The 71633-nt window shown below is 38.6% G+C and overlaps 4 protein-coding genes and 1 long non-coding RNA gene across 10 annotated transcripts in view; 3 read left to right on the top strand and 2 right to left on the bottom strand.

The window, feature by feature from the left end:
- The first annotated feature begins 29963 nt into the window (after positions 1-29963).
- LOC110691969 (myb family transcription factor PHL7-like) lies at positions 29964-38402 on the top strand. 5 transcript variants are annotated; one of them, XM_021868953.1, is made up of 8 exons: positions 29964-30058; positions 30453-30608; positions 33789-33865; positions 33996-34038; positions 34258-34303; positions 34550-34619; positions 37307-37802; positions 37954-38402. In XM_021868953.1, the coding sequence occupies exons 2-7, from the start codon at positions 30482-30484 to the stop codon at positions 37799-37801; spliced, it is 858 nt and encodes a 285-aa protein (XP_021724645.1). In that variant the 5' UTR covers positions 29964-30058; positions 30453-30481; the 3' UTR covers position 37802; positions 37954-38402. The 5 variants fall into 5 exon arrangements, with proteins under 5 accessions (XP_021724645.1, XP_021724644.1, XP_021724643.1 ...); XM_021868952.1 differs by having other exon boundaries at positions 34255-34303; XM_021868951.1 differs by having other exon boundaries at positions 34246-34303; positions 37959-38402.
- A 2983-nt stretch (positions 38403-41385) lies between these two features.
- Positions 41386-48839, bottom strand: LOC110691968 (C2 and GRAM domain-containing protein At1g03370-like). Of its 2 annotated transcripts, XR_002505366.1 has the most exons (10): positions 47860-48839; positions 46389-47534; positions 45842-46024; positions 45460-45743; positions 45244-45360; positions 44734-44996; positions 43788-43956; positions 43287-43556; positions 42784-43158; positions 41386-42033 (listed from the first exon to the last, which is right to left on the bottom strand). XR_002505366.1 is itself a non-coding variant. In XM_021868949.1 (9 exons), the coding sequence occupies exons 1-9, from the start codon at positions 48206-48208 to the stop codon at positions 42973-42975; spliced, it is 2967 nt and encodes a 988-aa protein (XP_021724641.1). In that variant the 5' UTR covers positions 48209-48839; the 3' UTR covers positions 42331-42972. The 2 variants fall into 2 exon arrangements, 1 of the variants encoding a protein (XP_021724641.1); XM_021868949.1 differs by lacking the exon at positions 41386-42033 and having other exon boundaries at positions 42331-43158.
- Positions 48840-51373: 2534 nt separating this feature from the next.
- LOC110691966 (farnesyl pyrophosphate synthase 1-like) lies at positions 51374-60778 on the bottom strand. Its single transcript, XM_021868948.1, has 12 exons — positions 60545-60778; positions 60434-60458; positions 60212-60327; positions 55854-55940; positions 55656-55772; positions 55448-55536; positions 54921-54972; positions 53700-53795; positions 53006-53050; positions 52838-52927; positions 52656-52727; positions 51374-52561 (listed from the first exon to the last, which is right to left on the bottom strand). The coding sequence occupies exons 1-12, from the start codon at positions 60662-60664 to the stop codon at positions 52433-52435; spliced, it is 1038 nt and encodes a 345-aa protein (XP_021724640.1). The 5' UTR covers positions 60665-60778; the 3' UTR covers positions 51374-52432.
- Positions 56547-59128, top strand: LOC110691967. The gene is made up of 2 exons (XR_002505365.1): positions 56547-56739; positions 57592-59128. It is a non-coding gene; the product is annotated as an uncharacterized LOC110691967 (long non-coding RNA).
- An 8482-nt stretch (positions 60779-69260) lies between the features above and the next one.
- LOC110692041 (phosphoglycolate phosphatase 2-like) overlaps positions 69261-71633 on the top strand; it is an 11635-nt gene continuing 9262 nt past the window's right edge. Inside the window, exons 1-2 of the mRNA XM_021869034.1 lie at positions 69261-69562; positions 69669-69784. Of these exons, the coding sequence (XP_021724726.1) occupies positions 69475-69562; positions 69669-69784 (204 nt within the window). The 5' untranslated portion in view covers positions 69261-69474. The remainder of the gene's footprint in view (positions 69563-69668; positions 69785-71633) is intronic.

Here is a 71633-nt window from a genome sequence, read left to right as displayed (position 1 = left end):
ATACACTTGTGGTTTGCTCTATTTGACAATTGTTAGGGAGGATGAGTAGTTGGATTGATTTGATTGGTTGATTTTGATGCATATTTGTTAGATTTGCCTTGAATTGGTTATGCTTGGTTTTAATTGACTTTGGGGTGAGGTATGTTTTATTTGTTCATTGATGAGCTCTTTGCTTTGGGACAAGCAAAGGTTTGGCTTGGGGGAGTTTGATATGTTTATTTTATATAGTGATTTACCCCCGTCCCTTGGTCATATTTAGGAGTATTATTGGCTCTTTGGAGCCACTTTTATTACAAATATGCCTTTTCTAGTGTTTTTATAGTTTTTGGTACTGTTTTATAGGAAATTGCAGATTTAGAGCATTTTCCCAGACTTATGATAAGCCACTACGAGCATTGGAGAATTATGACCATATTTCATAGCCCAAGACCGATTGGAGTCGTCAAATCGGTGATTAAAGGTTTTGCAAAGAAGAGACATCGGCAATGGACCAAGTATTCAAGACCCAAGGTGGAAAACCCGGAATTGGGCCAAGAAAATAGCCTAATTGAAGAGGTTCAACTTGCCCGAGAGCTCGCCCGACCGGGTAAGCCCTCGCCCTGAGGCGTGCTCGGCCAGGCGAGGCATATAGAAGAAAAGAAGTTTCGCCCTGTTTCGCGCCCAGAAGATTCAAGGTTCAAAAGGCGGGCCCGGCCGAGCGAAGCTCCGCCCGACCGGGAGCGTGTTTCTGAGGGTGTTTTGGCGATTTATTTTGTTGTTTTTATTGAGGATTTTTAAGTTGAAGTATAAATACGTGTTTAGAAAGTAACGAGGACGTTTCTGCTCATTAGTTAATTTCTAGATTTTAGTTTTAAGCTTTGGTGAATATTCTTGTTTTCTCTCTACACTTTTGATTTATACAATTCATCATTTCCGTTTATTTTGGTAACAATTTCTTCCCCTTTTATTTTCAGTAATTTAATTGCTTTGATTAATTATGTCTTGCTTAATTGCTTTGATTAGTTTAGATTTAATTATGTGTAAGTAGTTTAATTCTAGGGTTTGTGGGGATCCATAAATAATATGAAGGGGTAGTTTATTATTATTGTTGATTGTCAATGCTTGATTGATTTCCTATTGATTGATTAATGTTATGCAATTAGATTAGGCCTGGTTTAATTATATGAGTTATGCAATATTGATTCGAGATTCGAGAGATGAGAATTGATGTTTAGGCTTAGTTTCAATAGGCAGGTTAATTTATAAATGGTTAAGTCAAGATTCGAGAGATGCGATTTAATACCGGTAGATTAAATTTGTGATTATAATACGTAGCTAAAGCCCTTTATGATCTGATTAATTTATGCATTGATAATTGATTGTTATGTTTTACCCTGAAATATTATTTATTGGTGAACCTATACCCTAGGCCTTTTATTATTGTTTTCCTCCCATATTCAACTTGCTTTAGTTTTATTATTAGTTTAATTCTCATTATAAACAATATGGTTACTTGATAATTTAGACTATTTTAATTAATCAGGAATAGAAAAACTTGTTTCCCTGTGGATTCGACCCTACTTCCCTATCTACCTTAGCTAGAGGACTTAGGTAATTCTTTTGATTAGGTGATACGACTTTAGCCTGTCAGGCTGCTATGGTTAGCTTCACAAGTAAGAAGCGATGAGCTGAGATCCATGGTCTCTCTTGCTTGGGCTGCTTGGTGGTGCCGCAATATGATACTTTTTGAAAATGCAAGTGTCTGTTCGGTTAGTGTTGCGTCTAACCTATTAAAATATGTGGCTGAGTATGGTGAGTATGCGAAAAATGTGTTTTTTGGGGCAGGGTGTGTCGAGACAGCGAGCAATCTGCTAGCTCTTGGTCTCGGCCTTGTAGTGGAATGGTGAAAATAAATTGTGATGGTCATGTTGGGAGAGCGGCAGGTTTAGGGGTGGTAATTAGAGATGAAGCTGGCAAAATCTTAGTGGTTGCTGTGCGTAAAGAGAGGGTTGGCTGGGCCCCTAACGCTGCTGAAGCTGCAGCTTGTCGTTATGGCCTCCAAGTGTTTGCGAGGTTAGTCTATACTTCAGTCATTCTTGAGAGTGATGCTGTCAATGTCGTGGATGGGATGAAGAAAAATGCTGCCAATTTCACTCCTTTTTCTCTGCTTGTTGACGATATTCGTGTCCTTTCTCAAAGTTTTATAGCTTTCTCAATTTCTCATGTAAAATGTGCGGGTAATACTCTAGCTCACAATGTGGCTAGGTGGGATTCTAGTGGTTCTAATGAACTTGTTTGTTTAGGTCATTTCCCTCAAAGCCTCTTAACTTTGGCGGAAATTGACCTTTATTAATATTATTATCCGCAGGTATTTTCAAAAAAAATTTAGTCAAAACTAGACGAAGCCCGTGCGATGCACGGTTTATTTGTATTTTTTAAAACAAATATTTTTTTGTATTTGTGTGATAAAAATTGTTATTTTATTTGTTAAATGTAGTATATCATTTAATATTTTACTTTAAAATAAATTGTGAAATTCCGGTTAAACATTTAGATAAAATTCCTAATTTCAAAATATAATATATTACATTTCATTAATTTAAACTTTAAAAATCTCATTCGCCAATTTTGCTTATGTGGCATTTAAATTATTTAATTCTAAAAGAATTTACAAATCTTTTATTTGATTGGCTATCATTAAAATTTATTATTCTACATGGCGCATTAAGAAAATTTTATCCTATGTGGCTCTCTTAAAACTCGGGAAAAAACTCCCCTTTATATATAATAGTTTTGTGCCCAGGCGATGCCCAGATTGATGATAAAATTTTACGATAAACTTTTTGCTTGAATGTTAAATATGGTCATCTAATCCCTTTTGATAATGCAGGATATTTAGACTTACAATACCATATAATAATGTAATTTTAGTAGCTTTGTTTGTAAGTAGATATCTATGTTTATGCCTGGATTATTGATAAAAATTTTAGGATAAACTTTTTGGCTTAAATGTTCAGTAATACGATCATGTAATTCAAGGATTAATGTCTTCGTCAAGTGCAATTACTAGATATATCAAGGATCATTATTATGGAGATAATTAGTTCATTCTTTTGGGTTGTCATTGTCCGTTGCTAGATATGATAAATGATCTTTGGGCTAGTCAAATAGTTCAAAGCCCAATAAAATGGATCCTATGAGGTCACACACAAGGGTTATGGATTGAACAGAGTATAAAGCCCATTCATGGGCCTCATGAGGTAATGACAAGCCACATAAGTAGTAAGGCTAAAGTAGTTTGGATTGGGTTAAGAGTTTGGGCTTCACATGGACTCTAATTATATATGTGATATATAAATAGAGGCCTTGCCTAGGTTAAGGATACAAGTCACAAACAACCTAAGCAGTAGATTGTGAAGCAAGCAGGCAACTCCCTTCCCCTCTCTCTCACACGCCTCTCTCTCTCCCCCCCCCCCCCCCGCCCCTCGTCCGTATTGTACGGCCACTGGCCCAAGGTGGACGCACGGTGGTGGTGGTGGTTTGTGGCTCGTTTGTCTCCTCTCCTCTCCGTAGAAGGTTGATTGAAGGGTTCAATCACAACTAACTAGCATTAGTGGAGGTTCAATCCTTGCCCGTGGAACAAGTAAAGGAATCACGTTTGGGGTTCTTATTCTCCTTATTGTTCTTGTTCGATCACTCGTGGAATCATGCTTCAAAGGTATAATTATGTGTTCTTTGTGTGTTTGACGAGGGTTAAGGTTAAATCGGTCGCTACAATCTAACTCTCAATCAAACAATACTTATACGAAACACCCTATAACCAAGTACAATGGCAAATAAAGGTTCGGTCCACGAGGAACGAGAGTAATTGCAAATCAATCTTAAACCTAAGCTAGTTCGAAATCAATGAAAATGGTGTTCTAAAATACTACTAATAAGATGGAATAAACCAATAAACTAAGACACTAGGGAGAACGGGAATCCGCCTAACCATTGGTAACTAAGCAACAAGGAATCACAGAGACAAACGGGATATGCAAAGACTATAAGTCTGATCAATATCATGTGATAGGAAGACAACGGGCAATACTAAGCTTGGATTTCTCATGCACTTAACATTACTCGATACATAATCAAACCACATTCAATAATGAAATACTCAATTCACAATCTCTTGTTCAAATCAAGAATATCATGCAATCAAATTCAAGATTCTAGGTTAGCTACTCCTATTATAATGAATTAACATGCAATCGCATATAATCAATTTAATCACAATCCGTTTATCAAAATCAATCCTCAATTACATAGATTACCTAGGCCGGGTTTCATCCCGAAACCCTAGCTAGGAGACTACTCACACATATTCATAATCAAAGCAATAATGAATTCCAAAAGCATAATAGATATAAACATGAATTCTGATTAAGGAATAATAAAGCTTGATTAATAAATAAGAATGAATAATACCAATTGTATTGATGCGAATCAATGGAAAAGTTCAGAACTTTGATATCCGTCGTCAATGAATAACACAAAGAATCTTCACAAATCTTGCTTCAAATCAATCCAAGAAAACTAAAATCGCTAGAATAATCTCTAAGAAAACTAATGAATCTCTAATACTAAGAACGTTCTCCAATAACTCTCTACAAAGGCTCTCAAAAACTATCTCTAAAAACTGTCTCTCAAAACCTCTTAAAGTCGGGCCTTATATACGTCTTCTAATTCGGAGAAGTCAAGCGCGCAGTTAACCCTGGATCAGCACGGCCGTGCTGTATTTGGCACGGCCGTGCTAGCTTGTCAGTAGGTAAACCGGATTTCTTCTTCAATTTGGCACGACCGTGCTATATATGGCACGGCCGTGCAGCTTCCTGGCACGCCGTGCTAAAAATGACACGGCCGTGCTGAATATGCTCTAGCACGGGGCTCATACTGAAGCTGACACGGGCACGGGCAACATCTGGCACGGCCGTGCTAATGGCCTGCACGGCCGTGCTGGTGCGTGGCTACTGACACGGCCGTGCTATGGCTTGCACGGCCGTGCTGCCTTGCCTGGGGTTGCTTGCTTATAGGACAGCACGGGTGCCTATGGTAACACGGTCGTGCTGCCTGTGCTATGTAATCAATGCACGGCACTTGAACTTCCTTAACTCCTCGGACTTCGGTCAAGGCTAGCTCGGTTACGCATCAAGGGCTCGGGATCCGATTAAACTCGGTTGATATTACCTGAAAACACATCAAAAACAAACCAAAAACCCGTGAAGCACGTAATATGGGGAACGTAAGCATAACAAGGTAATAATCGGCCAAAACGGCCCCAAATACATCCAAAATCATCCTAAAATATGCTCTAAAGCGCGCCCTAAAGTGCGCTTGTCAAAACCCCCCAAGCTACACTTTTGCTAGTCCTCGAGCAAAAACCAAGGGAACACACACAAGATCAAATAAACTATGCCATTGCGAACAAATCAAATTAAGCACGGAATGAAATCAATGGATCCTACTTAGAACAACCATGCACGGAATGAAAACTCACTCAAACAAGCAACGAGACACACAATCCAAGATATCGTTGATCAAATGCGAACAAGACCTAAACCAAGCATAGAGAACAAAGAAATCATGCTTCCCTCTAAACCCAACCAAACCGGCCACGTCCTCCCCTTTTGCTTCAAATCACCACCCTAATTGACCCCTCGTGATTCCTCGAAGGAACCGGAAAAAGTGATGTTTTGAGGAATTAACAAAGTATCCCGACATCTCGATTACGCATAATCTTTCCATAGGTTGAAAGGTATCTCCCTCCACCGTTGAGAACCAAACACCTCTAAAGTCTAAGGGTCTTAAAGGGTTGTAATGTATTGGCAATGGGTAAGGTAGGTGAAAACAATTTAAAAAGTGGGGTTAATTCCTAAATGAAGCGCAAGAATCACAATTCTCAAAAACAATAGTTCAAAAGATGTAATTCACTTTCCACAATCTCATTGATTCACATTCTTACACATCCCAAATGATCCATATAATACACACTCAAATGACCTCTTTCAAACTTTCAAAACTTTTTTTTATGTGTCCTTGCCTTTTTCACAATTCGGACGGGTTTTCTCTTCTTCTTTTTTTTCCTTTTAAATTCTTTTTTTCTCTTTTTTTCTCTTTTTTTATTGATGGCAAAATGACTTTCGCATTACATATTTACAATTAGGCTCACTTTCACACCTGCTCAAAACCAACTATCAAACTTTATTTCTTGATTAGTAAACAATAAGCTCAACAAACCTATCTAGGTAAACACTTCACAACTAAGGGTTGGTAAAAACATTGGCCATCGGGTTTGTAACACGGTTAACCAAGAATGGAATTAAAGCTCAACATGGTTAGCAAGTAAGATGATGTAAAAAGAAAATCAATTTGTAACAAAACAAAAGGAACAAAATAAGAAAAATGAAAAAGGTGCCCTCTTCCTCCCTTAAAAGTGTCAAGTCGGTCTCGGGAGCTACTAGTCAACACAAAGATCGAAAAATGCGTAATCAAGGATCCAAATATGCCACTCAACAAGAATGATGAAGGCTAGAACAAATAAACCTCACGGGATCTAACAAATAAAGCAACTACCAATCAAGGGGGTCAAATCCACAACCGGGAAGCGACTCCATCTTACCACAGCCCAAAGGAATAGAGTTACACATGACAAAAGTGTTCTATCCCTACCCTTCACCTAGACTCGTCTACATTGATCAACAATAGACTCAAACTGTGTATTCATCACCGGCTTAAGTGGAAATAGACATTCCATACACATTCATTCACATTTCGAATCCAACATGAAAATATTCCAAAATTTTGCAATTAGACAAGTTTATTATGATCCAAAAACATAGGAAAAGACTACGAGGCATATCATATAAGCTAAGCCACACAATCTCATAGTAGAAGCTTTTCCTATCTAACACAAACATATGTACAACTAAGCCAACTGAATAAGTTGAAAGGCACATAACGAGGCATAAAAATCACATAAAATCCCAATCGACAAACAAGTGATCGAATGATATCAACATCAACGATCCCAGGTTCCTTAGAACCGATCAAACATCCTCGAACCATTCAACTTCTTCCTAAACTAAACTATCCTAAGCACACAAAAAAAAAGAGAAAAGATCTCACCAAATTTGCTTCCAGGAGCTCCAATTAACGGCCATAGCATCGTTCTTCAAACTCATGACGCGTCTCGAATGTTCCCAATCTGCAAAAAGGAAAGACATACTAGGAAACAAGTTAAGGTTAGTCTAGGAAAGCAGTAAATCTTTTTGTCTTTTTTTTTTTTTTTTTGAATAATACCAAAAGAAAAAAAAATCCAAATCCCTAAATACAAGTAAGACCCCCCCCCCAAGATAGAATCAAACATTGTCCTCAATGTTTATACATCAAGGACTTACAATAGAAAGGAGAGGGAGGTAACTAAAGGGAAAGGGAAAGGGATCACGAGCTAGGCCCGCCCGGGCCATAAGGGAAACGGGAGGCCATATCATCAACACTCCTCTTCAGGTCTCTGAAGGCGGAGGTCATATCCTCGTTCGACCGGCGCAAATCCGCTACCTCGAGCTTCAAATCTTCCATTCCTTGGCGGAGCCAGGCGAAGTCTTGCGCCGGGATCTGCTGGGCCGCATCCGGGCCACCCTCCTCGTCATCATCATCATCATCAGCATCGTCACCTCCTTGGCCCCCGTGGGCCTGCTCATCCCCCTGGTGAGGCTGGGGACTGCGGTCTACATACTCCGTGCCTCCGTCCTCGTGCCAGGCGAAGTCGGGGTCGAAGATCCAGTTGTCCTTGTTGTAAACCACCGTCCTCTCCGGATCAGGAAAGTAGGCGTATGGCTTGCCTGCTACGAGCCACAAATAGCAATCCGGCTGGGAAGTCCCTTCAAGCCACTGCATGGCTCTCAAGGTGCGCATATCAAGCCTCGTAGTGCCTGGATATCCTACAAGTCAGAAAAATCAATCCCATTATATTGCGCAAGAATGGTGATCATGCCACCGATAGTAATATCACCCCTACCCCAGGCTACACCGTCGAGGTGGTCTAGTAACCACGCTCCCATGTCTAGACGCCCGTCCCCACGGGTGAGGTGCCAAATAAACTGTAACTCCCTAATGGAGACTACACCCGAACTATCTCCTCTAGCAAAGATAGTAGAGGAGAAGGTCCTGTGGACAACCGAAAGGCGGGATTGACGATGGAAGTCGCCTTATCCCTACGGGGATCTCTATCCATCTTCCCCGTGATTTGCCGCCAAAACAACCCGGAGTTGTAGTGTTTTGAGTGGCCATCCTTAGGACCATATTTCAGGTCAGATGTCCACCCAAAGGCGGCATTAACTTGGGCCACCGACATTTTAATGGTGCCCGAGTTCATTAGTTGAAAGGACAAGTACCGGGGTGAGTTATGCTCATCCCGATGCACGTACAAAGAAGACAAAAATTCGAGGGTAAGCCTCTTGTAAGTGAGAGCATGCATGGTAAGGAAAGAATCAAAGTTGGTAAATGAAAATAGTTGAACCATGTCGCTTTCGATCCCTAGAGCCCTAGCGGCTAAAGGTCGTAGAACTTGGTAGGCCGGATCGGTCGGTGGGATAATCCTACAAATTTGTCCAAAAAGGACGGGTTATTAAAAACAATACCCACGGTGTCCACCGTGGGTGGAACCATGGATGAGGATGCATCGTCCCGACCCGGCCTCCTAATCGATGTCTTTGTTCTAGGCATGTTTGATTCAAGAAATTAAGCACAATATACCAATTAACAAGCAAGAAACTATCCTAGCATGCAATGTACTACCCTAACACTACTAGTTCACCCAAACTTGCAACAATAAAGCACAATTCAACAACAAATATTCAATAAAACTAATGAAATTGGACAAAAATTGCGAAAATCAATGAGTTTAAGAACAAATTCACCGAGGACTCCACGAAGTGGAGTTGTGGCGAGGTCAAAGAGGGCCGAATTTTGCTTCCAATCACTTGAAAAATGCTCCAATGCAAGGAGGATGCCGAAATCTTGAAAGAAGAATATGGGGAATTAGGGTTTGATTTGAGGAGGTTGGGGTTTTGGGTTAGTTTAGAGAGAAAAAGGGTAGGAAAGAGTGTTAGAGAGTTGGGGAATAATGAGAGAGTTTGAGTGAAATTGTGTTTAAAAACACGAAAAACTATCCGGAACCCGTGCTGCACGGCCGTGCTATAACTGGCACGGCCGTGCTGAGGTTTGGCACGGCCGTGCCGAATTTGGCACGGCCGTGTTGGCTTGGCAGGCTTTTTGCGAAATTGAATTTCAGATGGCACGGCCGTGCTAGAATTAGCACGGCCGTGCTATTACTTGACACGACCGTGCTGAAAATGGCACGGCCGTGCTAGAATGTCAGTGGGCTTTTGAGGTTTGGCACGGCCGTGCAGATTTTGGCACGGCCGTGCTGGATTCTGGCACGGCCGTGCTGTCTGATGGCACGGCCGTGCTGTCTGCTGCAGTCTGCAGGTTTTCTTTTCCTTCAAGGCACGCATCACTCTCTTCATTCCGACTTCTAACCAATCTTCTACCTGCACAAAAACACACAAGAGCACACAAAACTCACACAAATTAGGAGCTAAACCAACTACAAAACAAAAGAAACTACTCTAGTAAAAGCAAGAAAATCGGGTTGCCTCCCGGAAGCGCTAAGTTTAACGTTGATAGCTTGACGTGGTCACATTCAACTCTTGTGACCGCATTTGAACACATCTATCACACCAACATGGGCTCCCTCATAGTATGTCTTCAACCTTTTCCCATTAACCACGAACGATTGCAACCCACTAGAATCATAAAGCTCAACCGCACCGGAAGGGAAAACATCTTAGACAGTGAATGGACCCCTCCATCCTGACATCAACTTACCGGGGAAGAGCTTCATCCTAGAGTTATATAAGAGGACTTTGTCACCAGCATTGAACACGTTCCGCTCTATCTTCCGGTCATGGAACTCCTTAGATCGGGACTTGTATAGGTTCGCACTGTCATATGCGTCCATCCAAAGCTCCTCCAATTCATGAAGGTCCAACATCCGTTGCTCTCCCGCGCTTGCTAGATCAAAATTTATCTTCTTGATAGCCCATTGAGCGCGGTGCTCTAGTTCGACCGGCAGGTGACATGCTTTCCCGTAGACCAAGCGGTATGGGGTGGTGCCTATTGGGGTCTTGAAAGCAGTCCGATATGCCCAAAGTGCATCATCAAGCTTATCGGACCAATCTTTCCTATTCTTCGCCACTGTCTTCTCAAGGATGGACTTTATCTGTCGATTGGAGACTTCCGCTTGCCCACTAGATTGAGGGTGATAGGTTGTCCCGAACCTTTGATGTACTCCATTCTTTCGAAGCATCCTTTGAAAGGCCCCATGCACAAAGTGTGACCCTTTGTCACTTATAACCGCCCTAGGAACCCCGAACCTTGGAAATATAATCTTCTTGAAGAGTTTCACCACCACCTTGTGATCATTTGTAGGGGAGGCAATTGCTTCCACCCACTTAGACACGTAATCCACAGCCACAAGTATGTATTGGTTCCCACGGAGGAAGGGAAGGGTCCCATGAAGTCAATGCCCCACACATCAAAGATCTCAAGTTCAAGTATGGGTTTTTGAGGCATTTCATTCTTCTTGGAAATGTTTCCACTCCGTTGGCAAGCATCACAAGTCTTCAAAAATGCCCACGCGTCCCTAAAGATATGGGGCCACCATAGCCCACATTGCAAAACCTTTTGGGCTGTTTTATTAGCCCCCATGTGACCTCCGCAAGGGTCGGAGTGGCACATTTTCAGCACACTATGAACTTCTTCCTCCGGAACGCACCTTCTTAGGAGACCATCTACACCTCTCTTGAACAAAATTGGATCATCCCATATGTAATGCCTTGCATCTCTCCTAATCTTCTTCCGTTGGTTCTTGGAGTAATCGGGGGAAACTCCTCACAAGCCAAGTAGTTTACCATATCCTCAAACCATGATAGAATCTTCTCCTTGAGGAGGTATAAAACATCATCCTTCAACTCATCACAAATGGGCAGCCCATCATCTTCTTGTTGCTCCCTCTCCATGCGCGAAAGGTGATCCGCAACCACATTCTTGGCTCCTTTCTTGTCCCGGATCTCCACATGAAATTGTTGTAAAGAGAGGACCCATCGGAGGAGGCGTGGTTTGGATTCCTTCTTCGAAATTAGGTACTTGATGGCTGCATGGTCGGTATAAACAATCGTTTTGGAACCAATGAGGTAGTCCCAAAATTTCTCAAATGCATGAACAATGGCTAGGAACTCTTTCTCTGTAGTGGTGTAGTTCCTTTGTGCTTCATTTAAGGTCTTGGACATGTAATAGATCACGTGAAGCCTCTTCTCAACTCGTTGCCCAAGAACACCTCCAATAGCCGTATCACTAGCATCGCACATCAACTCAAAAGGTAGATCCCACCGTGGTCCTTGCACAATCGGTGCCGAAATCAAAGCTTTCTTAAGTGTGTTAAAAGCTTGTAGGCACTCTTTGTCGAACTTGAAGTCGACTTCCTTTTGCAATAAGGCATTCAAAGGCTTGGCTATAAGAGAGAAATCTTTTATGAATCGCCGGACCCCGCATGCCCTAGGAATTGTCTTACCCCTTTTGCATTGACCGGTGGTGGTAGCTTTGCTATAACTTCAACCTTTGCTTTGTCCACCTCTATGCCTGCATTTGAGATCTTGTGACCGAGGACAATACCTTCTTCAACCATGAAGTGACACTTCTCCCAGTTCAGGACTAAATTCACTCTCTCACACCGTTGTAGGCACTTCCCCAAGTTCACTAGGCAATCATCAAAGGAGGCTCCTCCAACAGAAAAATCGTCCATGAAAACCTCCATCTCGGCCTCCAACATGTCCCCAAAAATTCTCATCATACACCGTTGAAAGGTGCTCGGTGCATTGCAAAGTCCAAAAGGCATTCTCCTGTAGGCAAAAGTACCATATGGACAAGTAAAAGTCGTCTTCTCTTGGTCATCCGGGTTTATAGGTATTTGGAAAAACCCCGAATAACCGTCAAGAAAGCAATATTACTTGTGCCTAGTTAGTCTTTCGAGCATTTGATCAATAAAAGGGAGGGGAAAAATGGTCCTTTTTGGTAGATGCGTTTAGACGTCTATAGTCTATGCACATCCGCCAACCGGTCACCGTTCTAGTTGAGATGAGCTCACCATTCTCATTCTCAACTACAGTCATTCCCCCCTTCTTAGGGACAACATGCACAGGGGAAACCCATCTAGAGCTCGAAATGGGGAAGATGATACCTGCATCAAGGAGTTTGGTGATCTCTTTCTTCACCACCTCCCCCATTTGAGGATTGAGTTTCCTCTGGCTCTCAATAGAAGGCCTCGCACCATCCTCGAGAGTTATGTGATGCATACATATAGAGGGGCTAATACCCTTGAGGTTATCAATGGTATAGCCTATGACACTTTGATGCTCTCTCAATACATCATACAACTTCCGAGTTTGATCCGCATCTAAAGAAGAATTCACAATGACAGGATAAGTTGAATCAGGGCCAAGAAATTCGTACCTTAGATGTGATGGTAGAGGTTTCAATTCTACCTTAGGGGCCTCGTTTACCTCTTTTGTGGTGGCCATAGCAAGTGCATACATGGGTGTAATTTCCTTGAAACCGTTATCACCATCATCTTCCTCTAGCATTTGCTCCTCTATGTACTTGCTCTCATCGGTATCACTTGGCTCAAGATCATGGTTAGTAGAAAGCAATAGTGTATGCATACTAGAGACAATCGAATCAATAGTGTCAATCATCATGCAGTTTTCGGAAGTAGACAAAGGATATTGCATGCTTTTGTTCAGATCAAATTCAAGGACCTCCTCTCCTACCTTTAAAGAAATCTTGGCACACTTCACATCAATGAGAGCACCAGAGGTAGCTAGGAAAGGTCGCCCAAGAATAATAGATATATGATTATCTTCATCCATTTCCAAAACTAAAAAATCCACAGGTATCACAAATTTCCCAACTCGTAGGGGAACATCTTCTACCTTACCCTTAGGAAATTTGATCAAACGATCAGCTAACTGTAGGGTAATGTTGGTAGGAAGAAGTTCTCCTACCCCTAATCTTTGATATACAGAATATGGCATAAGACTAACACTAGCCCCAAGATCACATAATGCATTATCAATTTTCATTTTATTAATAGCATAAGGGATTGAGAAATTACCTGGGTCTCCCAATTTGGGAGGCATCTTGTTCATGATGATTGCACTACAATTCGCGGTGAGGTTAACAGTTTCCACCCCATCACAATTCCTCCTGCCACTCAAAATATCTTTCAAAAACTTAGCATAGTTAGGCATTTGTTTTATAGCGTCGGTGAATGGTATGGAAAGGTGAATTTGCTTCAAAGTCTCTAAAAACTTACCGAATTGAACATCCAACTTATGTCTCACAAACTTATGGGGGTAAGGAAATTTTTGCAGTAGATTGGGTTCTTTGACTTGTGTTACTTCCTTTTCATTTAGGACCTCAACAGTTTTATCATTCTCTCCGGTCCTCTCCTCCTCACTCTCTATAACAGTATCAGTGGTAGGTGTAGTCACAGATTGACTCCTAGGGGGTACTACTTCATCGCTCCCCCTCAATGTCTTTCCACTCCTAGTGGTGATAGCATTTACAGAGTTTTTAGGGTCAATACCTTGAGGTGGGAGTTTTGACACTCCAACCCCATCCTTTATAGCACTAGCCAACTGAGAAATCTGGGTTTCAAGCATTTTATTATGTGTCATCACTTCATTAAACTTTTTGTCACTGGTGGCCATGAAAGTGTTGAACATTTTGGTCTGTGCTTCCATCATCTCCTCCAAACTAGTCCTTTGCGATGGTCCTTGAGCATTGTAGTTATCATTAGAGGCTCGGGAGCCACGCGCATTAGACTGTTGGGGATTTTGATTTTGGAAGTTGTTCCTGTTACCATTGTTATTCCAATTTCCCCTGTTATTGGCATTCATGTTCTGATTGTATTGCCCTTGATTACCTTGATTACCTGCATTTTGTTGGTAATTATTCTGATTACCAAAATTACCATGTTGATTATAGGACCCTTGGGGATTTTGGTCCCTTTGGTTCCTGTTTCCCCACTGGTTTTGTTGTTGGTAGTCAGAATAATTACCCTGTTGATTATAATTGTTCCCTCTTTGATTAGGGGGTAAATATCTGTTATTTTCATTCCTAGGTCTATTATCATAAGACAAGGCATTGACTTGTTCATTATCACACTCATTACCATCATTATAGTTGGATTGAAATTGGGAATCTACGTTGCAGGCAGAGGTATCATGGTCATAAGACCCACAGTTTTCACAGAATATACATCCAGCAGGCATATTATTAGAGTTAGAGTGCATACCTGCTCCCTTAGAATGGGATGGAAGATTTTGATGCGGTGGAGCGTTGAGCTTCTCTTTGATAATTGACATTTCCTTACCTAGATTTACAATTTGCGATGTCAAATTCCCGATTGCATTAAGATGGTCTACCGAATAGACCGCTCCTCCACTCTTGCTCGTGGCCTCTCACTCTCCATCTTGCCAATCCATGTGGTGTCGTACCACATCTTCTATGATATCAATGACTTCTTCTTCGGTTTTGTTCATAATGGGGCCACCTGCTCCCGCATCCAAACTGGTCTTCCCTTGAGGACTCAATCCTCCATAGAAAATCTGTAAAACTTGATATGTTGGGATTCCGTGGTGTGGGCACTCTCTTTGGTACTCCTTTTACCTTTCCCATGCTTCGTAGATTGACTCCCCACTCCTTTGCCGAAATCCCTGGATCAAAGCTCTAGCATCGGCCGTCTTCTTTTGGGAATAAAATCTTCCCAAGAATGCTGTCGTGACATCATCCCAAGTGTGTAGAGAGTTCGGCTTCACCTCCTTCTCTAACCATTCGAGAGCTCTCCCAATAAGTGAAAAGGGGAAAAGCTTCAATCTCACGAACTCTTGATTCACCCCATTAACCTTGATGGTATTTCAGTACTTCTCAAATTCGTTCAAATGAGCCAAAGGCTCTCATGCTTGGCACCACTAAACTGCCTTCTCTCGAGGAGGGTGATCATAGCCGGCCGGATCTCGAAATCATTGGCCTCAGTAGTGGGTGGAGCAATCCCACTTGAAGCTCTATACGCCCCAGGAATTCCCAACTCCTTAAGGGGTCGTGGTGCTGGCCGATTAGGTTTGCGCGGTATGTCTGCCATTGGAACCTGTTGTGTGTTGTGTTCCTTTCCTTGAGAGTTTGATGACGTCAATCGAGATTTACGATTGCTCTTCAAAGTTCTTTCGATTTCTGGATCGAAGGGAATTAATTCTCTCTGTTTAGACCTGCGCATACACACTAACCAAACCAATTAAATAGCAGGGCTACAAATGTAGCCAAAAGGGAAAAATCTTTTTGTGCTTTTTTTTTATGATGAACTAGACTCAAGAAATCAAAAGGCAATTAACAAACACCGCTCCCCGGAAACGGCGCCATTTTGACGAGGGTTAAATCGGTCGCTACAATCTAACTCTCAATCAAACAATACTTATACGAACACCCTATAACCAAGTACAATGGAAAATAAAGGTTCGGTCCACGAGGAACGAGAGTAATTGCAAATCAATCTTAAACCTAAGCTAGTTCGAAATCAATGAAAATGGTGTTCTAAAATACTACTAATAAGATGGAATAAACCAATAAACTAAGACACTAGGGAGAACGGGAATCCGCCTAACCATTGGTAACTAAGCAACAAGGAATCACAGAGACAAACGGGATATGCAAAGACTATAAGTCTGATCAATATCATGTGATAGGAAGACAACGGGCAATACTAAGCTTGGATTTCTCATGCACTTAACATTACTCGATACATAATCAAACCACATTCAATAATGAAATACTCAATTCACAATCTCTTGTTCAAATCAAGAATATCATGCAATCAAATTCAAGATTCTAGGTTAGCTACTCCTATTATAATGAATTAACATGCAATCGCATATAATCAATTTAATCACAATCCGTTTATCAAAATCAATCCTCAATTACATAGATTACCTAGGCCGGGTTTCATCCCGAAACCCTAGCTAGGAGACTACTCACACATATTCATAATCAAAGCAATAATGAATTCCAAAAGCATAATAGATATAAACATGAATTCTGATTAAGGAATAATAAAGCTTGATTAATAAACAAGAATGAATAATACCAATTGTATTGATGCAAATCAATGGAAAAGTTCAGAACTTTGATATCCGTCGTCAATGAATAACACAAAGAATCTTCACAAATCTTGCTTCAAATCAATCCAAGAAAACTAAAATCGCTAGAATAATCTCTAAGAAAACTAATGAATCTCTAATACTAAGAACGTTCTCCAATAACTCTCTACAAAGGCTCTCCAAAACTATCTCTAAAAACTGTCTCTCAAAACCTCTTAAAGTCGGGCCTTATATACGTCTTCTAATTCGGAGAAGTCAAGCGCGCAGTTAACCCTGGATCAGCACGGCCGTGCTGTATTTGGCACGGCCGTGCTAGCTTGTCAGTAGGTAAACCGGATTTCTTCTTCAATTTGGCACGACCGTGCTAAAAATGACACGGCCGTGCTGAATATGCTCTAGCACGGGGCTCATACTGAAGCTGACACGGGCACGGGCAACATCTGGCACGGCCGTGCTAATGGCCTGCACGACCGTGCTGGTGCGTGGATACTGACACGGCCGTGCTATCGGCTTGCACGGCCGTGCTGCCTTGCCTGGGGTTGCTTGCTTATAGGACAGCACAGGTGTGCCTATGGTAACATGGCCGTGCTGCCTGTGCTATGTAATCAATGCACGGCACTTGAACTTCCTTAACTCCTCGGACTTCGGTCAAGGCTAGCTCGGTTACGCATCAAGGGCTCGAGATCCGATTAAACTCGGTTGATATTACCTGAAAACACATCAAAAACAAACCGAAAACCCGTGAAGCACGTAATATGGGGAACATAAGCATAACAAGGTAATAATCGGCCAAAACGGCCCCAAATACATCCAAAATCATCCTAAAATATGCTCTAAAGCGCGCCCTAAAGTGCGCTTGTCAGTGTTATGCATAGATCTTGTGATTAGATGCTTATGAATACGATTCATGCAATTCCACTTATAGTATCTAAAGTCCTACAGTAATCTCTTTTGATAATACAGGATATTTAGACATACATATCATATCGCTTATTTATAGAATAATGTACTTTTTGTAATTTTGTTTGCAAATAGATATCTATGTTATTATGGACTTGAAATTATTGTTATTGAATTTAAATTATTTTTACAGAACTAAAAGTATTTTTATCAAACCAAAATTATTTTTACTGATTAAAACTAATTTTACTGATTCTCTAATATTTTTTAAATAAATTAAATAACAATGTATTTTTTATGCGGCTAACTGCACCATCTGGCTGGACAAAGTAACCCCTACAAAACTGATCGATTAACCCTTGTTATACTAACTGAGTAACCTCTAACACTGACTAAGTAACCCCTATCTATAACATGATTGAGTAATCACTATAACACTGACCAAGTAACCCTTATAGCACTAAAAAAGTAACTCTGATATTGTAATAGTTGGTGACACGGTTTGGTCAGCACGTATAAAAGTTTGTGCTTAAATATATTATAAATGGATCTTATTGTAAAGAACTTTTTAAAACTGGTAAATACAAGTTCATCTCCGAGATACACCATTATTGTTTCTCACATGGCATTTTCGTAAATAAATCGAAAACTTTTTCAATAAAAGTGGGCCCCACAGTGATGATAACTGGTTAAAGTTGTTGATTTATTTACCAAAATGTCATGTGATAAACATTTTTTGTTTATCCTAGAGATTAACTGGGGCTTCCTCTTTTAAAACGAATTTGATGATGGAAATAGAATTGAGTTATAGGATATTTATTAAAAGTTATGATTAACTTTGTATATATGAAATATTAGAATTCTATCGATAATAAAACTCTATACAACAATTTTATCTTAAAAAATCTATTCAAAAATCAGTTACTTAGCATCATATGTGTCACAATAATACATATTTATCTCCTACATGGCGCGACACTTGACGAAAAACTGAATACCAAGTGTCATTGTCTCATGGCCTGGCCAGCTTTATTTATTAGTGAATAGTTTTGTGCCCCGTGCGATGCTCGGATTGTTTAATGATTAATTTTTTATCTATATATCAAAATTTAAAATGGATCACTGATTCAAAATTAGTTAGTAACTAATTTGTGACGATTTAAACTATGTAGTAGGCATGTTGATTAGGGGATTTTCCCCGCTCAATCATAGTTTGACACGTGGACCAATCAGGCCCTACCATGTGTCCGTCACATGGACCACTTAGAGCCTGACACGTGTCGCGCATTGATCAGTCCAGCTTGGACCAATCATGCCACGCCAAGTGGCCTGCTGTTTGCCACCTAGGAAAATGGCCACCTAGGCCCAGTTTCCAGGAAAAGCCCAATCAGCTCTAGGTTGACCTAAACCTAGGATTAGGCACACTTCCCAAGACTATAAATACATTCATTATTCCTCAGTAAAAGGGGGATTCGGAAATAATTACTCTCACCTAGAGAAGTCTAAACACACGTGCTTTATGATTGTTAGACCTGACTTAGCAATTAATTGCACTTCCTGATCAGTCCTCCCCTAGAGGAACCAGATCACCCTTTACTTTCCGCACCTTTTACTCCACATACAAATACTAACTTGATCGTCGGAGGCGGAGCTCCCACCACCCGGAGTCTCCATTGTTTTGCAGGTACAAGCGCAAGGATACCAGTCCCGGAATTATAACTCTCCCGCAGGACATCAAAAAACCCCGAAAGTTGCTTGACCAGAAGAAGAATGACCGACTATCAGAGTCGACCTCTACTTTCGATTTCCAAGACAGCCTACATAATACCTCCCTGAGATATTCAAAATCAAATTACGAGAGCCAGACGCCCGGCACCTCCTCTCGTTCTGCTTCCAAGAAGCACCAGGAGGCCCCGTATGTCCCTCAACCATACGTCCCACAGTCCCAATATTTCATGCAGCCTACTCTCTTTGGAGGACAGGCGGCAAGGAATGTCCAGCCTTTGGACTGGCAACTTAGGTTGCTCAAACTTGGAGAACAGCCATCCGCCTTCTCTGAGGAAATAATAGAGGCCGCCTAGCCGGCCAAAGTGAAAAATGTGTTGGTAGGGGCATATGATGGCACTACCAACCCAGAAGATCACATGATGGCATATACCAACCTTATGTACCTCCAAGGGTTGGATGATGCCACATGGTGCAAGTGTTTCCCGGCCACATTGAAGGGAGTCGCCCAGCAATGGTTTGGCAACTTGTCGGCCGGGTGTATTAACAACTTCAAGACCCTCGCCTACTTGTTCACATCAAACTTTGTAATGAACATTCCTGCTAAGAAAACCACCCTTGAGTTGGGGGCCATACAGCAGGGAGAGAAGGAGGGACTGCGCTCTTACATCAAAAGGTTCAATCTGATGAGAATTCAGATACAAGGACTACCTGATGAAATAGCCTATACAGACTTTTTCAAAGGTCTGAAGGACGGGTCGAACTTCAAATTCGACCTCGTCAAAAAGAGGGTGACCACCCTCCAAAAGGCAATGATGGAGGCGGACGCCTATATTCAGGAGACTGACCTCTGTAATATTGGAAAGCAGTCGGACCACAAAAAGTCCGACAAAAGAGAAAGTCGGCCAAAGCAGTCGGCCAATAAGGAAGAGAAAAAGAGAAAATAAGTCTGGGCGGCCGACTCTTCTGAACAGCCGTCCTAGAAGAAGAAGAAGGAATTTAAACCATACTCCCCCAAGTATGAGTTTAACAAGGATAGCCATGCCATCCTCAATGAAATAAAGGACCGACTCTCAATTGAGAAGCCGGCCGCCATGAAGGGTTTCATGAGCAATCAGAACCAAAGTAAATACTGTCACTATCATGAGGATATAGGCCATGAAACTAATGAATGTATCAGCCTCAAGCGTCTTCTGGACCGCCTGGCAGACAAAGGAGATCTCAACTCCTATGTTAAGAATTCCAAGGGGAATCCACCCCCCAAACAGAAATAGGCGGCCTAAAAGAAGCAATGGTCAGCCGACAGCTCTGACACTGACGAAGCGCCCATTTATACCATAGCAGGCGGCTTCGCGGGAGGCGGCCCTACTATCTGGGCCAACAAAGATAACATCAGGCGTCTAGATATTAACTCCGTCGAGTAAGGACGGATCTCCAAAAGTTCATTTCTTGATATTGTAATCACTGAGGAAGACTTGGGAGGTGTTAGGGGGCCGCATGACGACCCTATTGTAGTTGAGTGCAAGGTGGTCAACCAAAGAGTTGGTCGAATCCTTATTAATACTGGAAGCTCATCTGATCTCATCAGTTATCGATGCTTGACTAAGCTCAAATACAAGACTGAGAGCATGCAACCTGTCTCCCATCCTTTAGTAGGAGGAGGAGTCGTCCACCCAATTGGAAGAGTGGATCTACCTGTCCACTTGGGTGAGAAAGGGGAGGGCCGTCACATGGTAATCCGATTTTTGGTGGTCGAAGAACTGTCGGCCTACAACATGATCTTAGGGCGACCCACCCTGAACAATTCAAAAGTTGTTATCATTCCATCTCTCATGCTCCTCAAGTTTGAGAGGGACGATGGAACAGTCGGCTCCCTAAGGGGAGACCAGAAGATGGCCAGAGAATGTTATCTCTCTGATATCAAGCCCACCGTGGTAGCATCAGGCCCCAGTGGTGAGAATATCAACCTTGAGCAAGTAAAGGGAGCCGAGCCTACCCCAATAGCAGCCGGCAAGAAAAGAAAGGCCACCCATCTGGAAGCCGAGAGAAAAGAAAAACAATAGCAATCACTGGCCGAGGAGTGATCAGACGAGTTCCGCCCTCAGTCGGCTGGTGAGCATATGGACGTCACCTTGGACGACTCACTCCTGACCGAATTGTTAAAGTTGGGACGATTGCTCTTGCTACGCTTGGTGATGACTTTCACCAACTCTTGAAGGAATTCAAAGATATATTTTCCTTTAAAGTACATGAGATGCCGGGAATCAGTCCAGACTTGGCAGTACATAAGCTCGCTGTGGATCCCAAAAAGAAGCCGGTCAGGCAAAAGAAGAGGAACCATGGCGAGGAAAGGAACCAGGCGGCTGCCGCCGAGGTTAAGAAATTACTGGACGCGGGGTTCATTCGGCAATGTTATTTCCCTGACTGGGTCGCAAACGTTGTGCTCGTGAAAAAGTCGAATGGTACCTGGCGCATGTGTGTGGACTACACAGACTTAAACAAGGCATGCCCCAAAGACAGTTATCCATTACCCAAGATCAACAGTTTAGTCGACTCTACAGCTGGTCATGCCTTGATGAGTTTCATGGACACCTACTCTGGTTTCCATCAGATTCCCCTATGGAAGAAGGACCAAGAGAAGACGGCCTTTGTCACAGATCAGGGCCTCTATTGTTACACGGTCATGTCGTTTGGTTTGAAGAACGCCCCGGCAACCTTCCATAGAATGATAAACATGGTCTTCTTTGACCAAATTGGGAGGAATGCGGAGGCGTACATAGATGATATGATTGTGAAATCCAAACTCCAGGCGGACCATTTGGCCGATCTCCGAGAAACATTCACCACACTCAGGCGGCATCATGTCATGCTCAATCCCAAGAAGTGTGTTTTTAGAGTTGAGTCTGGGAAGTTTCTCAGATTTCTTATCAATCAAGGGGTATAGAGGCTAACCCCGAGAAGGTACAGGCGGTCATAGACATGCAGTTGCCCCGCACTGTCCGAGAGGTCCAGAAATTAACAGGTTGTCTGGCGGCCCTGGGAAGATTTCTCAGCCGGGCAGGCGACAAATGCCTCTACTTCTTTCAAGCAATCAAAAAGAGATCCATGTTTGAATGGGGGCCGGATGCTGAGTCGGCCTTCCAAAAGTTGAAAGCACACTTGCACTCCTTACCAAGGCTGGTCAGCCCTTTGCCCAAAGAAGTGCTCTATATGTATCTAGCAGTGTCTGACCATGCTCTAAGTTCCGTCCTCCTTGCTTAGAGGGACGGCCGCCAGCTCCCGGTCTATTTTGTCAGTCACGTCTTGAAGAATGCCGAGTTAAGATACCCCCTGGTTGAAAAATTTGGCCTTGCTCTCTTCATGGCAGTTAGAAATTTGAAGCCCTATTTTTTGGCGCATCCGATCGTGGTATACAAAGACCAGCCGATCAAGCAGCCCCTGACAACCATGGAGTCGTTAGGCCGAATGATAAAATGGGTAATAGAGATACAGAGCCTTGAAATCACATTCGAGCCAAGAAAAGCAGTGAAGGGGCAAGCATTTGCTGACTTCATAGTAGAAATGACTCGGCCTTCTGATTCTACAATTCCAGACCAAGTCTGGAAGGTCTATGTGGACGGGAGCTCCGCTATGAATGGATGTGGTGCAGGCGTCATATGTCAGTCGCCTGAAGGTGACAGGTATGAGTATTTACTGCAATTCAACTTCCAAGCCTCGAACAACGAGGCAGAGTATGAAGCCCTATTGGCCGGTATCCGCATATGCAAGGCGGCCGGGGCAAGGAAAATAGACGCCTTTCAGACTCACAGTTGATAGTAAGCCAATACAATGGTGATTTTGAAGCCACCCATCCGGCCATGATTAAATATTTACAGGCGCTAAGACAGGCGGCTGGGTCACTTGAGGAATTTCATCTAACTCAAGTACCCAGGTGCGAGAATAATCAGGCGGACGCCCTCTCTAAACAAGCATCCTCGGCCTCCTGTGACACACCAAGGACCGTTTTCTAGGAAGTTATGAAGAAACGAAGCATTGAGGAAGAACCTATTGGAATCCTTGATAGAAGCTCAACTTGGATGGATGACATTCGAGCCTATTTAATAGTCGGCACCTTGCCGAGTGATTACTCCCAAGAGGCCTTACTAAAAAAAAACGGGCGTCCAACTTTGAGATGTGTAAAGGGGAACTTTTCAAGAAAGGGTATCTTCAGCCCCTCCTGAAATGTGTTACCCCAGAAAAAGGACGAGAGATCTTAGAAGATCTACATTCAGGGTACTGCGCTTCTCACGTAGGCGGCAGGTCGCTTGCTCAAAGAACCAGGCGGCAAGGTTACTTCTGGCCTACCTTGGAAGCTGATGCATGAAAATGGTTTAAAAATGTGACAAGTGCCAAAGGTTTGGCAAGCTAATCCATCGTTTGGCAACAGACCTCACAGCCATCCATAGTCCTATACCATTCGCTAAGTGGGGCATGGATATCCTAGGTCCCTATACGCCTGCAACAGGCGGCAGGTGGTATATACTGGTTGTCGTTGACTACTTCACCAAGTGGGTGGAGGCAGAGGCAGTTAAGGGTAACAAGACTAAAGACATGATCTCCTTCATATGGAAAAATGTCATCACTCGATTTGGGGTACCCATGTCTATGGTTTTTGATAACGGTCCGCAGTTTGAGACGCCTGTTCTAAAAAATTGGCTGGGAGACCAAGGTATTTCTTACTACTTTGCATCAGTCGGCTGACCACAAGCAAAAGGCCAGGTGGAAGCTTTCAATAAAATCATCTCAGACGGTATTAAAAAGAAGATCGAAAGGGCAGGCGGCCTATGGGCAGACGAACTACCGCATGTTCTCTGGGCCATCAGGACAACTGAAAAAGGGGCAACTGGATAAACTCCATTCCTCCTAACTTATGGGGCAGAAGCTGTTCTACCAATTGAACACTATGAGCCGACTCTTCTTATAATGTTGTATGACGAAGAAGAAAATTGGGAATCCTTGCGCCTGACATTAGATTCACTCCCCGAACGTAGGGGCAATGCAGCCCTACGCCATGAAATCTACCGCCTCAGAATGACAAGGGCATATAACAAAAGGGTACACAGGAGTCCACTCAAAGTGGGAGACTTTGTACTACGAAAGATGGAAGCAGTCGGTAGGGCCAATGAGTTAGGAAAATTGACTCCCAACTGGGAAGGACCCTACCGAATCTATAAAGAGGTCAGGGACGGCACCTACCGCCTGGAAACACCAGACGACCAACCCTTGCCTCAAACCTGGAATGTAGATAATCTAAAGAAGTATTATTTTTGAATGATGTAAATAGCCAAGAGCTACTAATTAAACTTGTTATTCTTCTTCATTTATATTAAACAGAGGGGCATGCCGCCTGCTTCATTAGCAGTCGGCTACTCTCCATTTTCATCAATTGAGGGGCATGCCGACTGGTAACACAGCCGGCTACTCTCCATCTTTCTCCAATATGTACTGAATAAAGAAGGGCACGCCGCCTGTAACTATACAGCCGGCTACTCTCCATCAAATGTGGCCGCCTAAACCAAAACAGACGGCTGCTCTTCTATACTTGAGGTCTAAGGCAACTTAGCACCTTTTTTCGCCATGAAGTAAACGAGGCATATGGCCGGATGATCAGCTCAGGCGCCTTGCCGACTGATCATCTCTTTTAAATTAATACGACCTGTCCCAACATCATAGCAGGCGTCCGGCGACATCCCTCCGGATGAGATTCGTCGCAGAGAGCAGCTCCCTTTTGGGTGGAATAATGCTCTATAAACTAAGTACACGACACCTAAACGACTGTCACCAAGGACAACCACGTAGCCATTTCGAGACAAGGATAACTCTAACACTAACCGAGCAAGTGTTAGCAGTTGACATCCGAGTCGGATAACAGCCTGTATTACTTGGGATAAGTATATGAGGTACCTCTTGAGTTAATACCCAACAAAAATTGGCGAATCAAGGGGATCAGCCGGCCTCCGCCGCCTGGTACCTCTACTACTCAAGCAGGAGTGGTGACGACTGGGTAATCTCAAAGATTACTCATAGTCACTCTCTCATACTTAGTATGGAACCTAAAAGGTATGATGAGTTCGCCTATTTTTGGCAAACAGGAACTCTCAAACCACTACTCCTACTAGGTGAACACCTTTTAAGTAAATAGACAAGCAACACTTGGCGAATCAAGGGGACCATCCGGCCTACGCTGCCTGGTTGCTCTACTACTCAAACAAAAATGGCGGCGCCTGGTAAACCCGCGTGGGTAACCAGTCGTTCCCCCAGGTATGGAATTAAAAAGTTCGAGAGTCGACTTTTTTTGGCAAACAGGGACCCTAGGACACTTCCTACTTGATCAAAAATTAGAATTAATTGTGGCAAAGAGTAGAAGACCCAATGTATTTGCTAAAACTGGGTCCATGGCCGACTGGTCGCCAATTCTGGAACAAAGACAACCAGTCGCCCAGGGGCATAAACAGTCGGCACCAAGAGTAGTCGGCACTTGATAAACCTCCATCCTAGCCTACTACACCTCGCAAAAATTTTGTTAAATTTCATCATTTCAAGACAAACAAATAACAAGCTAATACAGTCGGTATGGCATTCATGCGGATGTCAAGGATCCTCTATACTTGACAAAAATAAGCATAAACAAGATGGAGAATCATTGATCAAAGACGACCGAACAGTCGCCAAATTAGTATTAACAGTCGGCCATAAAGACCGGCAAAATATTCATAGACCCCGACCCCTTGGTCGGGTAAAAAGATACAAGAAGAAACGGCTCGCAGGCCGAAGAAGAGTTGAAAAAATAAGCAGCTTAAGCATTGGAGAGAGGATTCTCAATAACGATGGCCGCCTGATCAGCTTCGGCAATAGGCGCCTGCTTCTCAAGCAAACTCTCTTGAGGCTCATTAGCCGGTGCCTGTACTTGGTTGGCGTCCGCCTCCTTTTTCTCAGTCTCTCCCCTATTGGCGTCCGCCTCCTCCTCATCACCTTCATCCTCTCCTTCAGAAGAGGAGTCGACTGCCTCTTCCTTCGCTTCATCCTCATCGTTCGCCTGCTGCATGATCTTGATGTTATATTCTTCAGTGCAGGCGACGAATTTGGACTCTCATTGCTCATAAGTTGAGTCTGGGAAGAGAGCAGTCCAGGTCGTCTTCATTACGGCCGAATAATCCTCCATCATATCCTGAACCAGGGCCATCTTCTCAGACTCAGCTTTAGCGCTGAGTTGCTTGGTCAGGGCCGCTTCCTGGGATGACAGGCGCTCCTTGAGCTTCTAGTTCTACTTTTTAAGCTCTTCGGTCGCATGTTTTGCATGCTTCAACGGCTGCAACTGAGTTTGGAGGTCCTTAACCGCCTTCTCCAGGTCCAAGTTTTTCTTCTTGGCCGCCTCCAATTCGGCTTTAACTTGCAAGGTGGCAGTCGCCTGATAATACAAGATGTTAGTTGTAAAAATCTCATTTTGGGCAATCTAAAACATTGCCCGGTCACAATCAGAGGCGACCATAGCCTTCGCAGCCTTTACCTCCTTGTTCTTTTCATTGATGGGGCGGCGGAGACCATGAACACGAAGCAAGGCCTGTGAATCAACAAATCAGGCGTCAAAGTTTTTTCAAGAAACAGGCGGCACTTAGATGCCAATGTTTCTCAATGTCGAAGAAAATTCATCAAGTCTACCTCAGAGAGTAGACCCATGATAGAGTCCAAGTCTAGGGTACCGACTCCCCTGACTGTTTCCCTTTCGTCTAAGGGAATGGCCTTGACCATAGACTTGGCCATTTGCACCAAGTTCGGCTCTTGGTGGCCGCCTACAACAAGAAGAATGGAAGATTTATCAGAAAAAAGGAAGCAAAAGGCCGCCTAATCTAAAATTGTTTGAGCTAGTAAGAGAATCCAAGAAAAACAGTTATACCTCTTAGAGGCCGAGTGTCTCTAGGGACGGTTGTATGTTTTGCCCCGCTTTGGGGAGTTCTGTTTTTCAGACGGCTGTTTCCTGGAAGAACCAAGCATACTCCCAGCCGTCTGCTTTCGAACCTTTGGGTTCGGTTGTTCAGAGGGAGAGGGTCTGGGTGCTCCACCCTTCAATGAGAAACCAAATCCATTAAGAAAAGAAGAAAAATAAGATGAAGAATATGACCAAGTTTCGAGGGCTCACCTTGAACGCCTCCTTTGAGGGAGAGTCGGTAGAGGGTTGCTTCTAGGCAAGTATAGCCGCGCGAAGAAGGGCGGTCGCCTTCTTTGAAGCGGAAATTTTGTCCATAGCTTTGTCTGCAAAAACATCTCAGGGTTAATAAGAAATTCAAGCCAAGAAAAAATATTAAGAGCGTAACAGGGGCCGACTACCTCTAGGGGTCCGTTCGCTAAGACCACAGGCGGCCAGGAAATATTCATCGTACAACCAATTAAACTTGGGTATGCATTTAAGAGGGACAAGCTCCCGGTCCCCAGAATCAGAGTTAATCCTGATCTCTACTTTAAAGAGTCCTCGATCGAGGATCTCTTCTTTTGCCTGACGAGGAACAGGCGGCATGGTAGAGCCGCCTGCGAGGAGAGGTGGATCCCTGTTCCACCTATTGTATCTCCTGTTCAAAAGTTTGTTGGGGCTGGAAATGATGAAGAAGGTGTTTCTCCAGTCCTTCCATTTGTTCTCCTTCCCCCTCGTCATCAAATAGCCTTTGTGGCTAAAAATCTGGTACCATCCGGTACCGCTTGCCTTTGGGGTCCGGCTCAGGTAGTTCATCTGAGCGAACGCAGCAAAATTTGGCTCAACCCCATGCATTTCACAGCCGGCTACAAAGCCTAAAATGTTAAACCATGAGTTTGGGGCCAACTGCCAGAGCCCCACCTCATATCCATCCAGGATTTGTTGAACAGCCGGATACAGGGGAAATCTTAACCCAGCCTTAATGGCCGCTTCATAACATCCGAAACAGGCGTCTCCATATCTGGCTCCCTCCGGCCAGACTACCGTATCCTCAGCATCCGACACTGAAAGAAAGTAATCAGGACTCATCACGTGGTCCGCCTAAAAGGTCCCTAACCTCTCGGTCATGGCCTTAATTCGGCCTTTCGGAATGTGACAGAAGAAGGCAGTGTGCGATTCTCTTTGAGAAGCAGATGGTTCTGCCTAGTTGTCTCCCTTCTCAGCAGAGTGAGATACTCTCGCCTCATGAAGACGAGAATGCCTCTCCTCCGAATCTGGAGAATGTCATCTAGATGAACTAAACTCAGAGTCACTAGAACTCTCAGAAGAGGCCGACTCCTCTTTCTCAGAGAGGGCCGGCTCTAGGCCGAACATATCTACAACCATAGGACTGGTCGTCTGAACCTCATATTCTTCTAGAATTGAGTCACTTGGAGTACTTGGGTCACCAGGCGACCTGTCCGAGAGCTCGCTCAACTGCACATAATATGAGGAGCCGTCTGAATTGGTATATCTGGCCGTCCTCTTTTTTCTAGCCATAGTGTCCTACACAGACACAGAGACAGTCGGACTTGGAGCATAGGGCAGAGATTGGTCCAAAAAGGGGCAGGCGGCACTCCTAGTCCTAGATTCAGCCGTCCCCGGTGACTGACTAATCACTAACTTAGGTCGTGTCGGGTGCTTTTGGGATACCATATTCTTAAAAGAAAAAGAAAAATGCAAAGAAATGAAAAGTGCAGAGCAAAACAGACGGTTACCTGAAGTATGTTCTGAGAAAGGAGATGGAAGCTTTAAGTAGCCGGTCGCCACAAATCAATCGGCTAGCGTAAACAGTTGGTCGAATATCAGTCGTCCAGAAATCTCAGAGCACAAGTTCAGGGTTCCAAGTTCTCTTGCAAAATTCGCAAAATGTGAACAAAAGACTTGGTCAACATGCCCTTATATAGGGTTCTTCGAGAATTTGAAGGGTCACGTCCTGATTCAAAAATAGGCGGGAAAAAACAGGCGGCCTGCCACAGGCCGACATCTGTCACAGACCGTCGCCTAGTTACGAGCCGACACCTATCACAGGTGACATTTGACCAGTCACGTACCACCTGTGAGGGGCAAATGATTAGGGGATTTTCCCCGCCCAATCATAGTTTGACACGTGGACCAATCAGGCCCTGCCATGTGTCCGTCACATGGACCACTTAGAGCCTAACACATGTCGCGCATTGATCAGTCCAGCTTGGACCAATCATGCCACGCCAAGTGGCCTGCTGTTTGCCACCTAGGAAAATGGCTACCTAGGCCCAGTTTTCGGGAAAAGCCTAATCAGCTCTAGGTTGACCTAAACCTAGGATTGGGCACGCTTCCCAATACTATAAATACATTCATTAATCCTTAGTAAAAGGGGGATTCAGAAATAATTACCCTCAACTAGAGAAGCCTAAACACACGTGCTTTCTGATTGCTAGACCTGACTTAGCAATTAATTGCACTTCCTGATCAGTCCTCCCCTAGAGGAACCAGATCACCCTTTACTTTCCGCACCTTTTACTTCACATACAAATACTAACTTGATCATCGGAGACGGAGCTCCCACCGCCCGGAGTCTCCGTTATTTTGCAGGTACAGGCGCAAGGATACCAGTCCCGGAATTGTAACTCTCCCGCAGGACATCAAAAAACCCCGAAACACATGTAATGACTAATAATAATATTGGTGAAAATCTTCGATTAAATACTTAAAAAATAGCAAAGTAAGCATGAAATATTAGAAATTTCTAGTAATAACAATAAATAAATTAAATAAATAAATTGTTTTAAACTCGTTGGGTTGACCCGGACCAAAACTTTGGGTTAGGGTTGAACATTTCTTGACCCGTAACCTGAAGTGACCCGCTCCGAAATGACTTATGATCCAATTCGATTGACATGTCTATATATAGTAATAAAATCATATTAGATTGTGTAGTATATTATTTAGTTTTTGCCTACGTGGCGTGACACTTGGAGAAAAACTGGAATACAAGGGTCGCTATCTAGTGACTTGATTGCAAGACTGACTTTATTTATTAGTGATGTGGTATGATATTAGATTTAAAAAATCATATTGAAACGATTTTCGTATCCCTCTTACTCCCTTCTTCATTCTCTAGTCCCGCTCCTGAAAGCTCCGGTCGGCAACCAGGCTGTTCTCTTGCGGCGTTCTGGTAAGTCTCGTCTCCAACCCCCTTTTCATTCTCACTTTGTTTCCTTCAATTTACTGCAACTAAGAAAGAGGAACAAACAAGATTTGTCTTTTCGGAAATCAATGCTATCTTCTCCCCTTTATTTGGGGCTTAATTTGTCTCTTGTTCTCATCTTACTGAACGATTTTCAATACATTTAAACCACCTTCTTTCAATTCATTATGTCATTTTAGCAAATGTGACTTAACTTAATGTGGGGTTTATTCTGTTTTCCAATTTGTTTGATTTGGGGAATTGTTTCACTGAAATCTGTTTTTTTTAGGTTGTAATGTCTGATGCTTTTGTGAATTTCGATTTCTTTTCCGTTGTAAATTTGATTGTTATTTTTGTCAAACTTACATGTTGAAACTCCTAGTTGACATTTGGACTTTGGTGCTGGCAACAATGGATCCAGTCAACAACAATAGCCTCAGTAACAATACTAGTATGTCTTCGAAGCAACGACTCCGATGGACCAATGAACTTCATGAGCGTTTTGTTGATGCTGTTGCACAACTGGGTGGGCCAGATCGTATGTTCCATTAACTCTGATGATGCTTGTTGAAATTATGATTGCCTTAGTTAAGAAAGAACATGATTGTTAATGATGCATCGCCTTTTGCCTCCAATATGGGTGTTTTAATTTCATGCTTGCTACTTGCTAGATGATTTGATCCTCTTTCATTTTTTTTTTCTTAATGTAATTCCACGTATTGGTTTTTTGATGTTCATATGCTTTGACCGAAAAACAACTAGGCTTTACCTAAACTAGCATTTCCTTGCAAATTCAGAGTTTTATCACTACGTGATGCCTCATCTTTGAGTACTCCCTATGTTTAGACTTTAGAGACAGAAGGGGTAGTATTAAGAAGGGCAATCACCACAGATGCAATGTTGCAGTAATGTTGAAGTACTGGTGCATAGGTCAAGAGTGGTTCTATCTTAAATCCATATGGCATTAGGAGTATTCCACAAACCTTATAAGGTGACCTTTCAACCACTTTCGATGCAGGACTATTACTCCATACACACATGGGAAAGTAGATGTTGGATATAATAGCTGGTTAGGAACCATATAATAGGCTTACCAGTAAGTCTTTAAAGTCCTTTGATTGAGCCGAACAACATGGAAATATCGTAATGGTAGTTGAGCTGTAATATATGTTTCCAATCACCAGATAGATCTCAAAGGGTCTTATTAAGGTGTCAGAATTCCTTCGTTGGGTTATCATACCTTTGTTGATGTTGGTTGTTTATAATTGTGTTCTGCAATTGTTGATATTGGTAGTGAGTTGTTTATCGTAAAACCTATGTGATACAAAGTATGCAAAACAGGTTTCATTCTTGATGGAAAAATATTACAATATATTTATTCAATTTCCCTCACCTTCCCTAATATTTCCTTGTATGTGATTTTTGGGCCGGGTTTTTAAAAGTGGTGGCACAATATCTATAATGGCCTAACAATGCAACACTAGTTTTAAAGCAAGATAGCACAAGCTAGGAAGTTTTGATTCACAATTATGTATCAGAACTCCCTTAAAGTTTGGGTTTTATAAATGAGTTTTTTTTATTGGACAAGCTATAATGAAATGCTCTAATAACTTGATATGTATATCTCCCTCTCTTTGTATCCATTATTGGAATTTCATAAACTTATCATGAAACCCTTTTAAATAAAAATAAATTATGCTTGAACATTTCATTTTGATGATTTAGTTCAAAAACTTATAGTGGAACTCTTTGTAATGGAGGATTTCTCTCTAAAGAATGTTTAAAATCTATAAATATATAACATATTTGTATTCCTCTCCATTATTACATGTGTAGTAGCAATCATGAAGATACCATTTATTTGTTGCTTTCTTGTCCCTTTTATTTAATTATCTACACCATTTTCAATGAAAAGAAAAATGTCCTCACCGATATACTCTGAGTTTTCTTGACACTGTATATCGCGCCTTCCAATCATGAAAATGGCTTGTGAGCACGCAGCAACACAAGTAGTTAAAACCTGGGATGACTTTAATCCATTGACAGATGCATACTCTTATCGGATAAGATGATAGTGCAAGGGATCAGCCCAAGCTTGGTATCCGTTTCACTTATGCAAGAAGGCCCAAGGATACTAACAATTGATGAGAGGGATGTTGTTAAGAAATCAGTTTTGGGGATAAGATGTTTAGTTTAATGACATGGATATCACTTGGCCCAAGGATTACTACTTTAAAGTAGTAATTCATGAATAAGTTAGTTACCGAGTTTGTTATTTTGATTCCTTTTGCTAGCTGCTTCTAGAGTTTGTTAGCTTGCTTCATTTTTGGGTATTAATTGAAGTTTGGGGTCAAGGGGAATGCATGCAGAAATTTGTTAAGGAGTTTGTTTTGGAGAGCACCTTCCTCTCGAAAGAAGGCCCTGTATTATTGAATACTCTGTTTGATAATACAATTTATCCCTTGGCTGCCATTTCCTATCTCTATCTAGCTTGTTACTTACTGTTTTCATACTAATTCCTAACAGATAGTTGCGAGGTAAGTTAAATGTTCTAGCCACCCAATTGACCTCTTAAGAATTTGTGGGGAACACCTTATCCTATATTCTCTCCAAATCTGGGAAATTGAATAACTCTAAAATGAAAGGATATAATACATTATATCGAATCATTTTTGTGAAATTTTTTCATTGAAATGGATGTTGAGGGTGTCTCCTGGAATAATAAAAGTTGGTTAGGACCTTATTTGGCCTGTAAATAGTTTTCTAATGTCTTGATAATGTGTTTAGTTTAATGACATGGCTATTTCGTAATTGTAGCCAAGAGCTGTAATAGATGGTTCCATTCACTAACTAGGCATCCTAAGGTCCTTTTATGGTGTTGGGAATAGGGAATCCTTCATTGGGCTATCACACTTTTGTTTATCGTGTGTTACACCCACCATTTGATGTTTATCTATAGTTGTTTAACTTGTTTATATTGAAACATATGTGATATTCCAAGGGAGGTATGCAAAATGTTGAGCCTTATGGAAACCTAATCCCAAGATTAATCATTATTGATGGAATGTTACACTTATTTTTCTCCTCAATTTTCTTTTATTTTCCCCTATTTCCTCATACGCACAAGCATGAGCTGTGCCGTGAGCCCGTGACGAAGGTTGCTGGACTTGGTCTTTATTGGTTTTGTGGTGCTTTAAAACAAGTCTCAGTTCAATATCCATAACGGCCTAAGAGCACAACACTAGCAAAGCAAGATAACACAGGATAGGTAACTTCACTTTTTTAAAGTATGGGTTTTATAAGCAAACTTTTATTATTGGACTAAATTAGGTGTGTTGTGTCTTTAAATAGATTTTAAGTTGTAAGGGTTAAGCATTGGGCTAAGCACTAGGCTACTTAGTTTCCTTTTTCATCCATTCTCCCTGTAGTGTTTTGTGTATTGTTGTCCTCTTCATTCTTTGTTTTGATGCTAGCAATTTTATTTGCCATCTTTATATATCACTTTCAAGGGACCAATTTTTTACATGCTATTGTCATATGCTCTATTAACTTTGGAATGTAAATCTGCCTCTTATTGAAACCCTTTTAAAAGAAAATCTATTCTGCAAGAACATTTAATTATGAAATTTACAATTTTTGTGGTTAAAGTAAATTACATCTTGTGTGGATCTCTACATAACACTTTTTTGGAGATTAAGCCTACTTTTCTGCTTTTCAGGTGCTACTCCCAAAGGTGTCCTTAGGGTCATGGGAGTACAAGGCTTGACAATATATCATGTCAAAAGCCATTTACAGGTAATTCTTTTTTTGTGTACTCAGAGAACTTTTTTTTTTTCCCCTTTGTTTTTTTCTTTTGTCTATTTTGTCAGAACTTTTAGTTTTACTATAGCTTCTTTGTTTTCATTTTTCACGTTCTTCTTTTCAGAAATATCGTCTTGCTAAGTACCTCCCTGATTCCTTATCTGAGGGTTAGTATTCTTTCATGATTTGGTGAAGGTTATTGTTTGATGTCCGTTGTTTGGCTTGTTAACTATGACCTGTTTATTAAATTGTGGAGCATAGAGCTGGTTTTTAAGTTCTGGATTTGATAGATTTCCTTTCATTATCTCTTTTAAGGTGATTCATTATGTTACTATTACCTTCTTTTCTTTCAATTTTGACATTGGTAATGCTAGGGAAAAAAGCAGACAAGAAGGAATCTGCGGATATGCTTTATGGTTTGGAAAGTTCATCGTAAGTTAATACTTTATTTGCTTTAAGTTATTTGTCTTGTAAAATTTAGTTGAGGAAGCAGATATTGTATTGATGAATATGAGGTATATATGATTCTATGAGTCTCAACTTTTGTGTAGGGAATATTTTGGGGTGCTGTGGGGATGCTTGTCAGATTTATCCTGTTGGTCTTCTATTCAGAATATTCATATATGAAGGCTTATGAAGATGGAAAGTTATGCTGATTGGAGTTTAATTCCTTTGCAGTGGTATGCAAATCACCGAGGCACTAAAGCTGCAAATGGAGGTGCAGAAGCGATTGCATGAGCAATTGGAGGCATGTGTTTCTTTGTGCAGTCTCTAAGAAACTGTTAGATCCTTTTTCTCTTTAAACAAATTGATTCCAATGGTTGCTTGCTCCCTTTAAAACATGTGCTAAGTGACAATTGTTTAGGAGTTGGACTGTGGATGCCACACTGATGTCATGTCTTCATCTTCCTGCCCCCAATTTCTACCCACACCCCTTGGAAGAAAAGGGGGAAGGGTGGGGGGGGGGGTGGGGGGTGTGGCTGAGGGGGTTATTATGCTGTTATGCTCCACAAAGAAAGAATTATAAAGCCAAAATTCTGACATCATCTTCTTGCACTTTTTTAACTTAAGATTGCAAATACCAAGTAATTTAAAATAAATATAGCCATGAAGGAGGGAAGCAATACCCAGGTTTTTGAGATATTAACCCTTTGGCTATAAATTGTTAATTGATTGTATGAGCTAGTTTGACTACCTGTTTTTATGGTCAAAATAATTCACTTCTAGCAATTATCAATCAATCAAAGCCTTAATCCCATAAGTGGGGTAGGCTACATGAACAATAAGTGATTATTCCGTGTAGTCATCGACATAAATCTTCCTCCTCCATCCCTTACGATTTAATGCCTCATCTTCATGCAAATCCATATACTTCATATCCTTCTTTACTCCTTCTAACCAAGTCATTTTCAGTCTCCCTCTCCCTCGTTTAACCCCTCCATGGTCCCACTCTTCCACTCTTCGTAGCGGTGCACCCTCGGGCCTCCGTCTTACATGCCCAAACCAATGCAGGCGATTTTCCCTTAGGTTGTTTGCAATGCCTGCCACACTTTCTTGCGAATATCCTCACTTCTAGCAATCAGGGTACGTTTAATCTACTATGTAGTATTATAAACCTATTTATATTTGAATTATTAAAAAAAAAAAAAAAGTGGCATTTACTCTTTTAACAGTCCTATTTTTTTTTTTTCTTTTTATTTAAAGTTGGATTTGGACATTAACACTATGTTTGGATAGAGAGAAATTGAGGGAAAGAAAGAGAAGAGAAAAGGGAGGATGGATCATCCTTTGTTTAGATACCTAATGCAAGGAGAGGAGGGGAGAGAATTGGGAGGATTCATTTTCCTTCCCCTTTTAATAAACCAAATCCCTCCATTGTTGGAGAGATTTGGAAGGAAAATGGAAGTTCACCTTCTTCCTTCCCTCACCTCTTTTTTCCTTCCCCTCCCTTTCCCTTCACTATTGTTATCCAAACATAGTGTAAGAGGAAGCTTATTATTATGAGTGGGTAAAGTAACTAACTTAAATCCCTGAGTTAAATTGTTTCTAACTTAGATAAAAGAGAAAAAAAGGGCGGGCTACTGACATAAATTAGGCCTCTATTTTATGTTTGAATGATACCAGCACACCAGAACATGGAATACCTATTTTCCAGATTGGCTCTTCGGATATGTAACATTTTCGAAGCCGATATGCCCTATGTAACAAAACCCTAAATCCACTTCACCTCGTGATGCCAGCTACGAGTCATCAATCCATCGCCTTTTTTATGCCGTTTTTCAATTGTATTATTTTTTTTAATTGGTAGGCAGTAGGCCAGTTAGAATTTACCATTTTATTATCATTCCAAAAAAATAAAAAAATAAAAAAAATGGTTTGAAGAGCTTTGACTTTAATGATTCAATGAAGAAGTTCAAACCTTTTTAGTTGAAGCCTAATAAGAGTTTTTTCAATTAGTGATCTGAAACCAGTTCTCTTGGAGACTTTCTGGTATGGGATAATGGGAGATATTGGGACTTATTATCTTTCCCCTGTGCTCGATCCTCCAATTTTTTTTTTTTTTTTAAAAAAAATATTTAAAAAAAAAATTGGTTGAAGGGTTGACAGACTTGACTACCCTTAGAACTGATTTATGGAATAAAGATTTACAATTGAGAGAATTTTTTTAATGATTGCTGGCTTGAAGGAAGTCTTAAAGAGGCAGATCACCATTGTTTGAAAAATGTCTTCCTCTTATTATTTTTTTTTTATTTATTTATTTTTTTGTATTGAGAGAAGTTGAATAGAAGGACTGAAGCAGGGTTTTTTTTTTTTTTTTTTTTTTTTTTTAATTTTTTTTTTATATTTGTAAATCAAAAGATTGTGTGTTTTAATACCCCCCCAGCTCCCACTTGTTTTCATATGGGAGGATATATCTCTGTTTCACTTAAGTGTCAAGTTTATCATCAATCATCATGATTGTGGCTCTAGCCCTAACTTAATGCCTGTGAAAATACTAAATTGTTAACGTTAGTCGATTGTCATTTCTTAATAATTATTATGATTCTGAACTGCTTCTTCGTATAGTTTTGCATGTTATATGGCGAGAGACGATGATGGAAATACATGATTGTCCCAATTTCCTTTTTTGGCCGTCCCTAACCATCCCTCTCTAGTTTATATACTGCCCCACATGCTAATATACAATTCTACTTACTCTTAATAAAGAGAAAATCTGGGATGAGATAATTTTTAAGGGACGGATATAATTTGTGCCACCCAGTTTAGTTAAACGTCTTAAAGGTGGTGAAACAAATAACTGTGGCAGATTTCTATTCCTCTTAATTTATTGTTACAGGTCTTGCTCTGCATAGCTCCCTAGAGACCCCCCCCCCCTCTCTAAAACTAGAACAAATCATAGTTTCAGGATCAGTTGATGTATTTGACATGCAATAGGTGCAAAGACAGCTACAGTTACGAATAGAAGCTCAGGGTAAATACTTGAAGAAAATAATAGAGGAGCAGCAGCGCCTTAGTGGAACTCTTGCTGAAGTGCCCGGCTCTGAAGATTCAGAATCTATAAAGAGTGACCCTACAACTCCTGCTCCTACATCAGAATCACCCTTGGGCAAATACAGCAAAGATTGTGCAGTTGCTAAGACCACATCTTTAGATGAGTCTTTCTCATCTCAACAGGAACCATTGACTCCAGACTCTATTTGCCAGGATGCTATCATGTGTGAAAATCTTGATGAAGAGAGATCAGTAAAGCAGCCATGTTTGACCAATAATGATGAAGCATTTTCAAACCAAGAGATGTTCTTTACCCAGCAGATACTGGAGTCGAGCATGAATCCATCTCTTCAACAAAGGAACCTCATTTATGCTGGAGAACCATGTGAACCTTCTGCTTTATCAATTGGCAAAGAGGACCGATCAGAAGAACTATGAAGTAAGTATCTCATGTCTGTTTCTTTTGCTGTCAGGCTTTAACTCCAAAGTAATTCCAGATACTTAGTTTCCAAGTGAACATATCTTCTGTTAAATCTGTAATTATTGGGGCTTCTCTTGCTAATTTGATCATGTTTTTTTTTTTAAAAAAGTGTAGTTGCCACTTGCCAGTCTTGCCTTTGAAAACTTGAGCTCTGTGAACCCTTTGCAATATTGATGCTGTTGAAGTTTGAGAGATTCACCACTGGGCCTTAACCCTTGGGATGCTTCATTTTGAGCTTGGTTACTCTGGTTGATGTCAAAAAGCAGCACATGCCCACGTCCAAACCAATTTTTGCCCATACCTTTGGAAATTTTGAGCATATTCCATGCATTTATACTGCTTATCATGTTGACCATGTTTCTTGCTCATAAACATTTAGAAAATTGTTATCAAAAGTACATGTTTCTTGCTCATAGATTGTATTTTGGCACACAGGAGCGTCTTTTCTTCTTTCCGATAAATATTAGTGTAGGATATGTAACAAAACCTTGGAAATGGATCTATGAATGCCATTGAATTTCACTGATACTAAATAAGCATCTAGTACAAAGTTGTATATGTTTGTGAGTGATTTTTGTATGACCTTCACATGAAGGTCTTTTCTTGAGGAAGATGACTAAAATAATCTCTTTGCACATAAAATGGATATATTTAATGTTTGACTTAATCTCACTAGGAACGTATACGGATTACAACTTTTTTGTGTTTTAACTTCTAACTTGCAGCTCCCCAGTGATTCTATCATATTCATACCTCGATGAAAATTTTGGAGCCCATTGTCAAAACTAAAGCCGATGTTGGGGAAAACTTCCTAGGGTCAGAAAGGCCTCATTGTATCATATGAGGAATTAGGGGATGGTGCTTAGAAGGTTTATTTAAATTAGGCTCCATTTATTTTGATAGAAAACATTTCCTAAAAAAGTAGCTTTCCCAATTTCCTTTAATTGTTTTTGTATGTCAATCATTTACACTTTGTTTGGATTGAAAGAAATGGAAGGAAAAGAAGAGAAGGGAAATGGAGGGATGTATAATATTTCTTTTGGATAACAAATGAGAGAGGAAGAGAATTGGAGGGAAGAGAAGTGGAGGGATTAAATTGTAAGAAATTGATCTCTCCAACAATGGAGAAATTTGAAAGGATAACTCATCTTTCTTCTTTCCCCTCCCCTTCCCTTCCCACCCCTTCTTTTCCTTCCCCCTTTTCTATCCAAATACATTGTTAGACTTTGGGTAAGCAATCACCAAAAGACGCCTTAGTTTTATGGATAAAACCTCAACTATAAAGTATTAAGTCCAAAATTTTTCTTGAAGTACTACGATATACTTCGTAGCTTACATCTTGAAGACTCTCAAAGCTTCAAGTTCAGTTCAGTGTGTTGGATAAAGCTTCACTAGGTTGTCGAAGGTATCATGTGTGCACTATTGGGTTGGCTATAGCTTTTGAGAAAACTCAATGAAAAGGTTATAGTATTGCCTCTATATCTCATAGCCTCTTTACAGTGTTTGAAATCTTTAGATAGAAAAAGGGGGAGGGGAAAGGGTGGGAAGGGAAGGGAAGGAGAGGGAAGAATGATGAATTTTCCTTCCAAATCTCTTCATTGTTAGAGATCAATTTCGAACAATCTAATCCCTTCATATCTCCCCCCCCCCCTCCAATTATTATCCTTCCTCATTTGTTATCCAAATAAAAGATACTTCATCCCTCCATTTCCTTCCCTTTTTCTTTCCCTCAATTTCCTTCCATCCAAACAAAGTGTTAGTGTAAAAATTCAACAAAATTCCACAAATATACCATTCAATTAAAGCGTGTGCTCCCAAAAACTCTCCTATTAAGAGCATGGTTATCAATAAGGGTGCATATATCCTTTCCCATTTTCTCTCTCATTTCCTCCAATTGACGCATCATATTTTCTTTCTCTCTCATTTCTCACTATCTCCATTCTTTTTCTCATCATCTTTCTTTAATGTTTTTTTAACATCAATCATGACTAGATGTTTTCTTGGCAATTCTCTCTTATTACTTTCAACTCATCCACCTCAATTTCTTCTTTCCTTGTGACAAAAATAATGCCAAGTATTAATACATATATGTGCGGTATGAACCAATACATATCATGACAATTTTGTAAATAATATGAACAAGATACCACAAAGTGAATAAATAGTCCCATTAGATAGTGTAATGATATTATAATATCAAAGACTGATCTAGGATTATTTCATTGGATGGGCCGTAACCTATAAGTTTTTTATTAAATAAAAGAAGACCAAATAAAAATGTTGCCAGCAAGAATCGAACTTGACACCCACTAGTTTTAGTAAAGCGTTTGGCAAAATAGTAAAAACCAACTTAGCCAACACAAGTATATGGTATTTACACACAGCAGTAAAGATTTTATATTAAAAAAAATTTGTTTATGGGGCGGGCCATGGCCTAAGTAGGCTCGGCCCTAGATCCGTCTATGATACTATATATGTTTATAATGATACGCAATGAAATTTAAGATTTTACAAAAAATGACCAAAATACCCCATGTTGTATGATGCTCATACATCACGAATAGTACCCAAATTGACTCAAAAAATAACAAATTGTCTCATTTGTGACAAAGAAAATTTTGTTTCTCATCCTTCTTCCCTACTAAGATTTTTTTTCTAAAATTACCTTAATTATAAATGATGATTTTTTTCTAACTTAAGTATAAGGATGATTTTTCTGGTTACCTCTAGGATTTCTTCTTTGGAGGGTTTTCTAGCCTTAGTTATGAATCTTTGTAGGGGCTTTTGCTTGGATTCTTACTAGTGGTAAGCTCAAAAAACTTTTTAATTACTTTTAATAAATAGATCTCATCCTTGAGAGGGTGGTTATTCTAGTATGTTTAATTTCTTTATTTGTTCGTCTAACGAGGATTGAAGATCTACGGTTTCATATTCCCCAAAAGTATCTAGAGGACCAAATAAGTATTTTTACCCAAATGAATATGTATCAATGGATTTTAAGCTGAATTAGTGGCAATTCATACATTGTATTGTTTTAGATGAAGTTTGTTTTAATAAGGTCATTGTTGATTGAATTTGCGATGTAATTAGTTCAAGGTATTATTTTAGATTCCTTATGAATTGTTTGTAAATGTCGTTTGACTATCTTTTTATTAATGAAATCATTTTACTTTCCATTAAAAAAAAAAAGTATAAGTTGTGTTAATGTGAGGTTTAGAAGTAAGAGTAAACACAATCTTGGGGTAATAAGTTTAAATGTTTGTGAATTATTAGAAAGGGTATACATATGAAACGAAAAGCCTAATGTTCGAGCAAATGAGTCATAAAAAAATTTCACAAACTGAAAAAATTATTATATACATGACAACATATAGATACCCCTATAGTCCTATCCATTTTTAATTTTATATATATCAATGCTTAAAACTAACCCATACGATAAGATCGTGTTGACCCATTCAACTCATTCAATCTAAGAGAAATTTCAATGATAAGCAACTCTCTCCAGTGTGTGTTTTGTAGTAATCATATCTTCTTCTTCTTTTTTTGGGAATATAGGTTTTTTAAGTTGAATTTAGAACCAAAACTGCCCTATTTTTGTTTTTTCATATGTAGCATTTAAGCTAATGTCAGATTAGGTCGATTTTCGCACAGAATAAAAAGATAAATTTCCATTAAAACCACAAAAAAAACTAACAACAAAATAAAGGTAAACTAACCAACCCCTCCTACCTCCAATCGCAAGAGATGAGCAAGCTCATGAGCTACTCTATCATCATTGCATGTAACTCCATGAAACAATTATCAGCGAATGACAGTGATAACTGATAAGTATCATCCAACACGAAGCTACTACAATCATGTTTTTTTTTTTTTTTTTTGGTAATGAAATTGCAGTGATCAAGCAGTGCCAATTACTTTCAAAAAGTAACCTTTACTATACCCAAAGTATATTTTTGCATCTAGCATCTTCCCCTAACTATGATCAGAGAGCTGTTCTCAGCCCCTCAAAACAGCCCATATCCATTACCTTCAGGCTTCAGCACATCCCCTCATGGAGGACTTCAGCGCAGCACAGCAGCCCCAACAGCCAAATCACTCCCTTTCCCCGTTTCTCTGAAGCAAGTTCATCAACATATTCCATGGCATTCTGATGTTCACAAGTTTCCCCTTCAAACTACCAAAACAGCTGAACAGAGAACCATAAATCAACAGTACTTCAGAAATCAGACCATTACAGGATTTACAGCACTCGAAACAGACTACCACAGATCAAAAACCTGCAGAATGCACCCCCCCCCCCTCCCCTCCCCCCCGCTCCCCCGAAAAAAAAAAAAAAAAAAAAAAAACTCCTCAGTCCTCACCCATACCATTCTTGCTAAACATGCAATTTCATCTCATCAGCAGCCTGACAACCACACATGGTATCCACAGTAGCAATACATTAACAGCAGGTAGGGGTCAATTTTAGTCAACAGTAAATGTCTTTTTTTTTTTTTTTTTTTTCCAATTGAAGGCCTGGAACGTAACTGGCAGCTGTGATGGAGTATAAATAAACGACCAAAAAAAACAAAAACAAACAAAAAATTGAGATATGGTAGCATGAAAGGGTAAAATACCACCACAAAAAAATTCAACCAAGGCCATTAAATTTCCAGATGTGGCCTTCACTACTGAATTCCAGAGTTCATTCTAAACCTACATTAACAGGACAAATGCATTGACATTGAAGGAACAGAGGTGAGTTCGGTACTGGCAGAACTGATTTGAAAAATCATCAAAAGACACCAAGTCCAAGATTTTGAACAATTAACCTTTATTTTTGGACATTTTCTCTGAATTCGGGAGTGGGAAAAAAATATGAACTAATTTACCCTTTACAATTTACTTTCAAAGAAATAAATAAATAAAATGGGGAGCACCAAAAAAATCGTCAAACCTGCAATTTTACAAGAATCTCTGCATCATGATGGCTGTATGCTGATGTGATTAGTCTGATTTCAGGCAACATTCATTCAGTGTAACCTTGTTTCTATCTAGACACGGTTGCTTCTGTTAGTTTTTTTGACTCTGTTCTCAAAAGAGACTTCCATGGGTGACAAAAAGCAATACTACAATATTAAAGCTTCTATCTTCCATTCACATATTCTTTCTCAACAGTGGCAAACATCACTTTCAGGCGATCTACCAGATTTGAAAGTATGTTCTTAGAGATCCTTTTCTGGTGTTTATTTCTTTTCAGCCAAGCAATTCCAAATGATACTTTCACATAACAGCCCTTTGCTCTATCCTCAATCTGGTATCTGAGGTGGAGCTGCAAACAAACAAATACAAGTATACATATAAAGTAGAATTAACCCACATTCAAAAGAAAATATAGGATGTGCTCTGAGACAGCACTCAGCCAATACAAAATAATGGCTATCAAACTAAATCACATACATTAAAACAGTCACCAAGCGGAATCCCATGAAGTGTCAAAATGTCTTCAACAAGCCAGCCATTTTTATCAGGAAGAGGAGATTTTTGTTGCATGCTGGTCACTTCTCCTTTGTAGCTAGATATACGCTTGTCAAAGTTGTAGCACACTTGCCGTTCATAAACATCCTTATCTAGTTCCCAAGGAGAACAAGAATAATTAAGGCATCCAGTTCTCTCCATGACTCTTTTGTCAACATCACCACCACTAAATAACTCCATCAAGAAGTTCATCTACACAGTAATTGTAAGTCAATACAATGGAGAATTAAGTATTTCATACTACTTACAAAAATTTATATAAAAGACGAGCAAAAAGGTATTGCCAACAATAATGGGTGAAACTCTGTCTACACAGTATGAAATGCATATTATAAATAAAATGCATTTATAAACGCTCAATAATGGGTGACTAGCTGTGCATAATCATCTGATCAGAGAGAGACAAAGAGACAGAGAGCTCACCGGAACAGAGAGAGCAGAAGAATAAACCTCAGTCATGCTAATATCCTCATCACCTACAAAGGTTCCACTCTCTTCTGTCTGGAGACTGGTAGTTTCAGTGTCTTCCTCAACAATCTTCACCTTCTGCTCAGGACTCAATGATCTTGCCTTCCAAAGGGCCATAATTGTTCTGCAAATTATATTGCCAACAAATTGTATGCTAAGGTTCAAGTAATAATTTTCCAACCAACTTTATAGCTACTCATCAAAATTACATGATCCAAGCTTAGCAGACAGCTAAGACAGGCACAGAAAGTAAGAGCTCCTTGCGGAGAAAAGGTAATTAAAAAGATACTTCATACTTCCACCGTCATTTTTTTAGTTGACACATTTCTTTTATCAAACTTGCCAATGCACAAGTTAAAGAACTTATATCTCTACTTTAAAAAAAAAAAAAATTTATAAAAAATTGATAGTATGAAAATGACTGAAATGAGGCAATTCTAACAAGATTCCACATGCCCGTCAAAAAAAAAAAAAAAAAAAAAAAAAAAACAAGATCCCACTTGACAATGTTTCATTGTAATTATAAATCACAAAAGCTAGTCAAAATAGTTTGTGAATAAAGCCAAAAGCCAAAACGTGTCAACAAAAAAAATGGAGGTAGTACATCCCACTACAGTTGTCAAACATATCATGATGCTTGTCCCACCGGAGATAACACTAGTTTTCAAAACTATACATGAAGACTTCTGACTCACACTGATGTTTCTTTTATTATATTTCCATAATTTGACAGCTCAATTGGGATAGAGAAACTAAACAAAGAGCTAAACAGAAAATGCTTCACTAATTTTATACAGATTAAAATATGACGAGGGAAACTGTGATTATTATTAGCTTCTTCTCCAATAGTAAAATAACCATGAACAGCTTTCAGCAACAGAAAAAACAGGGCAACATTTACCTGTGTGCCATGGTGAAAGACACAAATGAATGGAAATAATATTTAAGCCTCCCTTCCGCATCCTGTGTCTTTGCTCCATGCTTTGCATCTAAGCCTCTTCCCTTACGAAGAGTTATGACAACGATTGGACTCCCCATTGAAGAGAGATTAGGAGAAGCAACTTGTATGTCCTCTACGTCCTCCCAAAGAAAGAAGAAATTCGTTTTATGTCCAAATAAGCTAGCATGGAATCCTATTACTCGCGGTGATAGAAAAAGGCGTCCCTGAAAGAGCAAGTGCAAGTTAATGAGGAGGTAGTTAGATCAGTGGGTTGAATGAAGACAGACAAGAGCTTGGCTGACAACTTTTCCATACTGCATATTATTTTTTTTTCAATTGAAATAACTTAAATAGATCACATAGAAAAGGGGGGTGAGAGGAGAAAAAAGCACAACAGGTAATAACTAAAATGTTCAACCCAAGAGTTGTGCACTCTCAAAGTTACTGCATCTTTTATTTAAGAAATGTCACCTGCAGTGGCATCTTGCGCTTCAGATGGCAAGTGAAGTCATTGATAAGAAATTCCTCTGGTGGAAGGCAGAACAGCTTCTGGAATGCTGAATTTGTCTGAGGTGATCGCCGACTTATCTGCAAATTTAAGCAAAAAGTAGTTGAAAAGCATAAATTTTAGCAATGATAGTGAAACTACAATAAGTTCAATACCATAAATCTAATACGAATTATTACCTTCTTCCCAACCTCCTTTTCCATTTTTTCAAGGTATTCTCTGATAGCATTACCACCTCTTGTGTCATCCACAAATATTCTTAATCGCAGTTTAGACTGCCATGCCTGTGCTAGCTTTCCTTGAAGAGGAACCCATATGTCTGCTAGCTCTGATACATTTGCCTTAAGAAAGTTTATTTCAGCATGTCCTAAAGAAGTTGCTTCATCGAAAGGCCCATCAAAATCAAAAACCTCTACTTCTAAAACTGATGGTGGCTCATCCATTGCGTCAAATTCAAATATTTCTGCATTTTAGCACAAGACATCAAGGAAACCTATCCAATCAGATCCATGCCAGATATTCACACGCAGGCATAAGAAACTGATAAGGAAACAACTTAACCATTCCATTGAGGATCTAGCTTCTGGAACTTGATTGAGCTTGTTCTAGTTCTCCCATTGCAAGTAAAAACTACATAGGGGTCAGAGAAACCACTTGAATCAACAGCTGCTAGGTTGCTCCCCTCGATTAGTGCAACAGTAAGCAGCCATCCATCTCCTTGTGCTTTAATTCCGTGGTCGCTACCTACAACATGAAAGAAAATTGTAGATGGTAAATAGAAGAAAATCAAAAAATCAAAAGGCCTGTATTTAAAGATGCGTATATTAAAATGGAACAAACTTGAGTCAACCTTAAAAAAAAAAACCTACAAAAGCAACCATTGCTATCAACTTCTTAGGTCTCCCTATGTTCATGGTAATACATGAAGATCAAAGGTTAATAATCTGGCTCAGTAACGTACGTTTGCTTTAAAGATTAGATGAGAACAAAAAAAGCTTAACCGAGGCAATGTGAAAATAAGTATGTTTAGAACTTCACACTCAAGACATTATGTTAATGTAATTGTCAGATAATTCGCAATTTAAAAACATATGCTCAACAGCATTACCCTTTTGCGATCTGGCCTGTATGAAGCGTGCTACCAGCTCGAACATTCGCTTAACTTGAAGGACCAGGACACCGCATACAATAACTTCACCAATAGAATCAGGCAAGTCCAGCCCAACAAATTCAAGACCCTGAATGGTGCTTGGTGCTGTCAGGCAAATGTGAAAAAGAACATAAGTTCCAATGATAATGGTAGACACCACGGTAAAATTAGCAAAGTATTGAACTGCCAACTTCCAATCTGATTGTGGTTCTGCTTGCAATGACGCCAGAACCTGATCCTTTTGGGAGCCAGTACCCTTGAGATCAACAGGGTTGACATGTTGAGACAAAAGAGTTGAAAATTGATCGAAACTCTCCTTCACTGCTGGCCGGGCTCCATTTTCAATCATTCCCTTCATCATAGTGCTCTGAACAAAATTCATTCCCCATGATGCAAGTAACCGTGAGGATTGTTCTCCAGATGGCAACTCAGGCCCAGGTGTGATGCAATAGAGCATCTCTACTCTAAAGGTACTCCCGTATATTACATCAGGAGTGCTAACGCTGACCAAAATTGCAAAAGACTTGCCATTGGCTAGTTTATAAGCTTGAGTCTCAAAAGCCTTAAGAGACTTAGAAATTTTTGATGGTGCCGTGAGGTAGGTGTTGAGTCTTACCAAATTTTCATTTTCAAATTCCCATGGCCCAAAATTTATTTCTGTCTTCCCTTGGAATTCTGCAAGAGCAACAGGAAACTTTGAATCTGGTGAAAAAAGTAGAGCGTTGAGGTCAGAAGAGGTGGCTAAATAGAGCTGATCTAAAAGTACCCCTCCTGGTAAGTTGGTAGGAAGTTCAATTCCCTGGTCCTTCCCTTCCATGGTTTTCATTAGATCATCAAAAGAGGCCGGAGAAACGAGGTCATCAGACCTGCCCTCACTGGCTTGGGGCTTGGAAATTTCAGATGGCTCAAACTTATTAGTCAGGCATTCATCATTTTTGTTAGCAGAAGAAGTAGCTTCCAATCTTGAAGGAGAAGATGAACGTGAGGCCATACTGAAAGATTCAGAGTCGACATTGTCATTTCTTTGGGAAGGGGCAGCAGCGATGTTGGATATGTCCATATAAGAAGAGTTTTGAGAAAGACATATGTGCAGACAGATTTCACCTAAACACAAAAATAATACCCCAAGTAACTGATGAGCATATCCGCAATCATTTAAGGATAGCAAATGCAAGTTATCTAAATTATAAATCCGTTTATAGTATAAAGTTGTTAGACTTATATCATTCATTCCTTAAAGGCATATAATTCGCGAACATACACAGAACAATCAAGTTCATTCATTCATAACTCCTTACAGTTGTACTCCTAAAAAGGCAGGAATATAATCTAACAAACAATCTTAACCCAGGTACATTAGCAGCAATAACAGCTATCAAAGACAGAAACGAAAGCAAAAACGAAAGCAAGGGAAAGATAGAGAGAGTACCACAGTCCTTGGGTTTAGACTTCTTACTCTTGGGGAGTAAAGGATACCAAGCAGTAGGAAGAGATTTATCAGGAGAATCAAAAACCTTAGAAACAGGGAATTTAACAAAACCAACAAAATCATCATTAAAGTATTTATCTTCATCTAAAACAGAAATGACCAACTCATCACTCAAGTCATCAACACGAAAGCTGAATTCGTCACCCCAGTAAGGATTCAAGCATTTCTTTACAACCTTAGTTCTGAACCTTTGCTTTCCCAAATTTATTCTAACATATGGATCACTGTACCCATTCAGATCCATTGCTGGTATATTTCTTGCTTCTATCACTTTCACTACCAACTTCATTTTCCTTTTTTTTTTTTTTTTTTTTTTTGATTAATTTATCAGCAGCTTTATCCAAAAGAGTTCTTTTCCAAAAAAAAAAAAAAATAAATTAGAATGTATAGAATGAGAAGGAAGAAGTATATATTATATTCATGGGTACAAAAAGAAAACACAAGAAATAATTATTAAAATATGCACAGGTTGATTATGATTTTTGCCAGAAACTGAATAAACGAGAAACAGTTGGAGATGATAAAAAAAAGGATCCAATTTTGAAGGTAAAAAGAATGGAGATGATTGATATACAATTTACATATCAAAATAACAACAACAATAACAAGAAGAAGGATGAAAATGGAGATCAATTGAAAGGCAAAAAGATGAAAATGAACCCTAAATTGAAGATTGAAATTGAAAATGGGAATGGACGAAGAAGTCAGAGAGAGAAAGGGAAGTTACGTAGAAGTAGAAAGAAGAAGAAGGACATGAGAGAAAAAGGAAAGGGCGCAGACTTTTCATGGGGGGTATTGAATATAAAAACAAGCCTCGTCTTCATTTTCGTTTTTGTTCAACCTTTAACCCCGCGCAGACAGGACAATGACAACCCTTTTCTTGACTTCATTCAATCATTCTTTTCTTTTTTTTTTTTTTTCCTTTTCCTTTAACAAACCAAAACCACCCCCTCCCCCCCCCCCCTCCTTTTTTTTTTTTACATCACCATTTATGGCAAATTGACTAAATTGGTAAATAAAAAAACCCTTAGTGATAATTTGGTTAAAAAATTACATGACATTTAGACCAAAATATGTAAATTTTATGACAATGTTCAAATTTCCTAATTCAATTTATTATTATATTTTTTAAAATGATTTTTCCCATTTTAAAAATTAAATTAATGTACCATCTCCTTTTATTTTGCTATATCATGATATCAAATTTATTTTCCAACCCCATTTTAAATAAAAATTCAATAACAAGGAGTAGGAAAATTACGTAAAAATTAATATTTAAACACTTATTTTTCTTCGAATTGTTAATTCCGAAAAAGGGGTTGGAGATCTAGGTAAGAAAACCACGAAAAACGAACTAAATTAAGCATTTGCGAGTAGTTTATCGGAATTTTTTGTATATATTGGGTTGATTGTCGCCTTAGATGATTTTTTTTTTTTTTACCAACTTGTCGCTTGGGGTTAGCTTTTTTTACCAAATTGTCGCCGAAGCTATTTTATTTAACAAATTGTCACTAGGGGTCTTTTTTATTTACCAACTAGATTAGTGCCCGTGCAATGCACAAGAGTAATAATCATTTTCCCATAATAAATTGTGCTATAATATAAAGATAAGGCAACTCATGTGGAATAAAAAAATACAATGCATATAGAAAAATAAAATAATAACGCAAAAATTATCAAAACTACAATTTAGAAAAAAAAAATTATTGTTGATTAGTTGTGTTGAAAATATTTAAATGTAGTATACATTATATTACATTAATTATGCATATTATTTCCAATAAAACTATACAATCTAGTGACTATATGGCTAAAAACTTATTTATAAATGTCTTTTTAATAAACATGAAAATATTAATCAAACAACAGAATAAAATCTACAGTAAAACTATTGAAGTATTAGCACAACATACATGTAAATATATAAATTATAAATAATATCACCTTTATATCCAATAAAATAATTTCAAAGGAAACATATACTACTCGGATCATTAAAGGCAATTATAATCAACAATTAGGCAACACTAACCTATTAATAGTACATTTTCTGTTTATGGGATGCTCTACATGATATCATCGCTCTTTGTTATTATATAAAAATGTGTTTGAAACTATCCAATAATTGTAGTATAATAATTGTTTGTTTATTGCCTTAAAATTTTATTTGTTGATGATAGTTATTTATCGAAAAAAAAATACACAAGAAGATGTCACTTGTCACGTCTGATGTGTCTTTTACTGTGCATCTTATTTATAATGTCGAATGTAATTAATTTATCATCTCAATCACATGGTTTAGCAAAAGACAATAAATTTTTTTTGTATTTACTAAGATATAAATCTATTTAATTAAGTAATAACAAAAAAATTGATTGAAATTTCACATTTTCTTAGAATTCGACGTATGATATAGTTGTCGAATACAACAGTTATTATATAGTCATGTAAATACTCCATTAGTCTAAGAAACAAAATACTAGAGGTATTTGAAAAAAAATAAAAAAAAATTTAAGTGATGTTTTAAAGTAATTTCTTTAATATCAATTATATGAACCAATTTTATTATTATTTTTAGGGCAATATTTCAATAATATTCCAATTAAAAGATGTCCAGGCGGTAATGATAGTATCTTGTACCTGAATCAGTGGCTCACTTTTCCTATAATTAAAGAGTTAGAATAATATTTTAGGTGAATGTGTATGGAAGAATTAAGAACACAAAATAAAAAAGAAAAACATTTTTATATAAAGATAATATATAAGATTTGGAATATTATTATATAGTTGTATTATACAAATTTTTCAAAAATAAAAGATTTTTTGCTAAAAGGGGAGGGGAGTTTTGGAGGGAAATAATAGCACCAAAAAGTGAAACGTGTCATTTCTAGTGTCTGTTTTAGTACTATGTTATTATTGATATGTATATAATTTAAACTTTGGTTTTTTTGTTTTTTTATTTTATATTTTTTAGCCAATTTTAATTTGCGACACGTGTCACTTTAACAAAAAAATAAAATAAAAATAACCCATTCAACCGGTAACCGATATTTGGGATTGAAGAAAATCAACAGCCCCCAAAGTTCGGATTATTCCAGAATAATCCAAAGTCGGGATTATTGAAACAAAACACGTGAAAGTTGAGATTATTATTTCTAATTTTTCCTTGAATAAATTCATGGTAAAAATTGGAGATCATAAATTTCAAAACATATAATAAATAAAATGAAATAGAGGGTGTATTATTTTATTTCTTAAAAAAATTGTATCATTATCACAAGCATTTGGTTGTGCACTCGTGCTTGGGGGCTAAATTGTGAATAAGGATGGCAATATTAAATGAATATTCGCTAACCCGATCCACCCGTTTTAAATTAATGGTCAAAAACCCGAATTAAATGGATGAAAAGTGAGCGAAAAAGGTGATGGATCAAATGTGGATGATACTACTTCACCCGCTAACCATCCATCCACCCGTTAAACATATATTAAAAAATTTTATATAAGAGGATAACCAAGCACGCCCACACAGTAGCACTTTGTCAAGAAAGAATACCAAAAATGTTTTGGCTTCTTATTGCTTTATTAAAATGCCAAAATTTGGGAGACAGTTTTATACTTCATCCATTCCAAATTAGTTGACACTTTTACTTAATCACATTTGCCAATGTACAGATTTAAACATTCAATATAAATGTCCCTCATTATCATTTGGCGAAAGTTTTAAAAAATTAAAAAGAATAAAAGAAAAAAAAAGAAATAAAACAATATATTGAAAATACACATAAAGAAAAAGATTGCACATATTCATGTTTTTTCTAATCAACAAATTACAAAGCTAGTCAAAGTAGACTTTGTGAGTAGTGTCAATAATCAAAACATGTCAACTAATTTAAAACATGAAATATAAGGTTTTTTCACAATTCTTATAAGAAGCCAAAAATGAATCTGATTATGGTGTTGGGTTTTTTCACAAAACTCTTGGATGTTTCCCTTCCTTTTAATTTTTTTAAGAAGAAAAAAAAAAAAAAAAAAAAAAAAAGAAATTTGGTGGAAGTGCATTGAGTGAATTCAAAAAAATTCAGATCAGAAGGAGAGTTCTATTGGATACAGTTTAAGCTCTTCTTTATCACCCTCTTCATAGAAAATGCCAAGGGAAAGACTAAATTTCCTTGCCTATGGAAGTGGCTCACATGACTGAACCATTTAATCATAAAATGTAATCAGACTAATCACCCTTCCTTAATCTACTCAATGTTTGTTCGTTTTTATTTGTTTTCTTAGTTGATCAAGTCAATTATCACAATAGCCAAAACATGTACCCCTTAAGAAGATTAATTCCAGTTTTGCAGTGTGATTGATCACATCATGCAGCTTTGCATGGGTATGCCAGGGCATGACCGGTCAATCAAGACTACCATCTCCTCCCCGTCACTAACAGAACTGCAACGGAAAGCAGGACTGGAGAGTTAAAAGAGCCAAGATGACTGTATATTCAAAATTCAGCATCTGTCTATTTCTGCCTCTTGAATATTTTACCCAAGTAAGACTTCAGCACTGCTGGCACGCTTTTGCTCGGTAGAGCTTCAATGCTGGCTGTTAGCTTCTCATATATATCAATCTCGTATTCAGCAAAGATGCCCTACCATAATACAATCATACCACGAATAGTTAGATGATAGGAAAAAGATTAAGCAATGACCGTGCATGCTATCCTATATTATCATTCAATATACCTGAAGATTGAGATCTTTATAGAGGGACTTCACTGCATCAACATTTACCGGGTCTGCTTTCCCATATTTCTCCTGTAAAACAAGACCCTTGATCGTTATCAAGCCAAGATGTGTTTGCATTATTTTTAGCACTATCAGCATAAACACTTGTAAGAACTTTTAAGAAGAAACAATGTAATTACATATAACAATTTCTTCTGTTCCTCATTGCTAACTTCTAAAGCTTTCACAACCAACCAAGAACACTTGAATTCTTCAATGTCTGATCCAATCTGATGCAATAAGAATCAAATCATACAAGTTCCCTGGATAATATCAGCCACGGAATAAATATCACTTCACGAACTCACCTTGCCAATCATTTCAGGATCACCAAAGCAGTCTAAATAATCATCCTGCCAAATCACAGAAAAAAATAAGAATAAAATCATTCCCTTTGTAAACAGCCAAACAAGCATCCCTTATTCCCAACTAATATAATAACTAGCAACCACCTCAAGTCCCTATCAAATGTTCCAAGTTACTCATTTAATGAAGAAGCTCAATGTCAGTACCAAGCAAAGAATGCACCATACAAACAACTCTTGCTATTCAAAACCAATGGATCATGTAAATATGCCTCAAGTCTTTTATAGAGCATAAGAGTAGTAGCACCAGGTTAGTGCCATGGCTACAATCATGTCAGAACAGGCGATTAATCAACTCCTACGATCAAGTTAATCATGCCTACAAGTCCAAATAAATAAACAAGGAGAAAAACGGAAGCAAAAGAAGGAGAAGTAGGCATTGATTAGGCTCTACTTCAGATTAAAAGAAAAAAAGACAGCCCCGCTTCAAATACAAAGCCAGAATCCTTTCTTTTTAAACTTTCAGCAAATTGTCAATGGGGAGCTATGGTAAGGTCCTGAAGGAGAGTTATTTAATGACAATGGTTAATACAGCCCAAGCAACAAAAAGAAGGATCAAGATGAAAAGCAAACAAGATGAAAAGCAAATTCCTAAATAAAGATCTTTATTAACTTCTAGCTTCGCACATATGGATACCTGTACTTGGAAGTAGATGCCCATCTCAAGAAGGATGTCTTTCACGTCATTGTAATCATCCAGCTTCTCACCTAACATGAGCAAAGCACATGCAAACTACACAGACATCACAATGTAAATTTTTGTCAAGTATCAATGTGTGTATAATACAAGCAGGAAAGTGCAAATGCATCCAGAAGTACTATGGATGAGAAGCTAAGAATAGATAGACTAAAGTTTTAATAGCGCCAAGCATTGCATGATTTTGTCTAGATTCCCAAGTTGATACCATTGTGGGAAATACAGATTATAATTCATGCATAAAGCTAAGGTTACTAAATCCATATATATCAACAGCTGAAAACCAAGATTAGTAGCATGGTTATATAATGAGCAACAGTATGTATAAATTTCATATGACTAAGATTATATTGAGAAGGGTGGGTCCCCAATATGAAATCCAAAGTTAGTAGCATGGAAAAAGAACAAAGAGATGAGTGATTATTATCAAAATCCATGTATTCTTCCATCATCTAGAAGAGAGTTGGTAAGAATAAGTGCAGTGCAAGAGATTTAAAACATTAATTATTGGTCATCTAGGACGCTAAAGCAACATTGTTACAAAAATAAAAACAACAGCTGGTTCTGGTCCTGCAACTGCTGAAGAAAATACTCAAGACACAGCTGCGCAAGTACACATAAATTTCCAAGAATGATAATAATAAATCCCAAAATAAAGTTAAGATTCCAGAGCTAATCAAGGTTTGCAATAGGCAGCACCGCAGTATTCAACTGCTTCCAAGCAGCTCATCAGGCATGCGAAACAAAAATTCATGCTGCTTAATAGTTGCAACATGCAATCAGAAGCCTAATTAGGGAATTAATGGGAATGAAGAGCAATATATTCACATGATACAATTGCACATGAATTAAACACATAATATCACTGCAGAATTTGCTTGCAGAGCACAATTGCTAGCAACAACCAGTCAACAAAATTTATTTCACTTGATGTTTCACTTATTTGAGCTTATATTTCTTGAACTTGATTAATTGAAGTTAACTTTTCCGAAACTTTTGTACTTATTAGAGCTTATATTAGTTGAAAATTGAACAAGAGTAGCTTTTATTATTCCACAACTTATTTTACTTAAATAAGTGAAATAAGGTGAGGAGAGCATAGCCTAAATGCCAAGGAATAAATCCACAATTTTTTAAGTGAAGCCAGATATATATACTTACTGGGAGAAAAAATGTCCCATATGCAGTCTTGTACTTGCTGACACGTCGCTGACTGCAAGCAGCAGATATTATCAATTACCATGTCAAGGAAAGCTAAACCAAAGTTATATGATGGCAAAAACAAAATAACATGAACATGAAGCTGGAAAAAATTTATAACAACAGAGAGTATTAAATTAGGTTCAACCAGGAAAATCATGATTATCATGACTCATACACGAATATTTATAACAAAATCATGATTATCATGACTCATACACGAATTTTCACTGTAAGATTAATCTATCAATGATATACAGAAATTAAATATAAAACGGGGTGCTGCTTGGTTGGATCTTTACTAGCATCTCTTTTGATTGTAAAGTGTCTCTCCTTGGCTCACAAAGGTTACTTCACAAGATTCAGAACAATCTTCACTGGCAGTTGAGAAAGATATCAATGGACAACTTTGATTAATGACAATTACATCATGCACCTGTAAATACTTTGAGATTATCAAGATTGAAATTGAAGTGATTTTTACTCACAATGCTGGAGTAAATTTCGACAAATCTTTCTCCTCATCGAGTGTACTTATCAGATCAATCATTTCTCCACAAGTTGTCTGGAACTCTACCTATGAAAGTAGATGCATTAAAAGGAAGGAAAAGGATTAGTCATACTTCGTATACGCTAATCATTTATTCATGTCATTGCACGCTGAAGCTTAAAATGAAGACAATAATAGCCATTGACCTCATTGAATAAATCAAGGAGATCTGCATAGTAAGGTTGGTCCCTAAAGTATATCCTAAGAATCCTGTTAATATGATTCCAAAGAAGAATGCCGTCGTTCACAGCGATCATGCCAACCTGCAAACAAACTTTAAACATGAACACTTGCCTTAACAAAAGGAAATAAAAAAAGAAATGCTAATGAATTCCAGCACAAACCTTAGGTAATCTAAACCAACAAGGACGGCCACGCCTAGTGTGGGAATTATCCAAAATATCATCAAGAACAAGAACACAGCCCACCAGCTGCAATTATTCAAACATGAAAGGACTATGTCATTCACATTTAGGGGGCGTTGGTACGAATATTGGAAATGGAGTGGAAAAGGAAACAAATAAGAGAGGGGAAAAGAATCATTTAACCCTAAACTTTTCATATGTTTGGTTTAACCATGGAAATGAATTACTTAAACATAACTTCCTCTCTTTTTGTTTGAGGGTAAGGGTAATTGTTACCTTAGGTTTAAGAGAGGTAACAATTGGGTGGAAACCATTACCCCTAGCCAATTGTTATCTATACCTTCTAAACAAACACTAGATAACGGTAATGGTTTAGTTGAATCCGTTTCCAACCCAATAAATACTCTTACCAAACATGCTCTTAACACACTCAAAAGTCAAATAAGCAAATAATAGAAATGTAAAAGTTAAAATTAACGAAGAAAATAAGGTGTTGTTTGGTTGAACCCATTTACCCTTGGAAATACAATTTCCTAGGAAATGGGTATTTGTAGTTGTGTTTGGTTGACCAAAAATAGATAAAGCATGGGAACTCAAATTTCCAATCAAAACACTGGGAATTTCTCACCCCCCTCCCCCCCCCCCCGGTTGAGTCAAATTTCCTGTATTATTTTTTCAAGAAAATGACAATAATACCCTCAAAAAATTTTGTTTGGCGTGCTGATTTCCCTCTCCTTATGTACTACCCTCTGTCAACCTTGCCTCCTTTCTTCAAAAATAAAAAAAATAAAAACCTTGCCTTCATTTTTCTGTAATCTCATCTCCATCATTTCTACTCTCTCTATTCTATGGTCTACAAAGCAAGGTTTAGTTTACTTTCTCCTCTTCTTCCTATGCCGTACTTCATATATGTTTGAGATTATTTCGTAATTTTATTTTTTGATTCTTTTTTGGGTTTTTTGTGGTTTTAATCTGAAATTAAACCCATAATTTTGTTAGATAAACATCCTATATATATTTGGAACAAGATTTTTGTTCAATACTTTGGAAGAAAAATACGATGTTTAGTTTGTGTGGCTTTTTGCAATCCTCCGGTGAATCATGATACACCAATTTTACCACTAAAGGAATGAACTTTCATTAATTTTGAGTGGGATTACTTGTTAACAAGTGTAGTAGCAAGAATCGTTTCTTTTTATTGGCTTTATCACTTTTTTTTTTTTTGATTTATTTATTTATTTATCATGTTCTTTAGAAGCCCAAATTGAAGATATTATTGCTTGATTTGTAACTATTTATCATGTGCTTTAGAAGCCCAAATTCAACATATTACTGTTTGATTATTGAAACCTACAATGAGAATGTAACATACCTATTTGGTTTGATTATTATTGTTGAGGTATTATGGAGCTTGCTAGACTAGTCAGCTTTTCTTTCTAATGTTATTAAACACCTTATATGCAAGGTTTATGGTGATGCATTTAATTAGAATCATGGTCATGTTTGTATCTATTTCTTAGTAGAAACAAATGGTGCTTAATTATATAATTTGTAAGTGCTTGTTTATTTTTAATTGTGTGGCCTATGGAATGATAGTAGCCTCTGTTAAATTCATATTGTTTTATATAGCTAGTGTAGTATCTATTGATTTACTAGATATTTGCATCTTTGATCATAATCTTTGAGTTTGTAATTTTTTTTTTTTTTTGCAATACAGTGATGGCTCGCATCCCTTTAAGTAAACAAAAGAAGATTGCAATGACTTGTATTGTGATATATAGGCAGATTATGGTCATGATTATGGCTACATTACTTCAACTCATGTATCTTCTTTCCATTACAAATATTAAAGTTCCTAAGCCAATATCTTTTGTGTTTGATGATACACTTGAAAACCGGATAACCGCTAGAATTTTAAATGTTAGACCTATGATCCAAGGGAGTGACATAGCATGTTTGGATAACCTTAGAATGGATAGGGCTTGTTTTTATAAGTTATGTGAGATGCTTAGGGATGTTGGCAAGTTGCAAGGAAATAGGAACACTAGTTTGGATGAAATGGTGGCTTTATTTCTCTTTACACTTTCTCATGATACAAAAATCGAAGAATTCGGTAACACTTTAGAATAAGTGGTGAGACTGTTTCAAGGCATTTCAATTTAGTATTACAAGCTCTCCTTAGATGTCATCATATCTTGTTCAAAAAAAACCTACAGCAGTGACTAAAAATTGTCAAGATGATAGGTGGAAGTGGTTTAAAGTAAGTGATCTTTGCTATGCAAATTAAATATTAATATATGTTTGAAGATTTGGTTTAGTGATAAATGGGATTTTTTTTTCTTTGTAGAATTGCTTAGGTGCTTTGGATGGCACACACTTTAAGGTTCGTGTAGGTGATAAGGACAAAGTTAGGTTCAGAAACAGAAAAGGAGATCTTACTACCAATGTCTTCGCTGCTTGTACGCGGGATATGCAATTTATATATTTATTACCTAGTTGGGAGGGTTCGGCACATGATAATAGAGTACTACATGATGCCTTGTCTAGACAAAGTCCATTAAAAGTCCTCAAGGTTATAGAGTTAGTTATTTTTTCTATACATCATATAACAACTCTATGAAATAGAAATGATTATAGCTTTTATTGTTTGGTATTAGGTTAATTATTATTTATGTGATGCTGAGTGCATGAATTGTGAGGGTTTTTTAACACCATTTAGAGGCCAAAGGTACCACTTGAGCATTTGGAAAAGTGGTGCTCTTCCTGTGTCAGCAGGTGAATATTTCAACATGAAGCATTCTCAGGCAAGGAACGTCATAGAGAGATGCTTTGGATTACTAAACATGAGATGGGGTATCCTAAGACAAAAAACTTGGTATCCTCGAAAGACCGTCAGTCGAATTATCTTGGCTTGTGCTCTTGTGCATAACTTCATTCGCACTTATATGTCTATTGATCCTATGGAGTCTCTACTTGAAGATAACATAGAAGATGATGGTGATAATATTGAAATTATGGAAACAAGTGGAATGTGGAATGCTTTTAGACAGGAACTAGCAAATGACATGTATAATGCATGGATTCAAAGCAGAAACACTTGACTAATTCTAGTTAAAAAATTCTTTTCTCCTGAGCATTTTTACTTGTAATGCATGATATTAAGTATTGAATGGTTTGTTTTGGCTTATGTAATGACAATGTTTTGGCTTATGTAATGACAATGTTTTGACTTATGTAATGCTTTGTTTTGGACACACTTGTGATGTTATTAAATTGAAGTATACAATATTTCCATAGACAGTAGTATTATGTACTCTATTTGTTGCATTTTACAGATTAGTCAACCTTCTACTCAAAAAGGAAATTCTACGCAAGGTGGTAGTAGTAGCAATACTACTAGATTACTGTCAAGATGGTCAATAGGATCGTGCACTTATTGAGGCCAACTTTGGGATATTGGTGGTTGGAAAGCGGATAATGGTCAATTTTAAGAGTGGCGCTTATGCTAAGTTAGAAGCTATAATGCTACAAAAATTGCCTGGATGTGGAAAAAAGCCAAGCCTCATATTGAATCAAGAGTGAAGCATCTAAAGAAACAATTTGATGCTATCACGGAGATGCTTAGCCCAAGTGCAAGTGGTTTTGGGTGGAATGATGAAGAAAAGTTTGTTACATGCCCACAAGCTGTTTGTTATAAATGGATTAAGGTAATATTAATTATTTTTAACTTGGTTTGTCTTTTGATCCTTGTAAAATTGTATTAGCTGTATAACTATGTTTACTGGTTCTTACAAAAAGTATGTATACTTTATTTGACTAATTATAGTTGAATACTATACATAAAATCATAACAAGAGGATGATCTCCTGACTATGATTCTCACTTTGATATAAGAAGTATGATTTATCAAAATGACTTGTTTAGTATTGGTAATTGTAAATTATTGATAGGCTATAAGTTTAATTTTTTTATTTTAGCTTGCTAATATGATATTATATAATAGTGAAGGATGTTAAGTGTTTTAATAAAACAAAGCAGGAAAATGATTTTTAGATACTTGACCACTCGTTGTCGTTTTTACGTTTCCAGTAATGATCATTTGTAGCAGAGGTTCTCTGAAATCATAAAACCAGAAATGGGAGTGTCTTGTTCGTTGTCGTTTTATTTTTTTTTTAGTTTTCTGAACAATTGTCAAATGTTAATTTCGTTAGGTTTGACTAATTTTTAATTTTTTACAAAGTACTCCGTATATTATATCGTATGACTTCCGAAAACAGAAAACTATAGTAATACCAAACGGACCCGTTGATTGAGTGAATAAAAAAAAAATGGCATACCCATTGAATGCACCAGCCAAGAACAGAAGCACGGAAAAGGCCATCTTCTGGGATTTGTTTCCCGTCATTTAATAATTCATAGCTTTTAATTAGAGACAACCCCCGATTCAATTTTCCTGACCCAAAAATTCATTACAAAAAATAAATAAAATTAGAGACTATAAATTAATATACGACTGATAACAAAAACACAGAATCCCACTGAAAAATGGAAAATTGTACCTCCAGGAACGTTATAATCCAGCATCTGTTTGAAGAATGAGAAAGCGTTAATTAATTACGAAGAAGACAAAGATTAAAAATTGATAAATAGGATTAGAAGAAAAGAATGACCTGATGAAGCCATTGACGGGAGACATGGTCATACTCAAAAGCAGGATCTTTTAGCAATTCCGTCTTCAGTTGTTGATATACTTGCTTAAATCTTTCTCTCTCATCTTTTTCTCCCTCCATTTCGGATTTGATTGAACAAAGGTTGAAGATTGAATTAGCAGATCAGCGAGGCGAAATATGACTATACGAAAATCAGAAGAATACTAGAGTTTGTTGTTTGAACCAAAGTGAAACCGTTGTCATTTTGTCAAGGGTAATATTCCCCGGTCAAACCTAGCATACATGCGAATACACTACTCCCTAGTAATGTTAGAAGTACTAGGACAACAAAACGCACACAATATGCGTGTCATAATTAGTTATGTCTGAGAAGGTTATTAAAATTTAATATTACATCACAAATTTAGTTGTTGATGACATTAATAGGGGAACATATGCAAATAAAAAAAAAATATGAATATCCAGATTCTATTCTTAAGAATTTTAAAAAAGAGGCAAATAACATTAACGAAATCAAATAAGTAAATTAATATTTTTTAAGGGCATAAATATCCACACACTATTTATAAAAGTTTAATAGGTTATGTGTGACACGTATTACTGTTTTTATTAGACATTTAGTTTCAAAAAAAAGATAAAATTTAAACAAATAGTAATAAAAATATCTAGTTTAATAGGTTAAGTGTGACACGTATTACTATTTTTATTAGATATCTAGTTTTATTAGATAAAACTAAATGAAAATAGTAATAAAAATATCTAGATATTAAAACTATATATATAGTATTAAATGTCCGCGCACTATTAATTTTAATGTTATCTAATAAAACTATGAAACATACTTTAAAAAATCACGTGAACCAATATAATAATATATCAGGTTTTCCCCATGGAAAAAAATTAGTGTTCCCTCTATGTGCAGCTTCACCTAAATTATTATATGTTTCTGACTTTAATTTTTTCTGATTAGTTCGAATGAATCTTCTCTGCTTCAATCATTGTGTATGCATCTATCTCTTTTGTTTCCTCCTTCACCTTAGTTCGAATGTTTCTGACCTTAATTTGTTGAAACCTAACAACTTTTTGAAAAAAAGAATTGTCCTAGCTTCATTAGCCCTCTCTTGAATTTTTTTTAAAAAAATTTCTCTCATGCTTATCCTTTAAAATATTATACTTATAACTTAAATTAAATTAAGTATATTTTTAGTCAAATAATAAATATTTTTTGTATATTTTCAATACACAATATATATAATTATTAATAATAAATATAAATGACAGCTACAAATAATCTATAAGACTCTATAATAATTTGCTTTTAACTTTTTAAATAACTTATCAAGTTCCTATTATTATACATTAACTTCATCACAATACTTCAGTAAATAGAGGAAATATGATTATCATGTTTTTATTATATATTATTTATCAATAAGTCTTGTGTAAGGCACGTCACTTACGTTAATTTTATTGTAAAACGGTCAATTTAAGGGTAACTTTAACAATTTTGATAGTAACTTTAATCTCATTAAGGGTAACTTTTAATTTGTATAAGTTTGATTGTATTTTAATGTGTAATTTCTAATAAATACATGCTTTGAAGGCTAATATGATTAATCTAATACACTATAAATATTTTTTAAGGGTAAGATTATTTGTTATAAAAATAGTAACTTTTGTAGTATAAAAGGGTAACTTTAAATATTTTTAGAGAAACTTTAACCCATCTTACAATGACTTAATAAAAATCCACCTTAATCAAGAATTTGTGATTACTTATTAACTATTACTAAAACAAAACATTCTGACATCATATTTCTCCAAATCTGTACACATGTCGCTTTCTCATAAAAAAAAAATTCATAAAGCGGGAGCTTTCAAGGTGAACTTTTCAGCAAGGATTCTTCACCTTGAAAGTGCTCGCGACATATGGTGTGCCCTTCCAACGCAGATTTTAAGAAAGGGGTGTGCTGTGCGCCTGTGCAGCCAGATTAACAATTAAATGATCAAGTTGGGGATGGCTATTTGCCTGTTCCAATAGAGCATGATCCCAGAAAAAAAAATAGCACTCTGAATTTGCCTCCTCAGGATTGACTACAAACAAAGAAGGCCATAAAGGATTGCCTTTTTCAGTCTAATCATGCCTTAAATATACCACGCACTGAACATCTTATAATATCAGCTCAAGTACATTGGCACCAACTTACACAGAATTTCTAAACACTAGTCCCTTGAAATTGCACTTCCGTCTTGAGTTCTGTTCCAGGCCAGCTGCGCATAGATTTATACGAAGTACAACATAGACGCCTGACTGTACACCAATCAATCTGAAACTCAGTTGAAAAACAACTATAGCCAAGTGACCCAAAAATCTTAGCTGAGAAACCTGTTTCCTCCCGCTAAGATAATAATACTTCTTATATTGTTGTGAACGTATCCAAGGCAAATATTAATCTGCAACAGAACAAAAGTCATTAACGATGTTGTAGATTTGAAGAAACGTTATTGACAATTGACATATCTTATAAGCAACAAAAGGAAGTACATTAAAATAGCAGTAGATGGTTTCATGAGAGTTAAGACAGAAACTATACTTTGTAGATATCAACTATCAAGTAATCGTCACTAGCATTTAAGCTCACAAGTCAAGTGTCTTATTAAACTTGAGTTAGTGACTGAAAACCAATCAGCCTTTTATCTTTGAATAAGAAAAATTACATCAAATCAGAAAATATGATTAAAAAGAAGAGTATTAGTGGCACACCCAAATCAATCATAAAGGAAACAAAGGAGGTCCAATCATTTACTAATTATAACATAAATATACAAACTGATGAATTGATGGCCTACGGATCTTGAAGAGTTCGTACGAACGAACGAACAGTAGTAACTGATGAGTTCATAAGCATGTACTGTGTTTGATAGTCCCTGAACAGACTTAAGAACGATCAATTGAAGTGATGATTGGGCATTTGATTGGTTGTAGCTGATGAACTGGTTGGCATTTCATGAAGATACTAACACACTGTAATTTGGGAGTTACAATCTCATAACCGGGTGTAGACGTAGACGAGGATGCAGGAGCAACTTCATCACTTTTCCTTTCTATTATTTGCAGCCCTTTGTTGAGGTCGATTAAATCTAGGATTTCCAAATTAGGACATGACGGAAGACATGTCAACTCCGGGCAACTGTATATCTTCAATGTCTGCAGTTGGGAAAAACATGGTAGTAATCGCTGTGATTGGAGCTTGTTGCCACTGTTGTCTTCCATCCTTTCAACTTGGGCAGACCTTTTAACCAAATTTCTTCAAGGGAGGGAAAGAATGATAGTTCCTTATCAGAGCTTCCCAACCCAGATATAGGCATCGCTGAACAAGAATTAGCCCATGAAGGATCATCTACTCCTATGTACTCCAAGTTTTCTGAATTACTAAGTTGAATGGATTTCAGATGACCCAAATTTCCCATGCATGGCAAGTACTCTAATTCCGAACATCTAATCAGATTAAGCTCTACAATATTTGGAAGAAGGGTTAACCAACCAGGCATTTTTACACCATCATAATCATACACAGATAAATGCTTCAGGTTATGCGAACGAAACCATGAGAGAGATTGAGAAAGAGAACCCTCCCCTCCTGAACCTCCACCCCTACCCAATCCACGCTCTGCCACCACCTTTAAAGCTGCCCTTCTGTCCTCCTCCGAAAGAACACCCTCTATGCTCCTCTGACCACCCTCAAGCCTTCAATCCTGAGGTTGAATCCTTCATCCCTCTCCCTATCTCCACCCTGTCTTCCCTGATATCACCGTGGTCTTCTTCAGTAATCAAACCTGTGGGGAAATCTTTTGCCACGGATTTTCTCATCCAGCGCTTGGTGGTGCTTTGGAATTTACCCACACCGGTTTCTCTCTCTGCCATTGGTAGAGGCTTCTTTGTGGTCAAACCCCCACCTGCTTTACTTCCAAAAATCCTTGAAGGTGGACCATGGTTTATAAACTCCACCTTCCTCGATGTTCAACCTTGGATGCCTGGATTTAAGCCGTCGGAAGCATCAATCTCATTATACCCTGATTGGGTTAACCTCCCTCTTGAATTCTTCGCCCCTTAATTCTTGAAGAACATAGGGAACTCTCTTGGAAAATTCATCAAGCTCGACTCAAATACAGGGAGAAGGAATTTCAAGTTCTGGTTGATATTGCACAGCCGAAGAAAACAGGTATTTGGATTGGGCAACTCTCCTGGCACCCTTTATGGTGAGGTGGCTGCTACCTCAAATGGTTGGACTCAGGTGATCAATCGGAAATCCTAAAAACCTAAGCAAAACTCTATCTCCTCTAATTCCCGCCCAAACCATTCAAATTTCAATATTTTGACGAATACCTTCTGCATGTGACAACAATGACGTGTCATCCTCCCAACCTCTGGATTTATCGTTATCTGATAGCCGTCCATCTCTCCAGATTAAATCTCAGCCGTCCCTTTCTTCTATCGTGCCTTACACAGAATCTAACCCTCCTCTTGCATAACCTCTCTTACCCACTCTCCAGCTTCCTCATCCCCAACCAAGCTTCAACAATGGAACCCAGTTCAGTCCCCTCAGCTTCCTCCTCAAACATCCCCTACTTTTAGCAAGGAATTGCTCAAGCCCTGCTGGAAAACCAACAAAATCCACCTTCTCAGACAAAACCATTTCCACACCCTCCTTTTAACCCCCAACTCAAGTGTTCGGAAGGGCCTGTGCCTATCCATGTGGTACTTCCGGGACAAACCGACTATGACTTGGGCGGAAGTGGACCCCGACGAGTGGATCTACTTCATGCAAGCTCCTTCTATGAGAATCAAGGTCAAACCATGAATTCTGAGGAAAGCCTACCTTCACCCAAAGCTGATCAATCCACCGTTCAACAGCATGTGCATGAAAAAAGCAGACGAAGAAGAAGTACTTCCAGCTCAACTCCCCACTATAGAAGATCTGTGAGGCTTCTATCCGCAGATAGCTGCTCACGTGGAACAGATGATGGCTTCCTATCCTCCAGATTCAAAAGAATTCCTTCCAGGGGGAGACTTCTTGTACTTGGTGGATCCTGCGCCCATCTTATGCTAGAGGTATAGCTCGGAAGAGCTTTCGAAGGAACTTCCTTCACCTTGTTCATACTCACTACCCAAACATCTTCAGTTTGACGGAGCTCCGTACTTCTATGTTCAATACTATAGGAGACAATTGTAAACAATTGTTGGACCATAAGAGACCAACCGTATACTAGTTTATATTATGCACTTCATTTTCTGCCTATTTTTGAAGTAGATACTTCATAAGGTTAATTTAATACATGTTGTTCTGCTCATATCCTTTACAAATGAGCCCCTGAAATTAAAATGAGCAAACTATATTAAAATGAGTAAAAACACATACAATAAAAATGAACAAACTTATATTAGAATCTTAGAAAATTGCTCCATACTATCATCACATAATACAAACTCATTAAACTCATTTTCGATAGCCGAAATCTTTCAATTTCACCGGAACACGCGACCATAATTGTCGTTGAGGAGCTCAAAAATGACATAATTGGTCTGAATTTTGAGCTTGATTTCTTTGTTATTGATGTTGCAAAGTAAATAACAATGATATTAATGGCGATGTTGTTGATGGCAAACATAATTGTCGCCGATTGGAGCTCGAAGACGCAATTATTGACCTGAATTCGAGCTTAATTTCCTTGTTTTTAATGGCGCGAAGATGATGGTGATATGAGCACAATACAAAGACGTCATGGTTGATTAGAAGTTAAGCTTAATTTCTTCGAAATTAATGGCGTGAAGTTGATGATGTATACTAAACAATAGGTGAGAGGAGAGAAAAAGAAAGAAATGTAGAGGTGAAAGAGATAAATAAGGGGGTTGGTTTAAAATACTCTTTTGGTTTTGATTTTTTAGGGAATAATCACGGCCCTTAGATTAAAAATTCAAAGATCTAGATTTATTTTCACATAAATTGGGGTTCTCATATAAGGGATTTGCTCTTACATGATCCCATTTGCAAGGAATTGGCAAGTATGACCACATACACCAACTTATGAAATGATCATAAAAGGCTATAAAATTGAGAATTTAAATTAATTTTATATAGTTTGTTGTTTGATGCTTTCCTAATTTTATACACCCATTCACTGTGTTGTGGCTCCGCCGCTGTTCACCTCTTTAGCTTCTCCAAGCTATCTATCTCTAATTCATTTACTTTACTTAGCTCATGGACCAGTTTCTAAGGCCCCGTTCACTTCACCTTATTTTTGCTGAATTGAAATTATTTTTACTGAACTGAAATTATTTTGCTGAACTTCAATTATTTTTACTGAATTGAAATTAATTTTACTGAACTGAAATTATTTTTGCTGAACTGAAATTATTTTTACTGATTTTATATTATATTTCTTCTTTAAAATTACTGAATTTTACTGAACTGGACTTATTTATGCTGAACTGAAATTATTTTTACTGAACTGAACTTATTTTTACTGAACTAAAATTATTTTTACCGAACTAAAATTATTTTTACTTAATATTATTTTAGGTGAAGTGAATATCGTCTAACACTTAAAGAGGAAAAACTAGACTGGAAAAACATTTAATGTTTCTCTAATTGTGATATCGGGGCTGCCTTACAAAAAAAAAAAAGTTTTTATTGTTTTAGGTGAAGTTCTCGATCCATTTTTGTCAATTGCTAAACATCGCCGGCAAATCTCTACATAAACCCCACAATTATTTTTATTTTGAAGCTTTTTCCCTTTTTCTAATTTTTACCCAAAACGTAATTCTCTCTCACGAAAAATGATGAGCTATAGTGGATCGCCGAGGACACCAGAGAGTCGTCGTTGTCACTGGAAAGAGAGGTACTTTTCGGTCAAAAATTACGAAATGCTGGCCGGCGTATTGCCTGACCGACGCCACCGTGGGGGTGGTGTCTGGCCCGGCTGGCCGGCCGCCGCAACTGTGGTTGTGGCGTCTGGCCGGACGCCGCCACCGTGGTAGTGACGTCTGATCGGGAAGCCACAGTCACGATTGTGGCGTCCCGGCTAGGCGCCACCGCCACGGTGACGACGTCCTGGCCAGACGCCACAACCACGGTGGCTGCGGCCCGGCCAGAAGCCACCTGCAATTCCTCATTTTTTTTTTTTTTTTTTTTTTGGTTTTTGAACTTTGATACTAATTTGAAATTAAATATGTGTTAATAATCTCCAAAAAAAAAATTGTGTTAATTTTGTATGAATGCTTTTATACATAATTATGTGTTAAATTTAGAAATTAATTATGTGTTAATTTTGAAATTAATCATGCGTTAAATATAGAAATTAAATTTACAAATAAAAAATTTAGAAATTAATTATGTGTTAAATGTGTTTATTTAATCTTTATATGATTCTATGTATTTAAAAAATAATATGTCATTGTTGTAGGATTATGGTGGAGACGGGAATGATTATAGTGGGATTTTTGTACATGATGGTCCCTTCAAAGATGCTCAACAAGCGATTAATTGGGCAAAACAGGTTGCAATTAGATCTGGTTTTTGTTTAATAGTAGCAACTCATAAATCTCAACGGGATAGTAGAATGGATCGCATTTTGAGATGCGACCGTTATCACAAAAGGGAGGAACGAGATTTCTGTACAGCGATTCGGTTTGATACAAAGCGGAAAGGTTGTGGGTGTGAGTTCAGAGTAAAGGTTCGACAACACCGAAGCCGTGATGGTTGGGAAGTGAAGGGTTACTCTAGATGGGGGTATCACAACCATGAGATGATTGTATATCCATTGGGTCATCGATAGTTAAGCGGCCTAAGTCCTGCTGCAAAATTAGTTGTCAAAGAAACGAGTGATGCTTAAGTGAAGCCTGCTAAAATATTAGCATCTGTGTTAGAGAAATTTCCTGAAGACCAGCCAGAACCGAAGACACATCTACAACGTAGATAGAAATTGAGGTTTGAACGGTCAGAGGGAAGGAACCCTATATAGCAGTTTCTACACCAGGCACAAGCACGTGGTTACTTGTTCTGGTTTTATTCTGATGAAGAGACATTCGAGGTGACTCATTTATTCCTTGTGCATCCTTATTGTGCTGATATGATCAAGTCTTGGCCATCTGTGATTTTAATCGATTCAATATACAAGACAAACAAGCACAAGTTCCCACTGGTTGAGATGATTGGGATGGCTCCAACGAACCAGAACTTTCTGATTGGTGATGCACTCGTCACGGATGAGATGGCTGCGAGTTATTATTGGGTGTTGGAGAAGTTGAGAAACTACATCGGCCCTAATGTTCAGCCATCAACCATCGTCAGTGATTGTGAGAGAGGTCTCTTTGCCCCTATAGCGGAGCTGTTTCCAGAATCAAAGCATCTATTGTGCACATGACACATCAACAACGTTGTGAAAGTCAAAGCCTACCACATTTTCAACAAGAATTTACAATTTACATTTAGCAGAGAGATTGCTAAATGGTAAGTGGCGGAAGATCCTGCAAGCTACCACAGAGGTAGAGTACGATTGAGCCTTGGATAACTTCAAGGATGCGTACCAATGGTGTCCGGCAATGGTAAACTATGTGATGCAGCAGTGTATATCCTCCGCCTCCGCTGCCTCCAATTCCTTGCCTTGCCGCCTCGACATTATAGTTTGAAGATTTTTTTTTTAGAGAGAGGTGATGAGAGAGTAGACGGAAGAGAGAAGATGAGAGTGTGTGAGTTTTTTTGTTTTTTTTACATATAAGGGCAAAAGTGTCAATTCAACTAAAATTTGCGGGCTTTATGTAGAGATTTGCGAGCGATGTTTAGCAACTCCAAAATCATTGTAGAATAAATAAAAGATAACAAGGAGGATGAAAAATAAATAAAAAAAAATCTGAAAAGACAGAGCAAGAAATGAACAGCAGCAGCGCAGAGGTTCTGAATGGCGAAAATGGCGCAAGTCTATTAAACTCAGTGGACGCTTTCCTATTTGATTGCGATGGTATGCAATGCGTAGGCCTTTCATTTCTTAATTCTTATACAAGTAGTTGTTTTCTTAATAACAGATTTAAATCAGATATCTTTGTATTCGTGTTTGTGTTTGGTAGGTGTAATATGGAAAGGTGACAAGCTCATTGATGGCGTTTCTGAGACGCTTCAATTTTTACTTTTTACTTATTCGAATTTTGAACCACTACTCTTCAAGTTAACACGAGTGCTTCGGGTGAAAACAATGGGACCTTGCCGAAGGTCCGCTGAAATGGGGAAGGCTGGATTCGGTCCAAGTTATGTTGGGCCGAAGGTTTCCTGCACAGTAAACACACGTAAACTAGCCTCGGGGGTGTTGCCGATGAAGGCCCCTCCGATGCTAAAGTCAGTACAATGTGTAAGAAGAAGACACTATGCAAGAGAGTTTGTTGCTTGAGGCTTTTATGGAATATATCAGAATATATGAATGAACATATGAATCTATGAATGAATCAGAATGAATCTCCCTTTGAATGTATCAATATGATGGCTTTTATACCTCATCATACATGGAGAGGTTGGGCCTTAGCCCAATTGGCTTGCTTTGTGGGCTGACCTTTGACTTTAGCACAATTGGAGAGTTGAACCTTGACCTTGGGCTTTTAATTGGATCATTTAGTGCTTAGGCCCAATTGGACTAAATTGGACCCAAACAACTTGCCCCCCAGACCCGATTTGGAAGGATGACGGGTCGGGTTTGATTTAATTCAGAAAAGGAGGGAAGTAAATGATTTAATTAATCCAAAAATTTGAATTTAAACCGTAATTAATGAGATAACAACGGTTAATGATTGTGGAAGTTGGACGGATAATGGGCAGTTTAATCACAAGATCATGTGTTTAACGGTTACTTAGTGGAGTATTTAAGAGAAATTAAAACGCAGACTCCTCGTATCCCATACCTGGAGATATAAACAGAGGCGCGTCATCTCTCCTCACTTATTCACCAACACAAACCCAGAATTCTCGAGAGAGAAACCAAGAACCCGCATCAAAACTTCGCAAATTCCCCGAGCATTAATCTTAGAAACTGAGACTTGCCACTACGAACTCGTAAATCGGCAACTTTCGCTTCAGATTAAGGTAAATTCCTTTGATTTCAGTTTATTTTTCTTCGAATTCGAACTCCTTCCCCTTTTCTTTCGACTTTTTTCTTCGAAATAATCAATGGCAAGAGGAGTTAGAGGTAGAGCCCGTGCTCCAAGAAGAGAAAGGCCGATTCCCGATCCTAGGAACAGGATTGGGACCTGGAATGGACAAAGGCCAGAGTCTGACCCTGCTGAAGGGATAGGGCGACTCCCCTTTCCTCGGCTCCTCCTCAGAGAACGGAGGAGCCGAGCGCTTCTGGACGGGATGATGAAGTTCCCGCTGTCCTTTGGGATATCCTCCCCGGGTTTTCAGAATGGGAGAATGCCGAAGTTGCTTCGGCCATGATAAAGAACCGCCCCTACCCATGGTGGGTGGAGAATGCCGATCAATATCGATTTGCCGAGCAAATTGAGTTGCATTACGGCATTTTTGAAGCTGATGGGTATTGGTGCCGAATGCCCTCGGCATCCGATAGAATCCATCGTCCACCCCCGGGGTATGTGGGGGTGTACACAAGACAGCTTCAGTACGGGCTGAGGTTCCCTTTGGACGTATTCGTCCGAGACTTGCTGATCCATTACAACATCTCTCTATGTCAGTTAACTCCCACCAGCATCCGAAGGGTGATGACATACTTATGGGTCTGCAAGTTCTTCAAGTACGTGCCGAACCTGCACTGCTTCAAAAAGCTCCATCGGCTAGTGCCAAATATTCAAAGTGGGCACGGAAGCCATGGTTCTGGGTGGTACCGGATTGAGTCCCGGCCCCAATACCTAACCATGTGGCCAAACGACTCTTCAGACAAGGACTGGAGAGGTCAATGGATTTGGGTTAGGGCACCCACAGATCCGGGCCACCCTTGCGTCTTCAGCGCTCCCCGGTACCTCGCTGAGCCTGATCCCGAAATGGGAAGTCTAGGTCCCCCCGCAGATAACGGGGCGGATCCGAACCTGGAT

The sequence above is a fragment of the Chenopodium quinoa genome, unplaced genomic scaffold, assembly GCF_001683475.1.
Source record: "Chenopodium quinoa cultivar QQ74 unplaced genomic scaffold, ASM168347v1, whole genome shotgun sequence".
Lineage (NCBI taxonomy): Eukaryota > Viridiplantae > Streptophyta > Magnoliopsida > Caryophyllales > Amaranthaceae > Chenopodium > Chenopodium quinoa.
This window is presented reverse-complemented; position numbering and strand designations above follow the sequence as displayed.

Coding starts and splice junctions, on each gene's coding strand:
- LOC110691969 (XM_021868951.1), top strand. CDS start 30,482: ATGGATCCAGTCAACAACAATAGCCTCAGTAACAATACTAGTATGTCT. Junction 33,866..33,995: donor ATGTCAAAAGCCATTTACAG/GTAATTCTTTTT, acceptor TCTTCTTTTCAG/AAATATCGTCTTGCTAAGTA. Junction 34,304..34,549: donor TATGGTTTGGAAAGTTCATC/GTAAGTTAATAC, acceptor ATTCCTTTGCAG/TGGTATGCAAATCACCGAGG.
- LOC110691968 (XM_021868949.1), bottom strand. CDS start 48,208: ATGAAGTTGGTAGTGAAAGTGATAGAAGCAAGAAATATACCAGCAATG. Junction 45,744..45,841: donor GCTAGATCCTCAATGGAATG/GTTAAGTTGTTT, acceptor GCTAAAATGCAG/AAATATTTGAATTTGACGCA. Junction 45,361..45,459: donor AAAAGGAGGTTGGGAAGAAG/GTAATAATTCGT, acceptor TTAAATTTGCAG/ATAAGTCGGCGATCACCTCA.
- LOC110691966 (XM_021868948.1), bottom strand. CDS start 60,664: ATGGAGGGAGAAAAAGATGAGAGAGAAAGATTTAAGCAAGTATATCAA. Junction 60,459..60,544: donor CCCGTCAATGGCTTCATCAG/GTCATTCTTTTC, acceptor TTCTTCAAACAG/ATGCTGGATTATAACGTTCC. Junction 53,051..53,699: donor GCATCTACTTCCAAGTACAG/GTATCCATATGT, acceptor GTGATTTGGCAG/GATGATTATTTAGACTGCTT.